The sequence below is a fragment of the Bidens hawaiensis genome, unplaced genomic scaffold, assembly GCF_021521415.1.
Source record: "Bidens hawaiensis isolate Kalapana, Puna unplaced genomic scaffold, B.hawaiensis_p1.1 tig00010125_1, whole genome shotgun sequence".
Taxonomy (NCBI): domain Eukaryota; kingdom Viridiplantae; phylum Streptophyta; class Magnoliopsida; order Asterales; family Asteraceae; genus Bidens; species Bidens hawaiensis.
In genome coordinates this window covers 263,657-335,745 of record NW_027491764.1, presented here as the reverse complement: position 1 = coordinate 335,745, position 72,089 = coordinate 263,657, and the positions used below count along the sequence as shown (strand labels likewise).

Sequence of the window (72,089 nt, the reverse complement as noted above, 5' to 3'; positions counted from 1 at the left end):
TGTGAGATTCAAGTGTGGGGAGGGGAATTACTTGACCAATTGTTTGTCCAACTAATTATAAAAATTCTCAAAAACAAATATTCTTGTAGCAGACAAAGATTATTCTAAACCTAAAAAGAAATCCAAGAATTTTTTTTGCAAATAACCAATCATTTAAAAGTGAAAAAGTAAGAAAAAGTTTTGTAATATTGAGAATAAATTTATGCAAAAGATGGCGTTAATACCCAATTCCTCCGTTACTGTGATATAAACCTCATGCCGTATAAATATTTTTTCGTAACTTTGAGTGAGTCATATGTTTCATATGATTTAGAACTTGTCGTAATTATTCATTTCAAGACCGAACGAAGAGTTGTATAAGGAATAAGGTAATATTTACACCGTCCCACCAAACCCGTTATCAAATTACAAAACCCAAAAACCCGATCACTTTATCCATTTTCACCGGTAAAATACAACACTGGTCTTTTACCGGCAGACCCTAAAGAACTGGAAATGCATTCTTTCGATTTCAATTTCCTTTGCTGCATACACTTCGCAAAACCTAGGTTGCCTCCAGAACTTAGGGAGAGAATCTTTCTCTTTAGCAATAGAGTAAGGAAAAAGTGGCGCCAAGACGAACAAAGGCCACCATTCTGTGGAATACCCAAAAACGCAATGAAGAGAAGAGCAAAAAGATGTGAACGATGTTTAGGTTGCGGAAACTGGTCCCACGAAGGAAGATGTAGAAAAAGTCAAACTCAGTCTCATCATGAATATACCTAACTAATGAGGGTGGGGTCTATTAGGCTCAAAGCCGAACGATCCATTAGAGTTGGAAGTTATATTCAGAACAGGATTGAGGAAGAATTGATCCACATTCTCGATAAAACTGGTCTTGACGATCTGACCTTAAAAGAGTCATTAGATATATGATCAAAAAAAACTCTCGGATAAAAAGGAGCTAACCGTTGAAGACATCTCAAAACTCCCAAACAAGTGGAAGTTGTATTTACCATTAACCCTTGAACCACCACAAAATACCAATTCGGACTCACACCAAACCAAAACCCCTTTTTACCTTCTAAGCTATGCAACCCTTCAAAAAGGTGGAGATTTGAACTTGTTACAAGCTTATTTATCACAGGTTGCATTTTGGCTAAGAGTGTTCACATACTAACATCACAGGTATGATCAGATATAAAACCGAGTGTGAGTGAACATTGTGAGAACGTGACGTTTTGCATAAAACGGAAACTCATAAAAACAAAAGTTCTCTTTCTTATCACTAACATAAAGATGGGTTATTTTGTTTCTTCTTCTTGAAAGCTCACTTAAGGGGTAGCTATGATCTAAGTTTGCTGTTTTTAGAGGATATTTATAAGTAGGATTTCTTGAGGACAAGCAATGTTCAAGTGTGGGGATGTTTGATGTACATATAAATATACATCTTTTCGCCATCAAATAATCTCTAAAAACTGCAATTTCCATCCAATAACATAGCATAAAAGACTATTTATCATAATAAAACATAATTTCAGGTGAAACCAAGCCTCAAACGAAGAAACAAGCAAAAAGACGAAAAAATCAGAAGAAAACACAAGAAAACAAAGGAACACGCCCCCATGCCTCAAGAAACACGCCCCCATGCTTCTGAAACAAGAAAAGACAACATCAGGAAGCAAAAGCACGGTGCCGTGCTAATTATGCACGGGACCATGGACGGGAACACAGAAAAGACGAAGAAGAATTGAGCACATGTCACTAAAAATCACGGGGGCGTGCCTTCCAACCACGGGGCCGTTGCACAAAAGACAAAAAAAATCTGGCACATGTCATAAAAATGCACGGGGCCGTGCTCATCAAGCACGGGGCCATGCTTCACACTCCAGATTGCCTATAAATAGTGGCTCTTGTGCCATTTGAAGAGTGTGCCTTGAAAAGAATTCTCTCCGGTTTTCACTTATAAAAACACACACTAACACTCACTTTGAAGATCTAGTGAAGAGTTTGAAGGTTTGGAGGTCATCACCACTAATCATCATCATCAACCATCATTACCATCATTAAGAAGAAGGATTCATCTACATTTGGTTAGATTGTTCAATGTTTAATCATGTATTTGTTATTATCAATCATCTTAATGTTTATAACTATGCTCATTATGAGTTTTACCATCTAAAATCTATGAAGAAGCTTTGTTTTACTTGATAATTAACCAAGACATGTGATGTAGTCTAGTAAAGTACAGGGTTATATTACAATTATCTTTTGATGGGAAATTTTTCACCATCTTAAATCACTAAATCAAAGTTGGTGGTTGTCAATATCTTTGGCAATCGTTCATGATCGATTCATGTTCTTGAAAGATAGAAATACTTTGATACATTATCGAAACATGGATCCTTATATTGTACTTAGAAATGATGAGATATAAGTTATGGTGTATTTTTCTAAACCTTGGTAATCCGAAAATGGCTTTGCTTAGGATATCAAATTAGTTAAAGAAACCATATGTTAACAGAATGTGTAATTATAACCTACATAAATCAACCAAGGGGAGGTTGTGTGATGAACTACAACCACCCGAAGTTGTTAGAATTGGTATTTGAGAAATCGAAGTCAATCCTAATCTTTCTACTTTACGAAACTACTTGTCAACTCAAATCGACATCATTGAGATGGTATGACATTAGGAAAGGGTGGACTTTAAAATGCGCATACCATCTCCTTGGTGCCGAAGATGCTCACTTAAGGCTTAAGGAGCTATCTATCATATATTGCTACGGCAAGTTTATCACATGTCTACATATTAATTATCAATGCTAAAATGGAGTGGATTCTTGATCTTAGATGGTAACCTTCGCATAATTGAATAACTCGTTTAGAATCTCTTGTCTCGGTCACCTATATATTATATATATAAGTATTTATATTTTATAAAAAGTTTAAAAATCAACCCCAAAATGATTAAAACCTCTGATTGAAGTAAAAAAATGATTTATTATTAGAAACCCTTGTGTCCACGGATCGATACTTGGTTCTTACCATTACTATTCTACATATACGATAGGTACACTTGCCTATTTTGTGTGTGTTTAGTCTTTGTAGAAATCACTTTTATGGATTAAATCACGATCTTGTGCAAAAGCAAATCATCCAACCTTTCATATTTTATACCACTGGCACGCACGCATCAAAGTTTATCCTAACTAGGCCCTCTGCCTCAAGAGTACATCTATCAGGAATCAGGGGTGAGTCAAGTAGCGCCGGATCCCAAAGAGAAACAGGACCACAATCCAATGTGGATCTTCCAAGAACTCTTTTTTATGACTTAGTCTCTCAGTCTTTGAAATTGATTATGTGGAGTACACAACTGAGAGACATTATCTTTAGAGATGATTTCGCTGATTATTCAAGGGAACAGTTGGAGAAGATGGCCACACTGGATTTATATGATTATCATGATAACAATAAGTTAACAGGGAGACAACAAAATAAACTCTCAAAGTATCTAAGAAGTGAATCTGACAAGGGGTTCCCATTCTTAAAGGAAAAGAAAACGTGGAAGTTGACAAAGCATGACACGACCAGAAGAGTAACAAGAATGAAAAATATAAGGAGTGCTGAATTAAATTATCAATTGTCTGTCAGAAATAACAATCCCCTGTCAAACATGAACACGTGTATAAGCATTAGAAGAAGAATGACACGCCCAAACTATATTGTCCAGAAGAATGGCATCATTGCTGAAATTGAATATAAAGAAAATGATGGCCACTATATGCTTCGAAACTCAGATGGACTTATCTTGGGCATAATTAAGAAGGATGAAGACCTTACTTATCTACACAATGAAGATCTAAGAGATATAAATCTTGTCCATTTTTCAGCAAAGGGTAGGAACGGTAATTATTAATAGAAGACAAGCAGCCTATGATGCCAGAAGAATATAAAGATCTTAGAATAGGCTTTGATTTGTAATGTCTACGGACAAATTTCTGAATATGTAATGGTTTGACTTTCTGAATATGTAAACATTTTATTTTGATTTGATGTGTATTTTGACTATGTGTAAGTAACTGTAGAAGTGTTTTGGGACAGCTGAGTTGTTCTAATCTAAGGGGAGAGTCAAATTTTTGACCTAAGAGAAGGATAAGGAAGATTGGAATCTTCTCAACCTCCTCAAAAATCGCTAAGTATGGAATCCGAGCACACTTGGATTCCCGGGAAAGGTTTTCTTACCCTAGCAAGGTATTTTGTCCATCGGTCAAGGTTATCTTCTAGAATTCTTCTTTAGTGAATATCCGAGCAGGGTTCACTATGTCTAGCAAGATTGTTCATAGCCAAGCAAGGTTTGCCTCCGAGTAAGCTCATGGCTGACCAAGCTCATGAAGCCAAGTGATTGGAAGATTGGGCAAGGTATTCTTTAATAAAACAGTGGTCCAAGCAGGCTTGATGTGAGCAACGAAATATCTCAAGTAACATCGGGCAGGGTTGTAACACCCCGTAACCGCAGCGGAAACGTACACGGGATGCAACAGACACATCTGATATCAATAGCATTGCTTATGAAGAAAATACCACTACATTAACTTATAACATATTACATTGTTGCGAGTTTCGTTACTGTCTAGGTGTTACACACATATTTTACCGATAAGACATTAATTTATATTCATTACAAAATATAGAGCAGCAAGCTTCCAACAGGTAGCACAGATAATTAAGCACATTTCAATCATTCCAACTTGGGCATACCTAAAAAAAACATGTAAGAAAACGGGTCAACTACGAATAGTTGGTGAGTTTCACTAATTTAAATAAACACTGACAGATCATTTTAATAACCATTTATTAGCAATGAAATTATGCTGGGAACTATGTTACCCCAGAACAATAATAACCTCTGGGAACTATGTTACCCCAGAACAATAATAACCCCTGGGAACTACGTTACCCCAGAACAATAATAACCTCTGGGAACTATGTTACCCCAGAACGATAATAATAACCTCTGGGAACTATGTTACCCCAGAACAATAATAACCTCTGGGAACTATGTTACCCCAGAACAATAATAACCTCTGGGAACTATGTTACCCCAGAACAATAATAACCTCTGGGAACTATGTTACCCCAGAACAATAATAACCTCTGGGAACTATGTTACCCCGGAACAATAATAACCTCCGGGAACTATGTTACCCCAGAACAATAATAATAACCTCTGGGAACTATGTTACCCCGGAACAATAATAACCTCCGGGAACTATGTTACCCCAGAACAATCCCACACGATAAACAATTTATATATTCTATGCATCAAACCATATATATATTTAAATATACAAGTGTTTCCATACGATCGGTATGTACTTAAATACTTTAATAAAGACATGCTTTCCGCCCCGGGAAAATATTTAAAACAGTTCAGTAAAAGGGGCTCGTGAAAACTCACCTTTCTGTGAGTCGAGATGTGATACAATGAACTGCTATAAGCCTGGATCTGTAATATGATATCTAGTCGTTACTATATAATTCCCATAAATTAAATCCGTTTTAATTGGTACATCTGGGGACATTGTTAACCCAGTACTGTACTCGATCCGGGGACAATGTTAACCCCGTGACACTTCTAAGGACTCAGATTGTGACATTACTTAGAGTCTGATGGTCAAAATTATCATTTTTATGTTTTCCTTGGTTTGCGTGCCTAGCACGGTCATCCGTTTTTAGTTTCAAAAATGAGTTTACTCACACCCGACCCAAAAATGGTGTTTGACTGTTATTTTAGTAAAAGTGATGAAATTAGAGCTCGGTTTGGACACCCCGTTTGGCCGCGGGGCCCGTTTCCGTCATTTAGGTGCCGGAAACAGTAAAATCGGGTGAAATTACCCAAATCATCCGAATTATTTTCGGATGATTTTCTTTTATTTAATTTACTTAATATTATGAAAATGGTCTATTTTTAGGTTTTTATATACCAGTCAGCTCGCTTATGCGAGTTTTGCTGGTTTACACGTTTTAAGCTTTAAAAATTTGTTTTTATGTTCTTTTTAGCACAAATAATTACCCGTTTAGTCTCGGGTCTTGAAATTTTGCACAAAACTTATTTTGACAGTAATAAATTTTATAAAAATTTTCCAGATTTATTTTTTTATATTTACATTTATTTATCTATTTTTAAACACTATTAAAACACTAAATATGTCAAAAATACCAAAAGACTTTAGAAAAATCCCAAATTTTTCCGGGATGATCCCTGCCATCCTCATAACTCCCTGGAATTTTTCCAGAACCCAAAACTCATTTTTCAAGCCATTTTCACAAAAACCGAGCTAGAAAGCCCTAGAACTCATTTTACCGAAAAGCCCCTTTAGACTTCTCCAACTGAGCTCAAATTTTGTGTGTGACTTTTATATGTTATAAAAAGCTTATCCTAAATTTTCCAGAATTTTTCATCAAGTTTAGCTATTTTTCACCATTTTTGGCCAAAACCGAGCATTAAATTCACCAAATATTCATCTTTTATCCAAAAATTACCAAAACTTCACAGATCTCATATTTTCATGTATAGATCATCTCTGTGAAATTTCATGACCCGACTCTAAGCACACTACAATCTGTCCAAAATCACTAATTCACACGAAAACCGAACTATCTTGTGTTTTCTAGCGTTAGATCGCAAAGATCTTGGTTTCTAGCCTTTGCTAGTCACTAGATACAACACTTACAAGCACAATAACACTATACCAAGCAAGCTACACCAACAATCAAACCATTTCATTCATAGTGTCGGTTTTGATATAAAAACAAAGGTTTTAACCGTAGAAATCCATTCTCGACTCTTTTTACTCATTTCTTGGACCAAGATCCCTTGTATAACTTGTATACATCTCTTGATCATGCAAGAGTCGGTTTCATCTCGGGTTTTCAACCGTCTTTCACTTGGAAATTCATTTTTTAAAGATTTTAACCGTAAAAATTCATTATAAACTCTTTTAACTCATCACTTGGATCAAGATCCTTTGTATAACTTGTATACATCACTTGATCATGCGAGAATCGGTTTCAACTCGGGTTTTCACCCATTTTTACATTTGAAACCTCCTTTTCTCAAGATCATGAAGTTGGAAACAAGATTTAAGCATTAAAACATGTGTTATACCTTGTGTTCTTGGTTTGGATCAAGGGTTTTTGGGTTGAATGTTTGAAGGTTTGAAAGATTTGAGAGAGTTTTTTCTGTTGTAAAAAAAAATATGGAATGATATTATCCACCATAGGGCCGATCGGTCCAAGTAAAGGTGGGGGGTGGGCCCCACAACTTCAATATTAGCCACATATTCGGATTTCCGTAATCCGGATAATGTTTTGGATAATTTGGCTCAGTTCGTTTCTCGTTTAAACTCGTAATTCGGCTTAAAACGAGCATAAAATGGTCGTTTTTCGGGTTAAAATAAAATTTACATAAAACTGATTTAAAAACTTTAAAAACTTAACCCATGACATTAAATGACTTAAAACATTGTATTGTCGGTAATTGTGCATCTTTTTCGGCTTGATTGATCGTCTCTTGCTTGGTTTGATGTTAAAGGTTTCGTTTCTCGTACCGACGTACTAATAAATCGAAATCCTTTTTCTGTGCTATAATTCACTTATCCCGAAGCATTAATACTTCGTAAACATCACTAAACATTATATACTTCGTCTATAATGTAATTCCCGATTCGTTCGGGTTTCAATAATCGTTCATTGGTTAATTGTAATTCCAATACGATTCACTATATAATCGAGTATGATTCGTACCATGAATCATATACACTCGTATATACGTACTATAACTCATATAATCAATATTAAATGACACGTAAATAGTATATACCGGCTAGGGTATACCTGGATTTGCCGGAATCGTTACAAGGGTTCAACTCAAGCAGGCTATAGTGTTACCAAGCACACTTTGCTATGCTAATAAGCTATTCACTAGCAAGGAGTTGAATAGATCATTGAAGAACAAGGTTGCTCGTAAGGTCATGTCGGGCAAAGTTTGATATGATCAAGAAGATTGAAGTCTGCTAGGTGAGTATTTTCTCAGGAAAATACTCTAATGTAAGTCTACCCGGAGAACTGTTCCCGAGCACACTTCAAAGTTACCAGGTCTACCCGTAGAAGACAAAAGGCACAAAGCCTACTCGGTGAAGACATCTTATGCAAAGTCTACCCAAAAGATCTGTTTTTACACTTAGTATAGTTTTGATTATGTAATCTGAATATGTATTATTTATTTAGGGTTTCTAGAAAGAATGACAGGTGTCAGGAGGTGTCAGGACTATAAAAGGAATATTTTATGGCACGCCTCCTAACGGATCAGCCACTTATTTCTGAGCGAGTATTTATAAGAGTGACTTGATTGTGAGTGTGAGTGATTATTCGGGACCAACATTTTTGGTCCTGTTGGAAGAAAAGGTATTGCTTAGTGATATATGATGACTCTGTGTATTTTCTAAATACCAAATATGATGTTGCTGAACTTATCAAAAATTGTGTAACAAGGATTGAAAATCAGTTGGATATAAGGGTAAAGATTATGAGAAATGACAATGGAACTGAGTTCAACAATGGGGTAATGGATGAATTTTGCAGTTCAAAAGGAATACTACAACAATTCAGTGCCCCCAGAACTCCTGAACGAAATGGTGTAGCTGAAAGAAGAAACATAACACTCATTGAAGTTGCAAGAATCGTGTTAGCATATTCTTACTTGCCTGTTACTTTTTTGGCAAGAGCAATCAACACAGCCTGCTACGTTCAGAACAGGGCACTTCTTAACAAATTCCATGACAAGACTCCTTATGAAATCTTGTTCAAAAGAAAGCCCTACACCAAGTTTCTTAAACCTTCTGGTTGCGAGTGCTCACTTTTGAATACCAAGGACTATCTAAACAAGTTTCAATAAAAATCCTTGAATTGCTTCTTTGTTGGATATTTAACACACTCAAAAGCATATAGAGTCTATGTTAATGATCATTTGAGTGTGATTGAGTCCTCTGATGTGATATTCAATGAAAATCAGTTTAATACTGTGAATGGAGCATCTTGGCTATTTAACCTCGAGAAGTTAATCAAGTCTTTTAAAATTTATCCTGAAGACTTTGATGAAGCTTTTTACAAGACACGTGTCCATGTGGAAAATTCTAAAGAGAAAATTTATTTGGACAAACTGTGGTCAAAGGTTGCTGGTAAAATGACTGAATATAGTTTTATTAAGGATACCTCAAATGCTGAATATGAACAAGTTCAAGATCAAAATCAAAAACATGTTATTAAAAACAATCAAGATGCTCAAAATTATCATGCACTAAATGAGGAAGATCTTAGCAACCAACAAGAACAGAGTCAAGAATAAGCAAACAGAGAAGCAAGATTTGAAACTTTGTTTCAAAACTTGAACATTGGAAATAATGTTGCATCTTCTTCATAATGGTTTACTAAAAAAGCTCCTGAATTCCATGATGCAACATTGAATTGATCATTGATGAACCTGATCTCAATGATACAAATGTTGACTCAAATGTGTTTACTGATGTGATAGTGCAAACTCCTTTGTTGAGAGAAATCATCCACCTAAAAACATGATTGGAGTTATCAATGAAAGTGTAACCAGAAGTGCATCTGAATCTGCAAACATCTGTTTGAACTCCTGCTTTCTATCCCAAGTTGAACCAAGAACATGGTTCAAGCTTTAAAAGACAATAGTTGGCTCAATTCAGGGATATGCAAATGTGGGAACTTGTAGATAAGCTAAGAGGTAAGTATGCTATTGGTACCAAGTGGGTTTTCAAGAACAAGAGGGATGAGGGAGGTATTGTTATAAAGAACAAGGCCAGACTAGTTGCACTTGGCTGCCCACAAGAAGAAGGAATTTACTTTGAAGAAGTTTTTTAACCAGTGGCCACGCTAGAACCCATAAGAATCTTTCTAGCCTCTGCTGCTTCAAAGAATATAAAAGTGATTCAATTGGATGTTAAATTTGCCTTTCTTAATGGAAAGATTGAAGAGGAGGTGTATGTAGCTCAACCTCCAGGCTTTGAGGACCCTGATTTACCAAATAGAGTCTATAAATTGAACAAATCTCTATATGGTTTACATCAAGCTCCAAAGGCTTGGTATGATGAGTTATCAAATCACTTGCTTGTTAATGGCTTTCAAAGGGGAGCTATTGATAAGACCCTTTTCTACAAAATGAGAGGAAAAGATTTACTCATTTTACAAGTTTATGTAGATGACATCATCTTTGGATCTACAAATGAACAAATGTGCATTGAATTTGAAAAGTCATGAAATCCAAATACTGCATGAGCTCCATGGGTGAAATGAATTTCTTTCTGGGTCTGCAAGTTCAGCAAAAGAAGGATGGCATATTCATTTGCCAGTCAAAGTATGTGCAGGACATTCTGAACAAGTTCAAGTGCCAAGATCTCAAGACTGCTTCAACTCCAACGAACACACATGAAAAGATGATTGCAGATGAAAAGGGGGACAAGATAAAACAAAGACTGCTTCAACTCCACTAGATAAAACCAAACTCAACTTTCTCTTGAAAGCATTGGGTATGATCAACTATGATGATGTCTGATTAATGATGTGTGCTCTTTGTGCTAACTGATTATCTTTAATGGTCTTGAGAGTGAAAGTTGTGCTTATTTGCATGTTTAACTGATTTGTGCTTTAAACGATCATCTATGTGACTTATGTGTTTATGATGCTTAAGTTTGCTTAAAATCAATTAATGTGTGTGATATAAGGATAAGTGAGTTTGAATTTGATTTGAAATATAAATCCATGTGCTTATCTGATACTGTAAATTACTTGGATAATTTGAACTGATGATGTGTTTAGGATAGGATAGACTTTTCATAATTTGTTTTTGATATATATTATGTGGAGTCTACTTGTTTTTTAATATGTCATAATATTCTGATTACTCCTGAATATGTTACAATTGCTTATGTCAAACTTGTGTGCTCAAATGATTATTGCAAAAAGTTTTTCCAAAGAAACTGTTTTTGACAAAGTGCGCAAGTTGCATGGTGTTGAGACATGATAAGATTATTCAATTCAAGCTTTATAGAAGCTTAAAAGGTTGTAAATGAAATTTGATCCATCCTTTTGGGAAATGATAGTACATTGGTTATTTATGCTGATCATATGGATTTAATAGGCTGAAAAGACAATTAGTACAGTCATTAATATGTATGGTTTCTTTCCATGATGTGTAAAACCTTAGGTGATATAAACATAATGAAAATGCTAATCTTAATGTGGAGATACATCGTTGTCTATGCATGTTTCAAGATGCATCTCTCCGGATGATAGACAGAAAAGTGAATACCTAATCATATACGAGCCTGTTGGTATTTGGTCATCAAAATGATTCATTTTATATATATATATATATATATATATATATATATATATATATATATATATACATATATATATATATATGACAAAGAACAAATGTGTACAAATCTTAATATATTCAGTCAACTGTTGATTGATGTTCACAAATTTTAATGAAAATGCAAACATGAGGGCTAACTATAGAACTATAGTGGTGGAGGCAATAATATAAGTCCTTTAAACATTCCGAATGAAAGGATTGTAAGTCCAACTTGCGTGGCATGTAAATCCAACGTTCAACCTCAATATGTTTGAAGTTTTGAAATGAAAAAAAAAATAAATCAATTTAACTGTTCTGTCATAAAAAGATTTTGACCAAATATCAGGGGGGTTGAAGAGATAAGAGACTTTATAGCACAATCAGTGTTGTCCATTTTTGAATTATGCTAAATAATTGAAACTTTAAAGCGTATCACCAAAAAGGAATGAAAATCATGCTAAGTCTAGACCTATTGTTAACCTGTCTAATATGTCATGATAATGCTGATAATGAAGTATTGAGAGGTGACTTAACCAATATGATCCCATGTTGAGATCTTTTCAGAAAAAGAGAATGGAAATATAACTGAAATTTGATTTCTTAATGCACCATTTGCTCTTAAACATTGAATTTTTAATGATAAATCTGTGTGAAAAATGGTTGAAGACAACAGTGTTGCATTTTAACCTTGAAAAAGTCTGAATCTGTCAATACTAGCTAGCTTTAATGAATTTTGAACTTTCTAGCACACTTAGTTGTTTTACAGGTTGTTTAAACTCATTCTTGCAATCTTTACACTTATAAAGGTTTGAATATGTTGATTCTAGCAAGCTTTGATGATTTCTATACTATTCTAGCAAACTTAGTTGTTTTATAGGATGTTTAGGTCATTCTAGCAAGGTTTACACATGGAAATGTTTGAATATGTTAATTCTAGCAAGCTTTGATGATTTCTGAACTATTCTATCAAACTTAGTTGTTTTATAGGATGTTTAGGTCATTCTAGCAAGCTTTACATGTGAGTATGTTTGAATATGTGAATTCTAGCAAGTTTTGATGATTTCTGAACTATTGTAGCAAACTTAGTTGTTTAAATAGGATGTTTGACTCATTCGAGCAAGCTTTACATTTGAATATGTTTTTACTAGCAAGCTTTGATTTTTTTGGACTATTATAGCAAACATAGATGTGGCTTCAAACATAAACATCAGAAAATTCCCAGCAAACTTCACTTTTCGGGTACACTTTGTGTTTAGAGCTTATTTTTATATATCAATGGATAAATAACTCTTCTCTAGCAAACTTTCCACTCTTAAAGTATTTTCGGGCACACTTTTACTTTAAAGTGTACTTGAATGAATATTTGTTAATTTTATTAGTCTATCGGGTAAGGTTTGTAAAATTCAAATATTGGAGTAAGGTTGACAATTAGAAATATCTCTAAGTCATTATTTGTGGATTCTTTATTGATTCTTAGCAAGGTTGCCTATTTGATTTTTAAACATGATTATTTGTCTTGTGATTTATTTCTTGAGCAATCTTGTATATTAGAGTAAGCTTCCTTCATCTTATTCACTTAGTGTTATTTTTAATTACTTTTAATATCTGAGAAATTCTGGAACGAGCAAGCTTTGCAAATGGACATTACCTAGCAAGCTTTAAAATTAAAACTTTCCTAGCAAGCTTTGTTAACATAAATCTTTATCGAGCAAGCTTTTTGGTATTACATTAAAAATTAATTTTTGGCACTATTGATGAGCAAAAAGACAAAATGCATTTAAAACTCACTTTCAAAAGGTATATAAGAGAAACTTAGTGAAATTTTCAGACTTCACTTCTCTCTCTTCCCACTATTGCATTATTGCTGCTACTCTCGTTCCAGAATATCAAACGTTTAACTAAATCCCTACCCTAAATTGGCCAGCCCTCTAATTCCGACTCGGTAAGCATCAATTGATTGTTTTCTAAAAATGGCTCAGTATGAATATCTGGCACACTTAGGCCTCCGAGCAAGCTTTTACTTAAGCCTAGCAAGGTATTTTGCCTTCCGGGCAAGGTTATCTTCTTCAAGTCTTCTTTAGTGTCAATCCGAGCAGGGTTCACTTTGTCTAGCAAGGTTGTTCTTCAAAGCCAAGCAAGGTTTGCTTCCCAGCAAGATCTTGGCTAAACCAAGCTATTGAAGCCAAGTATTTTGGAAGATCTATCAAGGTTATTCTTTAATAAACAATGGTCTCAGCAAGCTTGAAGAAAGTTGTCAAGGAAATTATCTTAAGGACTTTGTCGGGCAAGGTTCAACTCCGAGCAAGCTACAGTGCTACCAGCAGATGTCTACAGTTTACCAGCACATTTGAGTTTGCTCAATAAGTTATTTGATAACAAAAGTTGAAGGGATCTCTGAAGGACAAGTTTGCTCGTAGGACCATATCGGGCAAAGTTTGCTATGGTCAAGTAGATTGAAGTCTGCTAGGTGAATATTTTCTAAGGAAAATATTATAAGTAAAGTCTACCCAGAAAACTATTCCCCAGCATACTTTGGTTACCAGGTCTGCTCGAAGAATACAGAAGCTGCAAAGCTTACCCGAAAACCTGTTTTGCACTTAGAATCATTAGTAATTTGATTTACTGAATATGTATCACTAATTAGGGTTTCTAGAAGGAATGACAGTTGTCAGGTAGACCTATAAAAGGAATAATTAGGGCACGCTTAAAAAAGGATGGACGGAATGCAAGAGACAAAAAGATAGATACGATTAAGACAGTGGATATCATTCCTGAATATTGACTGTGACGGCTATTCTTTATTACGTCCTAAAAAACAATCCATTTCTGTTAACCCTGATTGATTCTCGTTTGTAATAGTCTTTCTATAAATTGAAATCTTATGGAGTGACAGTCTTTGTTTGTTTACTTTTGTATTTTCAAGCAACATATATATATATATATATATATATATATATATATATATATATATATATATATATATATATATATTGTGTTAGTGAGTCCGCCGTTAACACGATATTTGTTCTTACCCTAAATAGTAAGTCGTTAACCTGTCTTGTCAACGCCTCACGGTGTGGGTTGCGACAGTGGTATAGTGATCGTTATACAGGACCGACACATGTTTTTAAATTTTCCTTACTAAATGGCTAAGTTCGGTGGTGCCAAGCTGGATCAATACGAGAAAATTTCTAAAATCTCATTACCCCATGAATGGCTCTAACACCTGAGCTGAATTGCAGCAACATCGAGGTGGTGTTAGACAATCTAGGGAATCGAAAGAGGTAGGGCTGCATCGCCATTCTCTATCTCTTTATTACTTAACAGCTGCAAATGAGAACGACTCTTACGTAGGAAGACAACATGTGTCCTATGGCTATTAGATGAGTAGATTATTGAAGTGAGTACACTGTCATTGGCACAGCAGAGGTCGGTGGAAGCGGTCCCCGACATGTTGTAAGTGTTGTGAATCTCGAAAATAGTGTGTGAGTCAGACGATGTGACATAATCCGTACTAAGTAGTCATGATATATTTAACATATAAAAATTATCACTTAAATTTCACATAACTCATAAACAAAATAAATGCAACCTTTTCTTTTGCATTTCTTATAAAATTTTGTTTATAAATATTTTTCAGCTTCGTAAAGTGGGAATATGCTTGTTTCAAATACTGGGTTATAATCTAGATATTCTAGTTCCCTATAACCGATAGCTCTGATACAAACTTATGTCACACCCCAAAAACCTTAACATAACAGCGGAAGACTTAATCAACTAATTTGGGCAGTGACAGACGCCGTTTAGCCATCAGTATTTAAGCACAACATATTCACATACAAGTTGGTCTTTATTTATTAGAAAATGTCATAAATCACACATGTCAGAGTACACGTTTTATTTAAAATACAAGTCCAACATTCAGGTGTTACACCTGTTTTCCCACATCATCTCCACGAAGCGTCTGCTTTTCATTTACCTGAAAGACACGTTTAAAAATACACGTCAACACAATGGTTGGTGAGTTATCAATTTTTAAAACTTATATTTTGAAACAAGATTTTTCTTGCTTTCATAAATACCACTTCGTCCATACGGCCCAAAGTCAACGTTCGTTGAAATAGCAAAAATAGCATTCACGACTAACAGTCGTAACAATATTTAAAAGCAAAATTCTTTTGTCAAAATATTGTTAAATTATTTATTTGACGTTGTTGGCATGAAACCAAAAGTCACACCGAAACTATTCTTTGTCCCACAAAATCCACTAGACCGCTTTCGCTTAACGAAAGTGTCATTTTAACACAACTTTCTTTGTCAAAACAAAACCAAAAATTACACAAAGTCCCACTTTTATATCTCAAAACTACTTTGTCCATACTTGATCAAAGTTAATGTTTTACCTTGCCCCAACTGGACCAGTGCCAACTGGACCAGTGCCAACTTACACGAAATTTGTTTTAAAATCAGGTCTTCGCCACAACGAAAGACCAAATGGACCCCTTTCGTCTCAGAATGAAAATATCCAAAATTCAACATTTTATTCTCTAGCAACATGTGATAGTTATATACTAGCAAGGAATATAACAAATGTAAGACTTTTAAACCTATAATAAAAGCGTACAATAATTCAAAATATTTATCATATGACCCACCGGCGCGACCGGTGATGATAGGGCGTCACTCGATAGATCTACCAATATTTTTATGCATTTCCACAAGTTAATGATTATAAAAGTTGCGGAACCACCGTCTCATCAGCCTGACCATATTCACTCATTTCGGTCAGTTTTAAGTCATTACAATACCACAATTGCCGAAATAAAATGTGTTTTGACACAAATGTGTTTCCACCCCCAAAACATTTATAAATCATTCAAAAACATTGAAAACGGTGGGTATTTTTGAGAAACTCCCCTTTAGCGATATAATGTCGGTAAACATCCAAACACTTGTGTCCTATTAATATAGTAAACCTTTTAATAATCCATTCACATTTATGATATAAGTTGTTCATCCGACTTAAAGTGTTCACACAAATGTTGTATTCTTTAAAAACGTTTATTTTCATTATTTTATTATTTTTGTGTTCAAACGACCACTGACGACATTTGGTTTGGTTAAGTCCAAATTGTTTATTCTCACACAAGCACACAAGATTCTAACATATAACGAACACCTAATTCTCTAACTTTTTATTCCGATGCACATAAAAGACTTAATATTAAACAAGTTTATGCACATAGATATTGCTATGCTTATATTAATTAAAGATTATTTATTTTTATCAAACTCAAGTTTAAGTATAACTTTATTACTGAAATTATACATAACTTTATTCCAAGATTTATAAACTTTATGTTACCAAACCATTTTTCCAGTTTTGTCGGTCTCGCGTCTAATTGCGAACCGGTTACCTTTTTATATGAAAAATTACTTGTTTAAGTATGAAAACACTTTATATAGTTAAAATATATAACTATCAAGATTTAGTTTATAAATATATTTCCATTTTTGGTTTCGCTAATATTTTTAAAAAAAAGTTCATTTTTAACGTTTTCACGTCATCTCTCGTCACGCGACTCGTCTATTGTCAAGTTTTATCATCTTGGCCTCATTATATCTATTATATTATGTAATTCATATGAGTTTCTGAGTTTTAGGGGCTATTTCAAAACAACACCTAAAATCTCGTCGGTTTGGTGTTTAAAAGACGAATTTTTGACTATTTAAGCAACCGACACTTAAATTTCACCAAGTGAAGCATGTACTCCATATAACACATTAAAATAAACAACTTTAAACATCTAATACTTAAAATTTATCAGATGCATTTTTACTAGTTAAAGTGTGCACTTTTTAATGTAGCACTTAGTCTTTTTGTCACTCTTACTATGTTGACTTTATAAATTATTTTACATCATTGTAAAACCATTTTTATTTCATAAAAATCCAGATTCCATATAATCATTATATTTTTATATGTATAACAAAATTAACTTTTTAAGGATTTTTGACTAACAAGCGTTTGTCAACTATCAAGTATACATAACAAGTTCATCACATTATCTTCAAATGGTGACTATTACATGAATGTATGTATCTTTACAAATGTAAGTGGGTTTTCTTTTATTTCAGTTACTCTAACTATTTTCGTATATTTAAATCATCTATCTTGCAAAATCAAGAAATTCAATTCTCCTTTTAACAAAATCAAACCTCAACATCTAGATTTAAGCATGCATGTAACTTTAATCACTTGAAGACACACATTCATCCTCTTACTCTCTCACATACCGATTTCTCTCTCTATTTCTATACTTTCTCAATCTAAAACCTACCATGTTTCATTCCAAGTCACAAGAACAAGCAAGTTAGATCTCAAAATCTTAAGCATGCAACCACTATACAAATGTGTATGTATGAGTATGTGTAGAGAACCCACACACACATACACACACGCTCACGACCCACACAACACACACAAAAATCTCACCAAAGTTCCATTTTTACATGTATTTATATGTTTGTATGTTTGTGTGAACTATTTTAAGATGTATTAATATGAAACTTCAAGACTTATGAAATCAAGAGTTATGATAGTGGGTTTTTACCCTTAGAGCTAGAGAGTATAAAGAAGATGATGAGTTAGTTGGTGGGTTTTGCTCTTAATCTCTTATGAAAGCTTCAAATGCTCATATAACCTCCAACTTAATTTCAACTTCATATGTTCTTGTTAGTTTTTCATTATTTTGAAGATGGTGCAAGGAATTAAAGAGAAAAGTGGGAATGGTGGGATGGGGACGGTGGAGAGAGGGAAGAAAGAGTAGGGTTGAGTTTCTTGGAAAGGGTTGTAATGTTTAAGTAAAAGATGTCTTCACACTTGTCATAATTGCATGTGTTGCATGTTGCTTGGAAGTATCAAATACATCCAACACATTTTGAAAGAGGGGCTATGGTGTGTAGGGGGCATTGGGAACAGCTCCAAGCAAGAGGGTTTGGGGTTTTTATTTTATTTTTTTGTTAAAACTTGTTAAATCATATAATCCACTTTGTCATATATAACTAGTTAGGAAGTGTTTTTTTTATAAAACCAATTACATATCTGGATTCCTTATAAAAATCCCTATAATACCATATAAAAATATAATTTTTTGGAGATACTTGGATTCAGGTCCATACGGTGTCCTATACCAGCTTCTACTCGCCTAATTTCTAATTTTCACGAACCGAAACCTCTAAAAATAAGTTTATGACCTATTATTAATGTTTTCACTAATAATATATTATTTTAAGTCATTCTCGATGTTTGGGAATATTTTTGGACTTTTAATTATACCCGAGTCGTCGCTAGTGTCAGTTTTGGGCTGTTTTCATTACGCGACAAAACTGAACTTTTTGTACACAATAAATTCTAACTCTTATATTTTCGGAATTTTTGGACTAAAATAATGTAATTATACTTATTATAATATTTTATTCATTAACCATGGATTACATTAGTAACGGATTAAACTTAAAATAGCCGGGTGAGACAATGATGATGCCGGAGGAAGGAGAATAGAAGCTATAGTTGCCCGGCAGGAGATCGTAATTTCTAAGAAACTTATACGGGCAAGCTTGCAGATGAATGACGCGTTTGAATTACCGATTCACTTTTCCACAAATCGTTTATTGACAATCCTTCAGGAGTGTATGGGCTACCAAGGTGAGGTCCATGAAGGGCAATTCAAAAAGGGTATGTTACCTAACATGTACCGTTACTTGATACATCACATAGTACATGGATATGAACCAAGGAAGGGCTCTTGGACGTTAATGAGCCGTGATTTGGCAAATGCCACTGTGGCTGTTGTGTTCGGACAACCCTTCAACTTTTCGAAAATGATATTTGAAGGATTGGCAGCCAACTTGAGGAAACCGAATAAACACAAATTCTTGGTCTTTCCAAGATTTCTGCAGATAATATTCAACCGGGTGCTCCCAGTCTTCCCAACAATTGGCACAACACGTCTACTGAAGGATCCTAATGTATATAAAAGGATTGCAAAGTTGTCTTCCACTAGCAACTTTAATCCTAATGCTGAAATTGATATATTGCCTTGTTTGGTAAACCATGATTTGGATATTATGTCGGTTCCAGAGTCACCTCATGTGACGTCTGAGGAAGAAGAGGTGAGTGAGGAAGATAGTGATGATGAATCTGATGATGATGATGATGCATGAGATGGAGATGATGATGCAGGTGATGGAGGAGGTGAGCATGTGATTGTTGAGGAGATTGTTGAAGAGAATGTTGATGCTGATGCACATGGGGAGATCTTGAACCAACCAATACCTACACCTCTAAATTCACCCCAAAACCAGTCAATGCCGCCTCAACCCATATCACCACCAATATCCCCACCCCAAACCCAAACCAATGAACCTTACATCCCATCCCCACCAATATCACCACTTACCCAAACCCACAGCCCATCCCAAATCTTAAACCAACCATTAACACAAACCCACACCCTAATCCAAGCCCATGACCAAACATTGTATGAACCATATATACCACAACAAATCCCAGCCCACCTGATAAACCTTCCAAACACTCCATGTCAATCCCCTACCCAAACCCAAACCACTGACCAACCAACATTTGAAATTACCAATACCTTTACACCCATAATCCAAACAGTCAATCTGTTACCCTCTACCAACAGAAACATCATTGAAAGCCCAACACATGAACCCATCCCAACCCAAACTCAAACAACCATCCCTGACCCATTTTTTCTGATACTCCTTCCCGATTCCCTTCCCCTGGTGCTTATTTGTTTAGCAGATATTTGGATGAGGCGACCAAAAATATTAATTTAAAAAGGAAAAATGAAAATTTGAAAAGGGAGAATGATTAATTGAAGATACAGTTGGCACAGTGACAACGCCAAATTCAAACCCTAGAGGCTGAGGTTGAGAAGACCTCAGTTGTACCAAAACAAGGGGATAATCATCTGTCTGTGTTTAATGGTGTGAGAAATGATGACGATGAGATGCCGGATGAGAGTGTTAAGGAGGATTTATTAAAAAATCATTTTAATTTATACGAAGATAGTGAGTATGAGAGTAGTGAAGAGAGGAGGACAGATGAATGTGGTTATGAAAGTGATGAGTCAGATGGGGGGAAGCAGGAATATGATGTAAATGATATGAATGTTGAGAAGATGGTTGAGATGGAGGTTATTGCAGATGTGAGTGTGAATATGGTTGATGTAAACATGACTGATAATGAAACTCTAACCGAAGCCATAGCAACTAATGCTTTTGGAACTTAACCTTAAACTGAAGTAGTTGTTGATGATGGAGAAGAGACAGAAGAGATCATATTGACTGATGAAAATGTTGAGAACGTTGTTGATGAGGAGATGGAGGATTTGATGAATAAAATTGAAAATTTTCCAAGTGAACCAGAAATGGTGAGGGAAACTGAAGAGGAAAGAAGGAAGAATAAGGGGAAGGCTGTTGCAGAAAGCGAAGACCAATTACAGCCCCTAAACACTCAAAAGAAGAAATCTATTGATGATTTACTTGATGTTGATGAAACTTATCAACAAGCTGCCAAAAGGCATGCTAATACATTAAATGAAAAAATGGAGAGAGAAAGAATTGCCAAATCTTTGACTGATAAGGAGTTTGACGAACATGAGATATTGTTATAGGAGGCTGAGATTCATAAAACTCAAAATGAAGAGGGGGAGCTTAATCAAGAAGTGATTGAAAGCTTGATCAAGTTAAAACAAATTGAACAGATTGATAACTCCCTTGCTCTAGTTTTTTTTAATCTGAAAAATACTGAATAAGAGGCACCAACTTCAACCACTGAGGAAAACATTACTGAAAATTCTAATAAGCAGGTGGTGACTGATGAAACTGGAGAATCTATAATTAGAATTTTATACAAAGAATGGATAAAGTATGCTGAAAAAGTGGTAGAAAAGGAGGATAAGTGGGAAAAAGATGATTTTAATGAAAAATATGGGAAGAAATACTCAAGGAAGATGAGGTATGATGGAAGAACAGATGATAGTGATGAACCACAGAAGAAAAGGGCAGATAAGTCTAAAAAGACTGAATACTTTGTTGGGAGTCCAAAAGAGAAGGAAAGCCCTGTTAAGGCTGTTCCTATGCAAATTGTTATGCCTGATGATTTTATAAATGAGTCAAGGATAGAGGCTCTTGATGAGTTTTCGGATGATGTAGATGATACTATTGACTCCCCTAATGTGGAAATGACTGATGAACATACGGAGAACATGCAGTCTATGTTCGATGAAGCAAAGGGGAATGTTCCAAGAATTATGGGATTGATTAAACATGGTTATAAGTATGAAGTTCTGGCTCCTTTGTCTGATGAGGAGTTGCAGAAGTTAATTGATTGTAAGGTATATGATATCAAAAAGAAGATGGAAAAGAAGAACCAGCATTCACAGATGTTCAGGGCATATATGAGACTACACGGGTTCTTTGAAAAGCAGCTGAGCCATATGAGGTTTAGTGAGCTAGAAGAAGCCTATAATGTTATAGTTGAGGCAGCTAAACAAGATGAGTTAGAAAGGATGAAGTGCAGGTTGTTGATCGAACATGGATACTCATTTGAGCTGGTTGACAGTCTAAGCAGAGATCAAGTGGAAATTCATTATAAAAGAATATCATAGAAAGTCATATTTGAAAAATCAACTAAGAGGCTAAAATTAATGACCCTTGCTGACAATGAGAAGAAGCAATGAGAGGATGAACAATTAAAACTATTTTACAGATTGATGGAAGCTTGGGGGAGAACTGATGAAACTCAAAGCATGAACAGATCTGAAAAACTCTCTTTGTATAAATCTGAAATGAACTGAGTGATCAAAAACTCCCAAGGTTCCTCCATTTGTGTTGGTAAAAGAGGAACCAGTTTAACACCTTGAGCCATGGGATGATGACAACAAGATCAAGACCCTTAAAGGCTTGATGCTTAACAAAGGGATGGCTGAAGGTGTATTTGAGAACCTTGGAAAAGGTCAATTGAAGGAATTATTTTATGAACAAAAGGTTGAATGGGAAAGACTGGAGGCTGAGCAGAGGAAACTCTTACAATTCCAGTGTAGACCAAGGGGGGACGTATTGAAAATCAAAGATCTGTCCTTGCATGTCCAACTGATGAGGAAGTAATGGGGATGATTACAACCTTGGCAAGGAAATTAGAAAACTATTTGCAGCTTATTTTACTACCAAATGAGAAAATAATTGATATGTTTGAGAAAGCTAGGCATGTGAGGGACAATATTCCTAAGAAGAAAATTGCTTTTAGGCCCTCAGCTGTAAGTGTCCCCATTCCTACCACCAGAGCCTTACACCAAAGACAACAAAGGCCACCTTCTGATGTGGACCTACCAAAGAGGATGTACTTTGATTCTCAAACTGAATCACTCAATGTGATTATGTCTAGTAGTGATTTGAAGGAAGTAATTTTTAGGGACGACTTTCTGTAGTTCAAGAGGGAGCAGCTGGTTGAGATAGCAACTATGAATCTGTATGATTATTACAACAGACATAGGTTTGCTGGAAGACATCAAAATGATTTATCTAAACATCTTAGGGACCAGTCTAGGAAGGGAATCCCGATGCTCAACAAGAAAAGAAAATTGGAACTCTTTAAATTTGAAAGGAACAAAGGTTAAAGAGAGTGAAGAAAATTAGGTATATTTTAGAGACATTCAAGGAAAAGACCAAAAGCAAGAACCCTCTTGCAACTAAGATAGAATGCAACAATATGAGGCGGCAGATGACAAGGCCCTATTGTGAAGTCCAGAGAAATGGAAGGATTGCAAGCATTGACACTAATGATAAAGATGGATCCTTTATTCTCAGAAACTCAGACGGACAAGCCTTGGGCATCATAAAGGAGAACACTAACTTATAATATTTGCATTTGGAGGATCTTAATGATATAATCAGATGGACTATGCCCTCTGATCATCCTAACCAAAGACAGTTATTCATATTCAAGGAAAGTGCCGCATTAGTCAAGTTGGCTAGAAGAAAAGAAGCCTTAAGTTCAAGGGGATAATATTAATTTTATTGCTTAGGTTTACTTTGTAATGTCCATGGGGCAAAATTTCCAACTTGTAATATTTTTTATTATGATATGTAATTTCCTTTTGAAATTTTGATGTGTATTTTAGCGAAGTGAATGTAACCATAGAGGTGTTTTGGTACAGCTGAGGTTGTTCCAATATAGGGGAAGATTATTGGAATGTTAAAAAGGCCAAAGGAAGATTGGAAACTTCTCAACATCTCAGAAAACTGCTAAGTATGGAAACCGAGCAAGCTCAAGCTTCCCAGCAAGCTTTTACTTGTCCTAACAAGGAATTTTGCCTTCCCTGTAAGGTTATCCTCGAGAATTCCTCTTAAGTGTTAAACCATGCAAGGTTCACTTTGTCTAGAAAGGTAGTTCTTCAATTCAAGCAATGTTTGTTTTCCTAGCAAACCCTTGGCTAAAACCTAGCTAAAACCAAATCTAGCAAGGTTTATTCTTAATAAAAAGTGCTCCCAGCAAGCTTGAAGGAAGTTGATCAAGAGACATCTTAAGGACTTTTGCCGAGCAATGTTCAACTCCTAGCAAAGCTACAGTGTTACCAGCACACTTTGGTTTGCTTAATAAGTTAATTTTAACAAAGAGTTGAAGCGACTCCTGAAGAACAAGTTTTGCTAGTGGGACTATATCGAGAAAAGTTTGATATTGTCAAGATGATTGAAGTCTGCTAGGTGAGTATTTTCTTTGGAAAATATTCTAAGTAAAGTCTGTCAGGAGAACTGTTTCCCAGCTGTCACACCCGGCCCTGAGCGGCGGAAACAGCCGGGCGCGCGCGAGTGGGGATTGATAATTAAGCACGGGCCATTGCAAACATTCAAAGATTTTTATTGCGCATGAAAAGTTTAATACAATACATTACATTGTTTAAAAATTACATAAAAACATTCAAGTATAAAAACTGTTGAAGATTTCCACGCCATATCCCCATGCGCGGCGGGAACAACCATGCGCATTGAAGGGATAGAACTAAAATCTTCCAAAAAGCTAGTTTAGATGTTCAGCGTGAGGTGCTCTAAGTGTGACTCCATATGCTACCTAATTATCTCCTGAAAGACACGTAAAAACATTTGAATCAGTATAAACTGAGTGAGTTCACAAGTTTTTGCAACTTGATAAATCGTATTGCATCATAATCATTCTGAAACATAATTCTGGTAGCATCATTAAAGCACAAGCTTGGTAAAACATAGTTATATCAACATATTCTGATAAAATCGTTCCGCGGGTTACGCGCGAACATTTCTGGGAACTGTGCTCGTCTATGCAAAGTGGCGCTGCCACTACGAGCTAAAATAAGTAATACCGTCCCGCGGGTTACGCGCGAACGTTTTCAGGAAAATGTGCTCGTCCATGCAAAGTGGCGCTGCCACTACGAGCTAATCAATAATTCCGTCCCGCGGGTTACGCGCGGACGTTGTGCCGGAAAACAAGGCGCTCGTCCATGCAAAGAGGCGCGACCCCTACGAGCGGGCTCAAACCCATAGTACTGCCCCATGACCATACTAGGCACTCGTCCATGCAAAGAGGTGCGACCCCTACGAGTGGGTGGATCAAACCGGCAGTCCCTACCCTTAGAGTTCCAATGGTAAAGTGATCACTTACTCGAATCTGGTGCACTAACATCGAAATACCATAGATAACTGTTCGCATTGCTCATCATGAAACATAACTTAAACACGTAATCGTTTGCATAGCTTGTAAGTATACCATGATAAAACATTATTTAAGTACGTGTCCCTCGCCCCGAAAGTAGTTTAAAAACAGTGAAAACAGTGAGAATAGGGGCTGTGAGACTCACCTGTGGTTCTTGTTAAGGGATTCGGGTTTTCTTGGTGTTGGCCTCGGAATCGAAGGTCTAGAATACGATTAAATAACAAGAAGTATATATATTAAGATCAAGAAATAGGAGAATATAAGGGTTGGATAGTAGGTCTCAAGGTTATATTCTCGGCTTACCTAGTAACAGGATCGGAGCTGGAAACAACGGATGCTTGGGAGAGGATTAGTGCAAGTTTGTAGTTCTTTGAAGTGTGGTTTGGGTGATAATTTAGGTTACAAATTTATAGGCAAACTCAAAGGAACACAATCCCTGGCTTTAGGGGATTGAAATCTTTTCATATCTAGGTGTAATGATGATAAAGTATGGAAATTATTATTGTTTATTGTTTACTTAAAAGTGGAGGAGTGGATAAAAGATCTTGATTTGATTTGGACAGGACATGCAGGTCTGGGGTTGGTGAGAATAGGGTGGCTGACAGTTGACCTTTCATGTTACAGTGTGCTTTTTCAGGTACTTTTGTCAGTGTACAGTAAAAAGTGGAAAATCTCTGAAACACGCTACTGTTTCCTTTCGGGCGGGAGTAATCTCCTTATAACTGGAGAATAGACTAAGTGTTCTGCGCGTATAACTTTGTGCGCATAGCTTTCTGCGTGAAGGACATTTCTTTGCTGCGGGTAGATACGTAACCTTCTCGCAGTTAGGGACATTTGAGTTTCATTTGTAGATTCTCCAGGTGGTCTTGGTATTTCAACATAGTGATCAGTCATGTTGAAGTCAATTCCATCTTGGAGCTTCAGACAAACTAGTTCTCAACGTTCCCGCCATGCGGGGAGGTTAGTTCCCTTCCGCACGCGCATAAACGATGTAGGATGCACCCGCCTTAGCATTATGCGGGATGGTCAACCCATAGACAACATAACGTTAAGTTACATGAAAACATAAAGCTAAAACATTCACGCATGGCGCATATAACATACGCCCACGCTGGTTCTTAACATGGTGCGCTCGCGCAGGTTGCATGTAACAACTGCACGCGCTGACTAACACGGCGCGCTCGCGTAGGGCGCACATAACAAATGCACGCGCTGACTAACATGGCGCGCTTAATATTCACAATCACCTAATTATTAGGTTGATTACATAGTTTAAGGGGTTGGGAATTTACCGGGTGTCACATTCTCCCCTCGTTAAACGAATTTCGTCCCGAAATTTAGGAGACGTTGCTGGCAGAAGCCATGCTCTGAAAGAGGTGTGGGTATTTCATGCGCATCTGGTCTTCTCTTTCCCAAGTGAATTCAGGCCCACGCCTCGAATTCCATTGAACCTTTACTAACTTGATTTTGCTTCTGCGTAACTTTTGTTCTTTCCAATCGGTTACTGCTATAGGTTCTTCTACGAAGTGCAGCTGTTTGTCGATGTGAATCTCTTCCAACGGCAAAATCAACGTTTCGTCAGATAAACACTTTTTGAGGTTGGACACATGAAACGTATCATGAACTCCACTGAGTTCGGCGGGTAAACGGAGTTTATAAGCAACCGGACCGATCCTTTCCAGGATCTCAAATGGTCCAATGTAGCGTGGATTCAACTTTCCTCGCTTGCCGAAACGGGGGACTCCTTTCCATGGAGAGACTTTCAAAAGTACTTTATCCCCTACTTGAAATTCCAATGGTTTCCTTCGCACATCTGCGTAGCTCTTCTGTCTATCGCGCGCTGTCTTAAGGCGATCCCTTATCTGAAAAATCTTGTCTGTTGTTTCTTGGATCAATTCTGGACCAGTCATTTGCTTGTCACCCACTTCAGCCCAGCACAGTGGGGATCTACACTTGCGCCCATACAAAGCTTCGAACGGCGCAGCCTTAATGCTTGTGTGATAGCTATTGTTGTAAGAAAATTCAACCAATGGGAGGTGAGTATCCCAGCTACCTCCGAAATCGATTGCGCACGCGCGCAGCATATCTTCCAATGTCTGGATTGTTCGCTCGCTTTGCCCATCCGTTTGAGGATGATAAGCTGTACTCATATCAAGGCGAGTACCTAGAGCTCCTTGTAACGATCTCCAAAACCTTGATGTGAACCGACTATCTCTATCAGAAATGATGGACACTGGGACTCCATGTTTTGAAACTACTTCTCGAATATACAATCTGGCTAACTTTTCCATCTTATCGGTTTCCTTGATCGGCAGGAAGTGCGCTGACTTAGTTAGCCGATCCACAATAACCCATATTGTGTCATAACCCCCAGGTGTCCTTGGCAGTTTGGTGATGAAGTCCATAGAGATTTGTTCCCACTTCCACATGGGAATTTCTGGCTGCTGAAGTAACCCCGACGGCTTCTGATATTCAGCCTTTACCTTTGAACACGTCAGGCACTTACTGACATACGTCGCGATGGCGCCTTTAAGATTGGGCCACCAGTACAGCGTTTTAACATCTTGGTACATCTTGTCTGCGCCAGGATGTACGGAATACCGCGTCTTGTGAGCTTCGTTCAATACCTGCTCGCGCAATCCTCCCTTGAGAGGGACCCATATGCGGTTAGTGAAATATAGATTGCCGTTCTCTTTCAGTTCCAAATTCTTAACCATACCCCCAAGGCATTCGTTTTTAACAAACTCTGGTTTCAAGGCTTCTTGCTGAGCGTCTCGGATGCGGGTAGAGAGATCTGCGTGAATGGTCAACCTTAGAGCCTTGACTCGTAGCGTTTTTATTCGCTCCTTCCTACTAAGCGCGTCTGCTACCACATTCGCCTTTCCAGGGTGGTACTTAATTTCACAATCGTAATCGTTCAACAATTCAACCCATCTCCGTTGCCTCATGTTTAAATCCTTTTGATCAAGTATATGTTGAAGGCTCTTGTGATCCGTAAAGATTATACACTTTGTACCATAGAGGTAATGGCGCCAAATCTTTAGCGCGAAGACAACCGCTCCAAGTTCCAGATCATGCGTTGCGTAGTTCTTTTCATTGGTCTTGAGTTGGCGCGAGGCATATGCTATGACTTTGTCTCGCTGCATAAGGACACATCCGAGTCCTTGATGTGAAGCGTCGCAGTAAACGACGATGTCATCCGTCCCCTCGGGCAGAGACAAAATTGGCGCACTACATAACTTCTGTTTCAACATTTGAAATGCTGTTTCCTGATTTTCGCCCCAAACAAACTTCTTATCTTTCTGAGTTAGCGCGGTCAGAGGTAGAGCTATTTTGGAGAAGTTCTCAATGAAGCGTCGATAGTAGCCAGCTAGCCCTAGGAATTGCCTTACCTCAGTTGGGGTTTTTGGCGCTTCCCAGTTTTCGATGGCCTTGACTTTAGAAGGATCAACGTGTATTCCTTTCTCGTTTACAACGTGACCGAGAAAATGAACTTCTCTAAGCAAAAACTCACATTTGGAAAACTTCGCATACAACTTTTCTTTCCTTAGCAATTCCAAAATCAATCTCAGGTGTTGCTCATGCTCGGCCTTGGTCCGTGAGTAAATCAGAATATCATCTATAAACACAATCACAAACTTGTCCAAGTATGGTTTGCACACACGGTTCATCAGATCCATGAACACAGCCGGCGCATTAGTTAGCCCGAAAGGCATCACTAAGAACTCATAATGGCCGTATCTAGTTCGGAAGGCTGTTTTCGGCACATCTTCCTCATGGACCCTAAGTTGGTGGTATCCTGACCGTAGATCTATCTTCGAATAATAACTGGATCCCTGCAACTGGTCAAATAAGTCGTCAATCCTCGGAAAGGGGTACCGATTCTTGACTGTCAGCTTGTTCAGCTCCCTGTAGTCAATACACATTCTGAACGAACCATCCTTCTTCTTAACAAACAGTACTGGAGCTCCCCAAGGTGAAAAGCTTGGGCGTATGAAACCCTTATCCAATAGTTCCTGTAACTGATTGGATAGCTCTTGCATCTCAGATGGAGCTAATCGATAAGGCGCTCGAGCTACTGGCGCAGCTCCTGGGACCAAATCAATACGAAACTCGACTTGTCGCGGCTGCGGCAATCCGGGCAAATCTTCAGGAAAAACTTCTGGAAATTCGCGCACTACTGGTAAGTCTTCAATTCTTCGCTCATCTCCTTTCTTCTCTACTACATGCGCCAGGAAGGCGTAGCACCCTTTCCTTAGGCACTTACGCGCCTTTAGGCACGAAATCAGTTTCGTCGCAACTCCCCTTCTTTCCCCTTGAATTACCAAAGTTTCTCCGTTCAACAGTGGGATCCGAACCTGCTTCTCATGGCAAATAACTTCCGCGTGGTTCTCGACTAACCAATCCATACCAACCACAATGTCAAAACTTCCCAAGTCTATTGGTAACAAGTTAATATTGAACCCGTGACCTCCCATGACTATTACACATTCTTCAGTTCTTTCGTTCGCGCATAACTGCCTACCATTGGCTAGTTCTATAGTATAAGGCGTGTCTAGCCTACTGGTTGCTAAGCCTAGGGAGTTTTTAAACTCAGCAGATATAAAACTTAGGTCAGCGCCAGTATCAAATAAGACAGATGCAAAATGTCCGTTAAGCAAAAACGTACCGGTTACCACATTCGGCTCTTCTTTAGCTTCGCCTGCGCCGATCACAAAAGCTCTCCCGCGAGCTTGGTTTCCCTTTTGCGGGCAATCCCGACTAAAATGCCCTGGCTTCCCGCATGCGTAGCAGTTGTCGCTTGCTCCAGCGTCTCTGACACGGCAATTCATCGTCTTGTGCCCTGGTCTGCCACATTTGGCACATTCGATTCTTGCGCATTCACCCTCGTGGTGATACTTGCATTTGTTGCACCATGGGCGAGGCCCGCTGTATCCTTTTCGTGGTGGCTCCGCGGCCTGAATCGCGTAAACCCTTGCGCTTTCCTGCTTCTTGAACGGTGGCTGCTTGGAGTCGGACCCTCGGTGGTGAGAGTTCCATTTCCTCTTGGGATCAGAGGTTCGCTGCTCGGTTCCGCGCGTAGTTAACAAACCCGCACGGACCGTATCCCTTGTAAGGGTGATGGCCCGCGCTACCGCCTCATCAAAGGTTGGAGGCGCTGCGGCGTTGAGCGGAACCCTAACAACAGGAGGTAACCCAAAAATATACCTCTCGATCTTCTTTTCCTCCGTGTTTGCCATGTCTGGCACCAACTGGCAAAGCTCATTGAACCGGTTGTTGTAGGCGTCGATATCCGTTCCTACCATTGTGTGGTTCCAGAATTCCTGTTGCAGACTCTGGATTTCTGCGCGAGAGCAGAACTTTCTCATCAACATTTCCTTCAGTTCCTCCCAGGTCTTGTGGAGAGCAACTTCTCGCCCCAAGGTTTTCGTTTGAAGCTTCCACCAAGACGAAGCTGCTTCTTGGAACATGCAGGTCGCGTAAAGGACCTTCTGGTTCTCACTACATCCGCTAATGGAGAGAACTGTCTCCATCTTGTCAATCCAGTTGTAGAGCCCAATGGCCCCTTCGGTTCCCTTGAATGGCCAAGGCTTACAGGCCATGAATGTCTTGTAGGAGCATCCTTTGTCCAAGGCTCCTGATTCGGGTTCTGGGGTCTCATTCTGACGACCCTGACTAGATTCGGCCTTGCTGGCCTCATGTGTCGCAATCGCCTGCGCGATTATTTCCGCGAGTTCCTCGGGTGTCATGGAAATTCCTTTGGCTTTAGTTGGAGGCATTCTCGCTTTAAAAGAGAATGGAAATATATCAAACTTAGCGCATGTACTCTGAGCACATAATGTTATCATTATTTACTACACTGTGTGACCCGTGTTCCTAAGTGTGTGTATAGTTTCTTTTGAAAATATTTTCTTTGAAAAGTATTTCATGTGATTCCCCAACGGTTATAGTCTAGGTTAAAACTTCTTTTCCTAGTTCGCTATAACCAGTGCTCTGATACCAATCTGTCACACCCGGCCCTGAGCGGCGGAAACAGCCGGGCGCGCGCGAGTGGGGATTGATAATTAAGCACGGGCCATTGCAAACATTCAAAGATTTTTATTGCACATGAAAAGTTTAATACAATACATTACATTGTTTAAAAATTACATAAAAACATTCAAGTATAAAAACTGTTGAAGATTTCCACGCCATATCCCCATGCGCGGCGGGAACAACCATGCGCATTGAAGGGATAGAACTAAAATCTTCCAAAAAGCTAGTTTAGATGTTCAGCGTGAGGTGCTCTAAGTGTGACTCCATGTGCTACCTAATTATCTCCTGAAAGACACGTAAAAACATTTGAATCAGTATAAACTGAGTGAGTTCACAAGTTTTTGCAACTTGATAAATCGTATTGCATCATAATCATTCTGAAACATAATTCTGGTAGCATCATTAAAGCACAAGCTTGGTAAAACATAGTTATATCAACATATTCTGATAAAATCGTTCCGCGGGTTACGCGCGAACATTTCTGGGAACTGTGCTCGTCTATGCAAAGTGGCGCTGCCACTACGAGCTAAAATAAGTAATACCGTCCCGCGGGTTACGCGCGAACGTTTTCAGGAAAATGTGCTCGTCCATGCAAAGTGGCGCTGCCACTACGAGCTAATCAATAATTCCGTCCCGCGGGTTACGCGCGGACGTTGTGCCGGAAAACAAGGCGCTCGTCCATGCAAAGAGGCGCGACCCCTACGAGCGGGCTCAAACCCATAGTACTGCCCCATGACCATACTAGGCACTCGTCCATGCAAAGAGGTGCGACCCCTACGAGTGGGTGGATCAAACCGGCAGTCCCTACCCTTAGAGTTCCAATGGTAAAGTGATCACTTACTCGAATCTGGTGCACTAACATCGAAATACCATAGATAACTGTTCGCATTGCTCATCATGAAACATAACTTAAACACGTAATCGTTTGCATAGCTTGTAAGTATACCATGATAAAACATTATTTAAGTACGTGTCCCTCGCCCCGAAAGTAGTTTAAAAACAGTGAAAACAGTGAGAATAGGGGCTGTGAGACTCACCTGTGGTTCTTGTTAAGGGATTCGGGTTTTCTTGGTGTTGGCCTCGGAATCGAAGGTCTAGAATACGATTAAATAACAAGAAGTATATATATTAAGATCAAGAAATAGGAGAATATAAGGGTTGGATAGTAGGTCTCAAGGTTATATTCTCGGCTTACCTAGTAACAGGATCGGAGCTGGAAACAACGGATGCTTGGGAGAGGATTAGTGCAAGTTTGTAGTTCTTTGAAGTGTGGTTTGGGTGATAATTTAGGTTACAAATTTATAGGCAAACTCAAAGGAACACAATCCCTGGCTTTAGGGGATTGAAATCTTTTCATATCTAGGTGTAATGATGATAAAGTATGGAAATTATTATTGTTTATTGTTTACTTAAAAGTGGAGGAGTGGATAAAAGATCTTGATTTGATTTGGACAGGACATGCAGGTCTGGGGTTGGTGAGAATAGGGTGGCTGACAGTTGACCTTTCATGTTACAGTGTGCTTTTTCAGGTACTTTTGTCAGTGTACAGTAAAAAGTGGAAAATCTCTGAAACACGCTACTGTTTCCTTTCGGGCGGGAGTAATCTCCTTATAACTGGAGAATAGACTAAGTGTTCTGCGCGTATAACTTTGTGCGCATAGCTTTCTGCGTGAAGGACATTTCTTTGCTGCGGGTAGATACGTAACCTTCTCGCAGTTAGGGACATTTGAGTTTCATTTGTAGATTCTCCAGGTGGTCTTGGTATTTCAACATAGTGATCAGTCATGTTGAAGTCAATTCCATCTTGGAGCTTCAGACAAACTAGTTCTCAACGTTCCCGCCATGCGGGGAGGTTAGTTCCCTTCCGCACGCGCATAAACGATGTAGGATGCACCCGCCTTAGCATTATGCGGGATGGTCAACCCATAGACAACATAACGTTAAGTTACATGAAAACATAAAGCTAAAACATTCACGCATGGCGCATATAACATACGCCCACGCTGGTTCTTAACATGGTGCGCTCGCGCAGGTTGCATGTAACAACTGCACGCGCTGACTAACACGGCGCGCTCGCGCAGGGCGCACATAACAAATGCACGCGCTGACTAACATGGCGCGCTTAATATTCACAATCACCTAATTATTAGGTTGATTACATAGTTTAAGGGGTTGGGAATTTACCGGGTGTCACACCAGCACACTTCATGGGTACATGGTCTGCTCGACAAAGCTACATGCTGCAAAGCTTGCCCGAAAACCTGTTTTACACTTAGAATTTATTGTAATACTTTAATTATGTACGAATAATTAGGGTTTCTAAATATGGAATGTCAGATGTCAGGGCAGGCCTATAAAAACAATATTTTAGGGCACGCCTATGACACACCTAGACCTTAAACCTGACTGTGATTTGACGGCTGACATATTCCTATACGGAAATCTGCCTAAAATCCAAACATTCCATTCTGTAACCCTAACTGATTTCCGATTGTTTTTGACATTATTCTAATGGAAATCTTTTTAGATAAAGTATGTGTTTGTTACCATTGTGTCTAGTAAGGAACATTTAGTGTGTTAGTGTTTCCGCCATTAATACTCTATTGTTCTTTCCTAAAATAGCAAGTCGTTAACCTTCTTGTTGACACTATATGTGTGGTTTACGACAGTGAGATATTGAGTGATTGAGTGATATATTCAGGACCGACATCGTGCTTTGATTACATGTTTTTTTTAAATCAAAGGAACACATATACAGGGCCTGGTTTAGTGAGGGTCTGGCCAGACCACACTTCTAGTATGTTCATCAATTCATGTGGAGGATAACTACCTCCACGACGGCTTTGAATGGCCAATCAATGTATGGTTTAAATCAATGTCCATTGACTTTTAACTTATGGCCGTTAGAAGTTAAGATCTTGACTTTCCCATAGTCAAAAACTGTTTCAACTATGTATGGGCCTGCCCAACGAGATTTCAACTTTCCTGGGAAAAGGCGTAAATGTGTGTTATATAACAGCACACGATCGCGAATATGAAACTTTTTGTTTCATTTTAAGTGGGCGTCGTGCAGACGTTAGTCTTTTCTTGTAAGACAAGGAATTCGGGTAGGCCAGTGCTCTTAGTTCTTCTAGCTCGTGAATTTGATCTTCACAGTTTTTAGCGGCGGACATTAGATCGAAGTTCACTGCTCTAAGAGCCGAGTAAGCTTTTTGTTTTAGTTCTACGGGTAGATGACACGCTTTCCCATAAACAGGTGTGAAGGGTGTTTGACAGAACCGAGCCCCGGTGTGGAAGCATGAATATTCATTATTAATGGAGGAGCTCGAATCTAGGGTAGGATCGAATCGCACTCGTATTCACTCTTAATTGATATTTGGACGGATGAGATGTATTGGGAGAGAGTCTAATTCAATTAACAATAATCAATAAAGTAGGATGAACACATAGATGTAATCGAAACACAAACAAGATAGAATTGGAAGTATGATATCATTAGTCGAATGATTTTGATAAAGAGAACCACTCATACATGCATTCATACATACACAAGAAATATCAGCCACCCCGGGAGAGCTCATCCCGGTGAGGAGACTCTCTCATAGGGATAAAAACCTAGATCTCAATCAGTACACAATACCCTAATACTAGACAAATGAATAAAAACATCTATTTATACTAGTCTAGCATGACTTGGTCTTCAAGCCATCTACCCTTGGTTGATACCAAACAATATACATTTCACCCACATATTAACTAGATGCGTCGGTTTAAAATATTAGACCCAACAATCTCCCCCCTTAGACCGATGCCATCGAATTTTCTTCCATGATTACTTCATAACCCATGGGTCTTTCATTTACATCCCCCCCCCCCCCACTTTAAGCGGCTTTGAAATTCAATGATCAACATCAAGTAACAAGGTCATCATAAAAGGAAATACACTCAATGTGATCATCAAATAATCTTCAATTTTTTTATCCCCTTTGTGGTGTAGATGTTTAGATGGTAGATTCCATCAGATTACGTCATCAAGATACTCCACATCTTAGAAAAACCTTGGATTATTGATTTTGATCAACTTTTCTTTAACTTGAGTGTTTTACTTGATTTTAAGCAACCAATTTGCAATGAAATTCAAAGAATTTTACTCCCCTAATTTCGTTGCAATTGTCTTTAATGAAAGTGTCTTCAAATCAAGTGTGGGTGAAACAGTCTTGATCATCCTTATCAAGACTGAAGAATCTGAAATAACCAAATGAAAATATTCATTTGTTGGTTGACACTCAAAGTGGTTAAATCCTTAAGCTTGGCCAACACTTGTTCTAGTAAAGCACTCGATGAAATCATGAATTTTTAGTGAATTGTGCCCAATTTTTGCTCAAAAATCTTCAAAAAAGACTAAAATTCCCCTCGTTGACCTTGTACAGTCAACAACTGATTTGACCAGAAAAATCTTTTCCAAATAGTCAATCATACATGGGAAAACATCTTTCATTTAGAGCACATGGTCAAAAAGTCAACGGATAAACGAATATTAAATCTTTTCTCCATATTGGCCCGTTTAACTATAGAAAGTAAACTGCATCAAATATCACAAAAGTGTGTTCAAAATTTCGAAATGTTTCACAAACACAAACTTTCTGTTCACGAGCACACATATTTCCCTTCACGATCATGCTAGACCATAGTCATGCTTATGAGTAAGAAGTGTGCTCGAGAGTAAAAAGATATGCAGTGATTTTTCAAGAAGGATTTCTTTACGAGCACCAAGCATGCTCATAAGCAAAAAGTGTGCTCGAGACACAAACTTGAGATTTCATTTCACGAGCAAGTATTCATAGAATAATTTTCAAGCAAGAGATATACTCGAGACAAAATTCTAGTTGTTCTTGTCAAAACAAAGTGTGTTCGAAAAGATATGCTAGAATAAATCAACACCTGCAGCTAAGTCCTCGTGACATATTTCAATCAGCAATTGCTCGAGCACCACATCATATCTGTTAATAATATATCAAGGGTCATTTCATGGTTCACGAGGGCATTGTTCAGGGGCATCGGATTTTGAATGCGGGGATAGAGGTTGACCGAGCGAAGGTCGAGACCGTTTCTAATCTTCCCCCGCCCACTTTTGTAAGATCCATCCGGAGTTTTCTGGGTCATGCCGGGTTCTACCGCCACTCCATTTATAATCAAAGATTTTTCTAAGATCACGAGACCCATGACCAAACTTCTGGAGAAGGATGCTCCATTCGTTTTATCTGAGCAGTGTATCGAGGCGTTTGATCTATTGAAAGACAAACTCGTTAACGCCCTGATCATGGTTGCTCCCAACTGGTCATTATCATTCAAGTTGATGTGTGACGCGAGCGACTTCGCAGTCGGAGCGGTTCTTGGACAGCGGAAAGATAAACACTTCCATCCGATTTACTCTGCTACCCGGACCTTAAATTGTGCATAGGAGAGTTATGCCACCACCGAGAAAGAGCTTTTAGTTGTGGTGTTTGCATTCGATAAATTTAGGTCCTATCAAGTTCTGTCCAAGACGACTGTGTACACGAACCATGCAGCTATTCGATATCTCTTCAGCAAGTAGGATGCTAAGCCTCATCTTATCTGATGGATCCTGTTGCTTCAAGAGTATGCTATCGAGATCCTTGATAAAAAAGGGGCCGAGAATGTGGTGGCCGATCATCTTTCGCGTCTAGAGAGAGCAGAGTTAGGAGATTCGGGGGTCAGGATTGACGATCTTTTTTGACAAAGAGTCTCATGTTTGTTACGGCATAAGAGGAGGGTTTTCCATGGTTCGTTGACCTTGCGAACTATCTTGCGGACGGGAACCTCCCGAAGATGCCTTACTAGCAAAAGAAGAAATTCTTTGCTGATGTTAAGTTCTACCTATGGGGCGACCCATATCTTTTATGTATCGGTGCTGATCAGCTGATTTGGAGGTGTGTAGATGCTAATGAGGGATGGCAGATTCTGAGCCATTGTCATGCAGGACGACAGGAGTTCACCACGGTGAGAGTTCAACTGCGAAGAAGGTGTTTGATTATGGTTTTTATTGGCCTTCAATTTTTAAGGACGCGCATGCGTTTGTGAGGAGTTGTGATCGTTGCCAGCGTGTCGGCAATATCTCGTCGCGAAATGAAATGCCCCAAAATGCTATTCAGGTTTGTGAGGTTTTTGATGTATGGGCCATTGATTTCATGGGACCGATTCCTTCTTCGCGGGGAAAAAAGTACATACTCGTCGCCGTTGATTATGTCTCATAGTAGGTTGAGGCCAAGGCTTTACCCACGAATGATGCCCGAGTGGTAGTCCGTTTTCTTAAGAGTCTCTTTTCTCGTTTTGGTGTCCCAAAAGCCTTGATCAGTGATCGAGGTACTCACTTCTGCAATACGCAGATGGAGAAGGCGTTGCGACGCTATAGGGTCACCCATCGGCTTGCGACCGCATACCACCCACAAGCTAGTGGGCAGGTGGAAGTGAGTAATCATGGAATCATACATATTCTTGAGAAAATGGTTGGTTAGAATCGTCAGGATTGGTCCAACAAATTGGGTGACGCTTTGTGGGTCTTCCGTACAGCCTACAAAACTTCGACGGTTCCACGCCGTTTCGGATGATTTATGGGAAGGCCTGTCATCTTCCTGTTGAGTTGGAGGACCGTGCTTCATGGGCCCTTCAAGGGCACTCATTTCCATCAGATGCATGAGTTAGAGGAGCCACGGGATCACGCGTACGCGCAATCGTTTTGGTATAAGGAGTGGACGAAGGAACTACATGATAGAAAGTTGAAGGGTAATAAGCAATTCAAGTGTGGGGATCTGGTTTTATTGTATAACTCCCGGTTGAGGTTATTCCAGAGAAAGTTGAAATCCCGATGGTCGAGGCCGTTCACAGTCTCTGAGGTATTCTCGTATGGCACAATCAAAATACAAGATAACAACGGGAAGTTTAAGGTGAACGGTCACAGGTTGAAGCACTACATAGGCGAGCCGGTTGCTGATCAGATATTCGAGGTGTTCTACCTTGACTCACTCACCGAGGCGTAGACCTGTTGGATGCATCACTTGAGAGACAGCCCGAGTTGTAGAGTGTGTATTATAATTTTCTTTATTACATGTTTTATTTATTTCATTAGTTAGAAAAAATAAATAAATAAAAAACAAAATATAAAAAAAACAGAAAAATGTGTTTACTTCTTATGTTGTTGTTTTCTGTATGTATGCCGCTACATGCAAGCAAGTTTGAGTTATTGCAAGTATTATTAAGCGCATGGTATCTCTGATGGCGTTTTGGGACTGGTTCTCCCGAGGTTGCAGCCGCGAATGAAATGCTATACGGTCGTCCGATTTATACACAGCTGGTGAAAACTCTGCATATAAACCAGGGGAGTAACCCGTTCTCTGTTTTATTTTTCTTTTATTTTATTTCTATACCTTGTTCTCATCGAGGACGATTTCGTTCTAAGTGCGGGGATGGGAGTTTATTTTACTTAGTTGTAGAAAGAAAAAGTATACTTAAAAACAAACAAAACTTTTAATAATAAAATTTTTGCACTCTTTCGTTGGAAATTATGTGGGTTACTCAAGTTTGAGAGATATATACCTGAAAACTGAAAGTGACTGAGGCGACTGTTGTGTTTTTATTTAATTCTTTCGCTGAAATTATGTCGGATACTTAAGTTCGAGGGACATATAATTGTATATGCTTGGTCCCGTTATCTACTTGTAAACATACGGGATAGCCATTGACCCGAAAACTGAAAGTGACTGGAGCGACTGAATTTGAAAAAAAAATTCCCTTGAAATTTGTTTTACTTCTACGTTAAGCTGGAAATGATATTATTACCGTTGTGTTAACAAAGTCTCGGAACTTTTGAAAATAATAATAATAATAATAATAATAATAATAATAATAATAATAATAATAATAATAATAATAATAAAAGAAGAGATGGTTTGCGTATCTGATTTGGGATGTGTCGGTAGGCACACCTAGCTTTGATAGTCATCTTTAGCATATTTTAATATACCTAATAATTTGAGAAACGCTAAAATCGAATTTCGATGCTTAGGAAGGATTACCATAAGATTTAGATGCACTCAAACCAGCACACCACCACAATGTCAATCTTTCTACTAGCTTAGAAAATAGTTATATTTATTTAGATGCCAAAGTAAAAAAAAATCTTGCAAAAACATTAAAAAAAAGTACGAATGAAAGATGCAAAAAAACATACAAAAACAATAAAAGAGGCCAAAGTTGCAAGTACTAGACGAGGCTGAGAGTTTACGAGTTGCTAAGGGGATAGTGACTCTGAGGTTATCGCTATTGGGGCTCGAGGTTCTTATTCAATAAATACCAAATTAGGGATTTATAGGACAATGTCCAATAGTATTTAGGTATAGCTCGTACGGCCTCCACATGACCATTCATCCGTTAAATTTCACCAAGTGCATCTACTTAGTACCATCAACGAGTCCTTGGCTTATGGTGATTTGTCGAACCGGTCTGCTTGGACTTTAGTTTTTCTAGTTCTCTTAGTTTGAGATGGGGGTAGCTGTAGCCGTAGCTTTTGGAACTTAAAACACTTAATGCAATTGGGGGCTTGATTGGTTAGTTGTTGGGTTTAAAGTGGACAAATATACGGTCAATCGTGGTCAATATGTCGAGTTGTTTCTACAGTTTTAACAATGTTAAATATTCTGAGAGTTTGTTGTTTTCACTTGGTTATGATCCTGCGTAAATTTCTTATTCAGTGACGAAAAAGTCTTAAGTATGGGGATGTTAGATGTGTTGCAAAACACACTTGTTTTCCGCACCATTAATCATCTTTTTAATTGCTTAATTATCTAATAAATAATGATTTTAACTTGTTTTGAAATGATTTTGCAAAGTTATATATCTTTCATAGGTTGCGGGTTTTAAAAAGAAGAAGAACCGGGCTTCTCACGACTTAAAGGGCATTTTTGACCAAATCTTGAAAAACCAAGTTGAAACCCGACCCGAGCCCATTTGTGTGAAGCCGTACATGCATTATCTATATTATAACATAAAATAAAAAAAACCCTAAGCAACTCAATTGTTTTCTTCCGATCAGCAGCATCAATTAACAAAAAGAAAGAAGTATAAAACTCAAAAGTTGGTGAGGATTGGTGGACGGCTCTTTCAAGTAAAAAACGAAGATTATATAATACCAAAAGCTACTCATATGTGGCGTGGTGCAGAAACTTAAAAGAAAAAATAAATAAATAAATCCTAACCTATTTATACATTCCGATCGATAGCTCCAACACCAAAAGGAAAATATTTTTTTGAAGGTTTGTGACAAGGGAAGAAGAAGAATAGCAAGGGTGAATTGGGACAGAAGCTAGGGAGCGTTTCTCATCATAAATCTCAGCTCTAATCAATAGTATAAACTCATTGTTTTGCTTTCTTGTTTATGTTCATAACTATATTGTTTTTAATCTTGTTTATTGTGTTGCAATTGAGTTAACGATTGAGTTGTTATTGATTATACTTGATTGTGGATTGTGTTTAATTATGATTTGGTTGAGTATTATGCATAATAATTTTAAGTGTTTGTTGTTGTCCAAAAATTATGATTGGCTAAACTTTTTTTGTTCTACCAATGTTAGATGATTATTGTTCGGTTTTGATGAGTTGAATGGATTGTTTTATTAATATGACTTGAACTGCTATTGAAAGTTTGGTTTAATGATGAATTTGATTGACAGTTGCATGTTCAAGTCGTTACTTTGTGTTTAGAGTTTGTTTGCGGTAGATACAACCATAGGGTTTTGTTGAGATTGTTATTTGATATATTTCAGCGGGTGAGCACCTTCTTAGAGACCGAGATAGGAAGTAAAGTCGTCTCATAGCTTTTGCTTGTTAGGATTAGGATAGCGAGAAAGCGGGTTCGGTTCTTGTCGGGTTTGGGTTCGTGAGCGATTAGTTGGTCTAGTTTTTGTTAAACCAAATTGTTCCTCTATCCTTGGTTACATAGTATTCATTTCCATTAGGGTCTTGTGTCGGTAGTCTGAGCGGAGAGTCGACATTAGAACACCTTAGCATTCGTTTCCCGGTTTGTTATTAAAATAAATTAATTGTAAGTTAGGTCTTGAAGCATAGTGTCAGGTCTTGAAGCAGTTAGGTACATTAGTGATCCAATCTTAGCTTTATACTCATGTTCATCAACAGACTCCCCCTTTTCATTAGCTACCATCTTCTCATGTGTGTCCATTGGAGTAGAAGTAATATTCAAGTCTTGAAATTTGAACTTTTTGAAAATGTCTTGTACATACTTCGACTGACAGATGAATATGCCATCTTTCATTTGTTGAACTTGCAATCCAAGAAAGAAATTTATCTCACCCATTGAGCTCATACAGTAATTAGACTTCATAACCTCCTCAACCTCCAAACACATATGTTCATTTGTGGATCCGAATATGATATCATCAACATATCTCTTCCTCTTTTCTTGTAGAAGAGTGTCTTATCAATGGCTCCCCTTTGAAATCCATTAACAAGTAGATGGTTTGACAACTCATCATACCAAGCTCTTGGAGCTTGATGTAGTCCATTCAGAGCTTTGTTTACTTTATAAACTCTATTAAGATACTCATGATCCTCAAAACCTAGAGGTTGAGTGACATACAACTAGTCTTGCTTTGTTTTTCATGTCAATCCCTATTTCATCCTTCTTATTTCCGAAAACCCATTTGGTACCTATTACAAACTTTCCTCTTGGCCTATCCACTAGTATCCAAACTTGTAGATTTCTGAACTAAGCCGACTCCTCTTACATAGCTTCCAACCAACTATTGTGTTTCTAGACTTGAACTATGTTCTTGGGTTCAAATTGGGATAAAAAGCAGGAGTTAAAACAAATGTTTGCATATTGAGATGCACTTCTTGTAACTCTCTCATGTAAATCACCAGTTATGTTTCCAGCATGATGATTTCTTTCAACAAAAGAAGTTTGGATAATTTGATTTGAAGAAATTGTTGAATCAAGATTTGTATCATTAAGATCAGGTTCTTCAATGACTAAATCTGATGTTGCGTTGTTCATATCAGCTTGTTCTTCAACAATATGGGACCGTTTACCTGAAAATTAAAAGTTTAAGGAAACGCAAGCATGAGTATGGGTAATATTATAACTTACCCTCTCTTGGGTTAACGAAGCTGTGAGGCGCCACCGGCCATGGTGGAAATGACTGCCTCATAGGAGGAGGAAACACAAAGTTCGGAGCATTCCTTGTAAGGATAGGCTCCTCCTGTGGACCTAGTTCCCGAAGGAACACGATCTTCGTGCCTTCAGGTGGGGGTTGCAGCAGCAACAATGGATCATCCACCTCTTCAGTCACAAAGACAGTTAGAATAACAATTAAAAAATATATACAGGAAGAGGTGTGTATGGGGTCAGCGACCACTGACCTTGTCCGCCGTTCTGGACAAAAGGGACCTTCGTCCAATCAGCCCATATGCGACTCATCCCAAACAGCACCAGCGCACGCTCTGGATAAGAATTGGATGGTTATCCATAACCTCCCGCCACAAAAGGCTCCGTCACGGGATGGCTATCAATAACCTCCTGCCAAAAAAGGCTCCGCTATGGGTTGGTTATCCATAATCTCCCGCCACAAAAGGCTCCTCCATGGGACGGTTATCTATAACATCCCGCCAAAAAAGGCTCCGCCATGGGACGGTTATCCATAATCTCCCGCCACATAAGGCTCCGCCATGGGACGGTTATCTTTAACCTCCCTCCACAAAAGGCTCCGCCATGGGACGGTTATATATAACCTCCCGCTAAAAACGACTCCACTATGGAAAGGTTATCTATAACCTCCCGTCACAAAAGGCTCCGCCATGGGACGGTTATCTATAACCTCTTGCCAAAAAAGGCTCCGCCAGGGGACGGTTATTGATAATCTCCCGCCAAAATATGCTCCGCTATGGAACGGTCAACTATAACCTCCCGCCAAAACGGCTAAGAAATTCACTTTTCAAAACCAAAGCCCAAGACAAGACCATAGCCCCCCTTTCTTCAAAAAGGGCAGCTACGGACTGGGGGCGGGGGGAACTTGTAGGGGTAGGGTACTAAACCCACCCCAAAATAATATATTGTTCCGCTAGTGGAAGGATCAAGCGCCAGGCAAGTAGCATGGCGCCAGGAACCTGCACAAATATAATAAACATTCCCTGACACCTTTGGAATGGTAGCGCCAAGATCTCTACTAGTATGGGACAAAAAGGAATATTCATTGGGAATAACACCTAACCAATAAAAGATAAACAACACATGAGGGACGGTACAGCCTAGTACAACAACTCAATATTAAAAGGCCACGATGTCATACTCTCTCCCCTACCGACTATAAATATGAGAACATCTCCAAATAGTAAGTCATCGACATCCGATATTCTATATTCTCTCCATATATTCTTTACATATAACAAATACTGATTCTCACGCCGGATGATGGTTAAGAGAGAATCCCCCCATATTCCTCGTAACGAGCTCACGGTGTTCTGTTTTGCAGAGAACATTTATCTGCGCCAAGAAGGATTCTAACCTACCATGGGAGATACTTAACCATAACCCTTGGACTAAGTAATTAGACCTAAGGGGTGGATTTGTGTATAATTGTTTAATGCAATTTTTTTCTAGTCCAAATTTTGATTTTGTTTTATTTTGTTTATTATATAAGCAAAATCAATATAAGCAAAAAGTTTGAGATTTTTGTGAAAAATAATTACTTACTTGAAATATATGTAGTCATCCGTGCTTTGTTTGTAACGCACGTTCCGCATCCACCATTCGTAGTTCTGACACGCTGTTAGCGGCTGTTTCTTGTAACATAATAAACCCATGTTTTGAATTATTTATAGATCATGATAAATATCATGCCATACTTCAAGGTCTGTTATAAAAATTTGGAAATTAATTTCCTTTCACTTTCTAAACACCACCACCTTCATGTGTCATCTTCATACATAGATATATATCTATATGTCGGCATGTATATGCAACACATGTATACGTAACAGAATGGTGAGCTGCTTGTATTTACTTGCTCCTCGATTTTGTTATACTTTCGCAAGGTCGTCTGAGATATCTTGATACGGTATCCGGTGTTGATCTGCAGTCACACGCACGCGGACCGCTGTGGTGTTTGACTTACCGTAACACGCAAGAGGCCCGCTATGATGGAGTTTGAATCGCTAGTGCAGGTATGTTCTCCGTAGTAACCAGATTTGAACCACCGGTTCGAGCCGTTGACCCGCGATGATTAAACTTCGATCGCGCGGTAACTAAATTTGACGCTCGTGACCCGGGGTGGGCGACGTTAAGCCGCCACTATTATGTGAACTGAAGAAACACGAAACGTACCGGGTATAGCTCGGATCGTCTTCTACGGGATGATGTAACCAAATCTCGCTCTCCTCCGCTCAGATCTGCAATGGTTTTTGGGGGTGTGGAGGTGACTGCTAAGAAATCTCGAGGATCTCTTGTTTACAGACAAAAAAATGGTTATGGTGGTGGCTCTTATTGAGAACCCCCTTTAATAAGGAGGTGGAGACCTCTTTATATAGGGAGCCTCATGGCCACCATCATGGTACCCTAATGGGCCTAGCCCAGTTAGGGTTACCTTCAAAAAATCCCCTCAGCCCAATAATATTGTATTAGTCCATATAATAAAATAAGCCAAACATAATAAATTAAGGTCGTAAGCCGGGTTTAGTACCATACCCCTAAATGAACTGACTATCTTCTTAATATGGGGTGGTGATACCACGCATGCGCGCCACAATAACTAGTTTTACCACGCTGTGGAACGCATGGTCCGCTGTTTCTGCGGTGGCCGAGTTTGAATCGCCGGAGCGCGGATACTTCCGCGGTGACGGAGCTTACTCCTCTTAGTGTGTATGCTTTTGTGTTGGCACGCTTGCTTCGCGGTGACTGATAGGCGCCGGTGGTGTGTAACACCCGAGAAAAATCATTGGGAATGATTTAAAGCTGTCATCCTATCATGCTTTCGTAAGATGTCACCATCAAACGAACCATTCCCATCACGCTATACAATATTGTACCAATTTGTTTTTTTTTTCTTTATTTGGAGTTGATTCACGGCGGCGCGTAGCGGCTCGCGGTGGCCGAGTGACTTGTCATAGCGTGTAGCGACTCGCGATGCATGGTGCGTTGTTCTTCCGTGGGAGAGCATGCATGACGGCGGAGTGGTGATCCGCTTGGCGCGCATATATGCACGTAGCGCGGCGGAGCCCATGCATGGTAGCGCGGTGTTATTTCATGGCGGCGCGCATGCATGGTGCGTGGTGGTGATCTCGGTGGAACACATGCGTGGCGGCGGGTAGCGGTTGGCAGTGGCGGAGTGTGACTCGCAGTTAGCAATTTGAAGCTTTCTCGTGGTCTACGAAATCTTGGTTGACCCGTCAAAGCTTTAGACCTGCGCTTAAGCCGGAATGGACCGTTATTGCTTTACTTGCGGGAGCGGTTTTGGTCCGGACATTGGTAACTAATGCATGGCGCGCATGTCACTCGCGGGGTCTGTAATTTACCCACCGGGGAGTTCATGTGGCCGCGTAGGACAGAATTGGTCCACTGGGGGTTTCACGTGGCTTGAGCAAAGTGTTTCGAGATTGTCTCCTTAGACAAGACAAGACTCTGCCATGTTGTACTCTTTGCATGTACTCAAATTTTCTTATGCAAATTTATATATATTGCCGTATTCTTCTTTTTCGAAGCGAGTATAAGGAGTATGCATGGATTTGAAAATTGCCATATCTTTTAGAGGTTTTATACTCGTAATCTAATGACACTTTGAATAAACAAAAGATGGATCTGAAAGCTCCATTTTTGCCGGATGAACCCAGATCTGAAGATTTCAGAACCGGATATTGGCTGTATTGCCGGAAAAAATACAGATCTTACACCTTGAGAAATTTTTGGCCTCCAACATAAAGTAGATCTAGACATCGTAGTCTGATCTATTTAAAACCATCACAGATCCGGAGGCTTACCGTCCAAATCTCGTAGGTTTCTTTTTTTTCTTTCTAGAAAGATCAATAGATCTGAAAAGGTTTTCAGATTTTATTTCCCCCTTGTTCTTCCAAGAAACAGATCAAGAAGTCAAAAAAGAGAGAGTCGAAGATGAAGTTCGTTTTCGCGTCCCAAGGATGGCGCCAATGAAGAAACATGAAATCCCACCTCTCATGGGTCAGATGGATGATAATGTAATCATGTTGTGTTGTGTGCTCGATCTCATTTAGTTTTATTCAGTGTTTTCAAATCGGACCAGTATTCAAACGATATAAATAATTTTAAAAACTATAAATGAAAATACATATTTAAACAAAATAAGATACTTATCTTGCGATAACAAAAGGATATATGGTCTTAAATAAAAAAGAGTATAATTATAAAGTATCAAAAACAAAAAATAAAAAAATTGCAACATGAACTGACCATTTGTTATTTGTTCCTGTAACCTGTGACGTTACGCGCGTACCGACATTGTTGGTTAATCATCGATCTCGTTAAAGTTCTGTTAAATATTTCGTTAGTTTATTATATAATAGATAAACTCTGTTAGAATGTTCTGTAAGTGTAGTTAGGATACAAAGTGTAATTAGTTGATAGTTTGTGTAAAAATTGTAATTAGAATATTAAGAAACGATGCGACGGCGGTTGTACTTTGATTAAACCGTCACGACCTTTGCCGGAATAACCGTCAGTGGGTATAAATACCTCCGACCACCATCATTGTAAATCATCTGTTTCATTACAAATCAATAATACAAATATTCGTTTATTATAATTGTTGTTATTTACGTATTATTGTTCGATTATTTGATCCCGTGGCCCTCAATTGGTATCAGAGCGAGGCTCTAAGAAAACCCCAATATTTGGAACCCTAATCGGTAAGAACAAAAGGGGAGCAAACCTGCAGATTAGAAGACGGAGACGAAGCACCAAATTGTTGAGAGCGTGATAAAATTGCGAAGTTCTGATTACAAGGAGAAACCGATTATATCGAAACATCGGAGCGGCTAGTGTTAATCGGAAAAGGGAACAACAATTTTGATCTCTGTGTATACAGGGAACAAAAGTGACGGAGGAAACAAAGTTGTTTTGATTTTTGTAAATACGTATACAAAAGTCAAACATACATATATTTGTTACTTTTAATAAAAGTATATTTGTATATTAATTAGAAACGTGGTTAGAAAAAAAAACAAGGAAACTTAATTGGCTTTTTTAAATTAGAAAAAAAAAGGTATTCAAGGTATTTATTATTTTTCTAAAATAATAATATAGAAACTTGAATAAACAATTCGCACCTGTGTGATTCGAATAGCAAGACTCCGAACCTTCCTGATTCGTTGAGAATAAGTGGCTCCGAACCTTCGTGATTCGTAGAGCAAGAGTAAGACATGTGTGGCATCTAAGACCTGTGTGGCAATCTAAGTCTTGTGTGGCAACCTAAGTCCTGTGTGGCAGTAAGACCTTTGTGGCAAACAAAGACCTGTGTGGCAAATAAATCCTGTGTGGTAAGAACAAAAACCTGTGTGGTTCAATCGAGTAAGAAGTAAATATGTCTAGCAAAGAAGATTCATCAAGTGGATCAACAAAAATTCGTGAGCAAGGGAATATATCTCTTCAATGTCCAAAATTGACTGAGTCAAACAATACGACATGGGCATTATTGATGGAGACAATCTTAAAGGCTTATGGTCTTAGGGAAGCGGTAAGCTCAGAAGAAGAAGTTGATGAAAAGAAGGCATATATGACCAAGGCAATGATCTTACAAATGTTGCCAGAAGATATTTTGATGCAAGTGGCGCAACACCCGACAACAAAAGAAGTGTGGGAGGCGATAAAAGTTTGACATCTAGGAGCGGATCTAGTTCAGAAAGCACGCCTACAGACATTAAGGAGCGAGTTAGAGAAGTTAAAGATGAAAGAAAATGAGACCGTGAGTGATTTCTCTGGAAAATTGGGAAGCATAAGAGCCAAATTTAAAAGTTTTCGTTCCAATCTCAAGGATAAGATAATTGTAAGGAAATTACTCAATTCAGTTCCAAATAAATTTTTACCAATCGTGGCATCTATCGAGCAATATTTGGAAATTGACAAAATGCCATTTGAAGAAGCGATAGGAAGAATAATAGCTTTTGAAGAACGCCTTAAAAGTCAAGACGAACCAGAAGACGATAACGAAAGAAAGCTTTTGATGGCTAGTAATCATCCTAAGAACTAGCGTCATGGAAAAGGTCGTGGTAATAGAAGCCAAGATAAAGATCAAGGAAGAGAACCTTTCAAAGAAGAAAGAAGACGTGGAAATGCGAGTCACGGATACAAAGACAAAAGTGATCTCAAGTGCTATGAATGTAATGAATATGGTCACTTCGCATATGAATGCCCAAAGTGGAAAAACAAAGAAAAGGAAGATCCGGAGGCTCATCTCATACATAGTTTAACTACACTACTATGAAGACAAAGCAAGCCGTGTTGAAGATCGAGATTAAGGGGGTGATTGTTGGTTAATCATCGATCTCGTTAAAGTTCCGTTAAATATTTCGTTAGTTTATTATATAATAGATAAACTCTGTTAGAATGTTCTGTTAGTGTAGTTAGGGTACCAAGTGTAATTAGTTGATAGTTTGTGTAAAAATTGTAATTAGAATATTAAGAAACGATGCGACGGCGGTTGTACTTTGATTAAACCGTCACGACCTTTGCCGGAATAACCGTCGGTGGGTATAAATACCTCCGACCACCATCATTGTAAATCATCCATTTCATTACAAATCAATAATACAAAGATTCGTTTATTATAATTGTTGTTATTTACGTATTATTGTTCGATTATTCGATCCCGTAGCCCTCAGACATTGGACGTGCAACTTGTACTGGTTCGAGCATAGCCCAAAAAGGTACGTGTAACACGGAAATGGAGCTGTTACGCCATTACCAATGTCAACAGGCGCGTAACAAGACGCCGGTACGCGTGCAATCCGGTGTTTGTAGGCGCATAACGCTGCATCGAATGTGCATGACCGACTTTAAACATGCGTAACCGACATTGAGCGCGTTACTCACGCCGGTTACTCGTGCGGTGCGCTGCATAAAGTACATACCGAAGCTGGGTTTTGCGCGTAACATGGCGATGGACGCGCGTTTATTGACCCTTGTACGTGTAAACTACAGTCGTGTGCGTAACCAACCCCAAAAATGTATAGTAATTTATTAAAAAAAATTATATCTACGTGTTTTGACCCGAAACCCGTTATAACTCGTAACCGGATTTGACCCGACCGAATTTCGTCCCAAACTCGTCCCAACCCGAGCCAAATTAAGCCTTTTCCGTATCGTCCCGTTTCATCCCTAATCAAGTCTAACCCGAATTCTAACCAGTGAATCGAACCTGCCCGACCCAAACTAATTAAATTAATCCTTTTTTTGTATCGGCCATAACCCGTTTTGACACGTTATCCAAACCTGTCCAGCCCGACTTGTTTGCCGGGTCCTAACTGCTAACATCCACTTAGTAGGCAGTGTTAATAGGTGGAAAGTCGGATCAGCATAAATGAATGGGAGATAATGACTTCCCATCACTCTTAAAACTCTTTGCAAGTGTAACTTTACTGTCACACCTTTGCTTAATATATTAGCAAACTAGCAAACTGGTCATTGGTTAATTAGAACAATCCAAGTAGGCATGTAACAACTGTTAGGTAAGATATCCTCATATTCTGCACCTTGTTTTCTCCTTATTTATAATGCACCTATGAGATATTTTAGTTAATAAATCAAATAAAAAAAATGGTTCTAAAGTTCACCTTATGGGCTATTCTTCTTTTTGTGTTTTCTCAAAGCTCAGGTATGCAAATTCATCAAAAAAAAAAGTAAATAAATAAAAAACTGATGAAATAGTTTAATAAACTAAGTAGTATTGTTTGTTAAATAGTTATGTATTGTTATTTCAGCGGCGTTTGACCCATTGGATCCTTTCGGGAACATAACAATCAAGTGGGACGTCATCTCTTGGACCCCGGATGGTTATGTGGTGAGTTTGTTGTAGGTGTTATGTATCTCAGCAAAACGTGTTGGTTAGCTAGGGGGTTGGTTTCGTTTCATTAGGGGTTTGGGTTGTGTTAACCCATAACAAATTTTTGTCGAGGATGAATGAAATGATTTTGGCGTCTTTAGGTGTTAAATGCATGTACACTTTTACAACTTTTAGCTTTTAAGGCATTTGATCTATTATACACGTTTTTTTATAAAACACTACTAAAATCAGCCTACTTAGACCAAGCACCGTCTAGCCACATTGTGGCATTTTGGAGTGGAAACGCTGCCCCCCCCCCCCCCCGATTTTTGGCTAGGCGTTTTAGGCCAAGCGTTTTCTTCAAAATGCGGATACGGCATAAATTTTGATAATATGTGTGTGGGGAGGGGAGAGAGAGAGTTGAATATATGTAATTATTGTAGGAGAGTTGTGGTATTTTGCTCATTACATTACTTTTTTCAAGACTCTCCATTGGTGACGGGGATGTCACATGGTGCAAAATGGCTAAGGGTGGGCCGTTTTGACTACACATAATCTTAGAGCATTCCCAATGGGTTCTCTATACCTATATTCATTTCTAAAATTAAAAAAAAATCATCTAAATAACCACTCCAACCCATTCACTATCTCCAAGCTCTATTTCTAAATTTTAGTGAAATAGTATAGGAAGCCTCCAAATACAAAGCATTGCTATAACACTCTATTTCCAACAACCTTTCTATAAAAATATATTATAAATCAATTTATATTGAAAATGATAATAAGACAAAATGATTAGAGCATTCCCAAGGGGTTCTCTATACCTATCTTCATTTCTAAAATTTAGAAAAAAAACATCTAAATAATCGCTCCAACTTATTCACTATCTCCAAACTCCATCTTTAAATTTTAGTGAAATGATATAAGAAGCCTCCAAATTTAGAATATTGTTATAATACTCCATTTCTAACTACCCTTCTATAAATATATATATTAGAAATCAATTTCTATTTAAAAATGATAATAAGACAAAATAGTTAAGAGTTAAAATTATAAATGAAAAAAAGAGAAAAAAGAATACAGAGATGGTAATGAAAAAATGGGTTGGGGGAGGTTATTAGAATATGATGTATAAATCAAAGAAATTATGTTTATTACTTAATTTTTAAAGATGAAGATAGAGAACTCATTGGGAATGCTTGAGCATTCACAGTCCATCCCCCATCCTTATCCCTATAATTACACTACAAAACACTACATTTCTCTTTCATGTTTAATTAAATAATAATTTTTATACTTTTATTATTACAGTTTTCTCTCTCCTCTACTCACAACCAATTCAACAAATATTAAAAAATAAATAGGGGCAAACAATGTTCCCTAAATGTTTCCCCAAATTTACAAAAAATCACTACATTTATCTCTCCACCCTATAATTTACACTCACAACCATTCAAAACTCTACCATATAATTTACCAATCCCCCTCACATAATTATGAGGGATGGGTTGGGAATGCTTTAAGAGCATTCTCAACCCATTCTCTAAAAATTGTTAAACCCATATAATTTATGGTAAATATTAAGAAAACAATCAAAATCACCTCTCCAATCCATTCCCTATTATATGGATGAGTTGTATGGCAACTAAAGTAAAACCCTAAATATAGGGGCTCAATTTTGATCCATACCAAATAATATATCACATATCCTCCAATCACCATTCACTATATAACAAGACAAAAGAGAAAAAAGTAATAAAGAATTAATTTATGGATTTGAATAGGGAATAGAATGTGAAAAAATTTTAAAAAATAATAGATAAATTTGTGAAATGGTGTTTTTAGCTAAACTATAGGAAAAACATATATGAAATGGGCTGTGGATGCTCTTAGTAGTTAAAATTATAAATGGAAGAAAGAGAAAAAAGAATATAGAGATGGGAATGAAGAATGGATTGGAGGAAGTTTTTAAAAAATGATGTATAAATTAAAAAAATTGTGGTTTTAATTAAATTTTAAAATTGGAGATGAAAAACCCATTAAGAATGGTTTTATAAGTATATTTATATAGATTATGCATCTTGGTAAAATGGGCCGGTTCATGATGATTTTGGGTCATAATGGGATTAGATTATGTTGACTCAAAACACTTTTAGTCAGCAAATTACAAGATTTTAAAATTTTTGCAGTCATTTTACAACTTTTAATCCATCTGATCCATTTTACACTTTTTTCTTACAAACGTTTGTTCTTTACGGAAAAAAACGCATCTATAATCGACCCACCCGTTTATAATTTAATAAACAAATAAATATCTTGCAGGCATTGGTTACAATGAACAACTTTCAAATGTATAGGCATATAATGAGGCCTGGTTGGACCCTGGGATGGAACTGGGCAAAAAAAGAAGTGATCTGGTCAATGGTAGGAGCCCAAACTACCGAACAAGGTGATTGCTCCAAGTTCAAAGGTGGAAACGTTCCGCATTGTTGCAAGCGAGACCCGGTGGTTGTCGATTTGCTTCCTGGGGTTCCTTATAACCAACAAATCTCCAACTGTTGTAAGGGTGGTCTGGTGGCTTCATATGGTCAAGATCCTTCCGCTGCGGTTTCGTCTTTTCAAGTGAGTGTTGGCCTGGCGGGCACTTCAAATAAAACTGTTAAACTGCCCAAGAACTTCACTCTGCTGGCCCCGGGCCCGGGCTACACTTGCGGCCCCGCTACAATCGTACCGTCTACTGTGTATTGGACACCTGATCGGAGACGAAAGACTCAAGCTTTGAGTAAGTTATTATCCCAGTTTTACAAAGTATAAAAGATACCAGTACGTTAAAGAGTTGGCATATGTTATAAGCCTGTTTATTTTAAGTACAGGTGGCAAGATGCGGCGAAGAACACACACTATTATTAATCACGTAACATGTTAATTTTTTTAACTTAAAAAAAAGTTATAGTAGTATCATACTTCAATTAATTAAAGAGAATAAAATGCTCGTTTTTATAGTGAATCAAATTATTATCACGGGCTTGGCTCGTTTACAAATGATACATTTTCAAGACAGCTATTTTCGAGATTTTATCGAGCAAGCTTTTTGAAAATTCAAGTGATTAAATAAAAAAAAAACATATTCAAATAATAAAAAACTACTCAAAAGGTTCCTACATAATTCGGCAACCTTCAAGATGTTGCATAATTTGCTGCATTCCCGTTCTAGTTAACTTTTTTCATTCCATATGCTAGAAAAGAGATCAAACATCTCCAGTTAACACCGCTCTAATTTATTAATTTAGCTATATGTTTTCAACTATTCTTCATATTATAATTAAGCTAATTGCTTAGGCCTAAAGTAGCTCATAATTATTTCCATGCAGTGACATGGAACGTGACATGCACTTTCTCTCAGTTTTTGGTATCCAAGCATCCAAGATGTTGTGTATCTTTTTCTTCCTTCTACAATCAAACCATCACTCCTTGCCCCGCCTGTTCCTGCGGTTGTCACAACAAAGACAAATGTATCAAGTAAGACTTATAAAATGGTTTGCGATCATCATTCATACGCAAGGTTCTATTTGTTAACTACGCCTTCGAAAATGTAGGAGCGGTTCAAAGAGGGCAACCTCGGTTGGGATCAACACACCAAGAAAAGATAATGAACCGTTGCTACAATGCACTAATCATATGTGCCCCATACGGGTGCGCAGCACGTCAAGCAGAATTATAAAGATTATTGGCGTGTTAAGATGGCTGTCACTAACTTTAACTATCGACTCAATTATACACAATGGACCCTCGTTGAGCAACACCCGAATCTCAACAACGTGACCCAAGTTTTTAGCTTTGATTACAAGCCTCTAGTTCCCTATCAATCCATAAGTGAGTAACACTATCATCTCCAAAAAAAATAGTTTAATCTTTCATTTAACATCTAATTTACTTTTTTTCTAATAAAAGATGCATTCTCATAATATTTTTAGATATCTAAATACAAGGTATATTTCTACATTTTAATATCTAACGTTTTCCTTGCGGTATAAAAAAATGTTATTTTGAATATAACTTGTTTTCCGTAAAAATATAGCAAAACATAGATAAGAAAATGTATTTAGAATCTTGAAAAGTATTAAATTTTACATGTTATTACAACAATAACAATCATACCCAGCATATCCCACATATAACTAAAGCTATCTGTAGAGTCTGAGGAAGATGGGATATAGACATACCTTACCTTTATCTTTTAAGATAGAGATGTTTTCAGTGAGACACTCAGCTCAAAAATAAGTAAATAACAAAAAAAAAGCGTAAGATAAAATAATATAAAAAAAGAAAATAGCAGTGTCAAAATACTATCCTAAAAGGCTAAAAGTAATATACTATCGGTAACATTTAAGCAACATTTATAATATATGTTACATGTTAACTAAGGCCCCGTTTGTTTTTTTAGAGATTTAAGTCTGAATCTGAATACCACATCTGAATGTTAAGAGGTGGTTCAAATGTCTGAAATCTGAATCATTAAGAGGTGGAGGCTAGAGACGAACCTCTAGTCGTCGGAGATGGAGCCTAGTCTCCAAGTTAGAAGTTAATGGAGGCCGGAGACAAACGTATGTTTTTTTTGGGTTAAGAGGTTTTCAGACCCACTAAAAGCTCTTACTGGTTCAGATGCTATTAAGACGCTGAACCTCTTAATGCCAGAAAAAAAAACAGCCCCACGTCTGATTACGTCTGATTCCTCTATTCAGAGAAAAGAGGCAAAAACAAACAGGGCCTAAATTAGATGATGAAAATATAGAAAAATAAATTACATCTATTTAAAGCCTATTCTAAAAAAGATTTAGTTTGCTAATATTATGAACTGTTTTCTTGCATGCAGATGACACTGGTATGTTTTACGGGATGAAGTTTTATAATGATTTGTTGATGGAAGCTGGACCATTTGGAAATGTGCAGTCTGAAGTACTTATGCAGAAGGACAAGAACACATTTACATTTAAGCAGGGATGGGCTTTTCCTAGGAAAGTGTACTTCAATGGGGAAGAATGCATGCTTCCTCCTCCTGAGGCATACCCTTCACTACCAAACAATGCTAAAACCGAACCGATCGCGATTTCAGCTATCCTGGCTTCTATCTTCTGGTTGATGCAAATTTTCGTTTGGTGATAATGTGTAATCGAGTTATGGTTAGTTCAAGCCAGATTTTTATACCAGTGATCATATCGTCTTGCATACATTTATGTTTTCTTGTGTAAACATAATTCAGAAAAATCTAAATGTTTGGTGTATGGTTAAGCACAATGATTGGGAATATGTGTCAGTTCATTCATCTATAAGGATACTAACCATGCTAAGAAATCAAATGAAGCTTGGATATTAACATGTATATATACTCATATACTCTATTAATAAAAGAAAAATGTTGCCTAATTATCTTTCTTAATTCATTCTCTCTCATTTCATTCACCCTAGCTATTTATGAGTCATTGATTAAAATCATTTGATTAATTGGGTTATAACATACATAGTTGGGTGGATTTTATTTACTCCTTCCGTCCCATTTTAAATGTCATGGGACCCAAAACACATAAATTAATAAAATGTTTGATCATTTTATTTTATGAGCTGTAAAATGACAATAATGTCCTTTAAGTTATTATTGCTAAAAACAATTTAAATTGGAACAACCAAAAATAGTAAGGGCACAATTGAAAATTTAATTTATATGTATAGAAATGACATTTAATTTGGGACAACCAAAAATGGAAAAATGGAAATTTAAAATGGGACGGATGGAGTATTATTCAAGGCGCGTGAATGTTACATTTATAATCACCCTTCAAGAAAAGTTGATGCTAAATAGAATCAATTATTGTGTCGGTAGTGGGTTTACAACATTGCAGAAAACATATATTTAGGTTGGCCTTTATGTTGTCTGATGACATTATGCTCTGAATTATTATCTATATGCACCTTAATTATCATCTTTTAAATATTCTTACATGAAAAATTACATTAAGTTCACACTTTTAATCACATGTAGTACACGAGAATAACATGAGAAAGACACATTTCTTAGTCGTGAAACATGAAAACAATATATAATTCATAAGTCGTTTACTTTGTACAATACATTAATTAAATGAGACCTTAAAAATAACAATTTACAAATTTGGAAATACTTCTTAGTATACAACATGTATATAACACGTTGCATTTAATGGGAAGACACCTTTCAAACCTGCAATCCTATTTCAAAATCATGTATGTCACATTTCAGACTACAATATTATCACATGTTTCATTTTGATTTGACCTAAGATAATCATTAAATACGAACAAGTCATTTTTTTAAAAAAATGGTGACATTGGTTCAAGTTAAAACTACTTTAATAAAAATTGATATAGCTCACTACAGGTTGTTTTCAAAAATTTGTAACGGATCAAAATGGTTCAGATTTTGACCTAACAAAATTATCAGATTTGACTAGATAATTTTAAAAATTATAATTTTAGTTCAGATAAAAACAACACTAATAAAAATTGATGCGGGTAACAACATGCTATAACCCAAATTAGTTAACGGTCAAAATTGTTTTAGTCATAAAACATAAATTATAAAGATGATCCGACCCGTTTAACACGTTTAATGCTTGTGATGTAGATGACTCGGCATTTTGAATTTGGAAAAAATGAGCGAAATAAACATTTTCAATATAAAGGAGATTTAAACATGTTTAATGGTTTTGATGCTTCAAACACCCTGCCTGCACCAATAGAAAAATGTAGCTTGAGATATAAGCTTTATTCTATTAGAAATAGTGACTTGCTACAACATTCTTCTTAATTGATCCTATAATACTTCAATTGCAGTGGATAGTTATAACAAAATAGTTAGGCTGAGGGGTGTGGAGCGCTAGAAAGGGCGCAAGAGGCCAGACGCTCGCGCCCCGGGGCGCGAGCTCGGCGCGAGCTCCACACCACCGAGGCGCGAGAGGGGCGCGAGAGCGGAAAAAGAGGCAGGCGCCAGGGGGCTCGCGGGAGCTGTTGCGCGTGAGGGTGCTTGGGGAATGGTGAAAGAGCCGTTGGAGGCTTAATGTGAATAAAAAAAAAAAAATTTTTTTAATAAATTCCTCTATATATATCACAATATATATCACATATATATTCCTAAACCAATACATACCACACCCAAAACCCCATTTTTTTTTAAAAAATAATGTCGTCGTACTCGTCTGATTCCGACTCCTCCGAAGAGGATGATTTGCTTCTTCATGTAGGGGGAGTTTTGACCGCAGCCGTGGTAAATCTCTTGCAAAATCAAGCCCATCAACCCCGACTCCCGAGGGTTAGAGCACCACCTCTTGAGCGTGATCGATCGGGTGCTAACGATACTTTGATGAGGCATTATTTTAGCCCTCAACCGGTATACGCGGAGTCGGATTTTCGAACTCGTTTTCGAATGAGCAGGCAATTGTTCACGCGTATAGCGAGTGATTTAGAGGCACGGTATCCCTTTTTCCAACAAAGGGAGGATGCTAGGGGTCTTCCCGGTTTTACCCCTCTTCAAAAATGCACGGCTGCTATCCGTCAACTAGCGTATGGCATCTCGTCGGACGCTTTGGACGAGTATTTACAGATGTCGAAAAGGGTTGCACGTGAATCCCTTCATTTTTTCTGCCAAGGTAAAAAACATTAATTTTACTTTTTATTAAATATTTATTACATTTTTTAATATATATTGTACGTAGGAGTCATATCGACTTACGCTCGCAGATATCTGCGTAAACCTACAACGTATGACATCCAACGCATATATGAGGTGCACGCAGAAAAACATGGTTTTCCTGGGATGCTAGGTAGCATCGATTGTACGCATGTTGGATGGGCTATGTGTCCAACGGCCTAGCGAGGTCAGTTCCACCGTGGTGATCATGAAGGGCCGACCCTCATACTTGAGGCGGCGGTGTCACAGGATCTTTGGTTTTGGCATGCTTTTTTTGGTGTTGCTGGGTCAAATAACGACCTTAATGTTATCGATCAGTCACATTTGATCAACGACCTTATCGACGGGGTTGAACCACCTCAATCTTTTGTTGCAAATGAAGAACTCTTCAAGTACGGGTACTATCTGGTCGATGGTATTTACAACGAATGGGCTGTGTTAGTTCAAGCTTTTACAGATCCAGTCGCCGACAAACGGAAGTATTTTACGAAGAAGCAAGAGTCTGCTAGAAAAGATATTGAAAGAGCTTTTGGAGCTATAAAAAAACAATATTATGTTCTGGCGAACCCGATACGTTATTGGACTCGGGAGAGGATAATGGACGTCGTCTACACGTGTCTTATCCTACACAACATGACGTTAGAAGACGAGGGCAAAGCTATATGCCAAAACTACCAAGGTGACATTCCGCCACAACTGTCCACAATCAGTGATCAACAAAAACTTCATAACATAGCAAATATCAAGAGCCGTGAGATACACGGGGATCTTCGACATGAGTTGGTTGAACATTTGTGGGCGAGGCGACCAGAGGATCTTGTATTAGATTAGTTTTATTATTAAATATTATTGTTTGTTTAATTTTTAGTATGTTTTTTTTATTATATGAATTTTCAAAAAAATGTGTGATTTTTTAAATAATTTTTGCGTTTTTTTAATAATACGTTTTTTTACTACATTTAAAAAATAATAAAAAAATAAACCGCTCGCGCCCCCTCTCGCGCCCCTCCACACCATGGCCCGGGGCGCTATCACCACTACCAACACCCATCTTATCAAGTTTCTCTCTCTGCCACACGTCACAATATTATTGGATGGCGCCCCCACTCACGCCCCCTCTCGCGCCCCCCACACCCCTCAGCCTTAGGATTAATTAATCAACTATTAAAGATAGTGTTGTAATAATATGTTTGAATTATGTATGTATTGTGTAAATAGCACATGAAATTAATTTTTTATTGCTTAGAGTAGTCACATATGGAAAAACTATCTTTGATTCAAAACACATGTGGGTCAACCCCATTTTGTTAATATTTATTATTAATTGTGTTAATTTATTACATTCTTTTATATAATAATGTGATAATTGTCTTCTTACTTCTTATAGATAATGCATGTATTTGTTACCATTGTGACGGTTTCAGATTTAACACTAACAAAAACCAGTATCCTGGACCTAAAATTTGGATGGATGGGAAGCAAATTCCCTACATAATTTTATCTGTACTTTTTTAAAATTGAAACATTCAAAGTTTCACGAGGTATGAATATAAACACATCTTTAAATTGTACTTATTTTGCATATCAACACTATCCTTTTCTTTTATATGTTACTAGCTTATATGCCGTGTGATATATTGGTTGAAAGAATAATCTTTTAAACATATAAGTATTATCTATGAAAATTTAAAAATTAAATTAACATATTATCAAGTAACTTTAATGTGACATATAATATACGAGGTTAGATAAAAAAATATTAAATTAAAATAAATGCATTTTATATATGATAATGTTTCATTGACAATTTACGTATTAGTATAACATTTATAATTTAAAAATGTATAGCACATAATAAAAATTACACAACTAACCAATATTTTTTCCAATTACAAAGTTGTAAGATATTTGAGAGGATTTCCAATCTCACTTCCTCGGTATGATTTCTAACACAAAAAGTGTAATAAACAACCAACATCAGTTGTCCACCTGCGTTGCCTAAGAATAGAAAAGTCAAGTTTTAAGATCAAACAATACCAGTCATTAAGTGAGATATACACCTAAAATTTAAAGATTATGCCTTTGTTGGCCTGGGGTAAATAACATGCCTTCTGAGGAAAGTCCCCCATCACAGTTTACGTTTGGACCATTATCATTGGCCTCCCAATTATATGTACACCGTGAAAACTGTGTCGTTTTGCATCAAAGATCAAGTAGCATTCTTAGTTTAGTTATGGCCTTATAGGTAAAATTGGTAAAGATCAAACACGGTAATTTCTCTTAATGTGCAGGTTTAAAGGGTCGTGCAGAGTTAACTCACAATCTTTTTTTTCTTTTATGTTATATTATACATGGCCACAATAACTATATCACCAAAAATTTGTTATCAACATATCTTAATTTGTTTTTATTATATGTAATTTTAACCTTCTTAAACGAAAGGAATAACATTGTGACTGTTGAGGTCAAAGCGTGTAACCTATAAAATTCAAAATCACATCACTTTCATTACAAACAATCTTAGTGAGCAAAACCCTAATTATGCATATCAAAATTAAACAAAATCAAACCTTGATTGAGAAGGGGGTTGTTAAAAAGACTACTTACCTAGAAATCATTAATGCCGGAGAAAAGAACCCGCATAGGAAGAAAAATTCGTGTCAAAAAATGAACCACCACCACCGTCATGACTCCAAATGCATCCAACTACATGACATGCAAATGCTAATTATTTTTACAAGTTCTCTCAACAGCTATACATCGTAGGCTAGTTTTTGTTTAGAATAAGTATACATAAAAATAGTTGAAATTAGTGACATTATATACATCCACACTGTCACACCCCAACCTAAGGCTGAAATGTCGGGGCTGAGCTGATTGCTCACACAAGGTATTATCATGCAATAATTTAAAAGTGACGATATCTATTTAATTTAATTAAATATTCAAATAATTTCAAGTACAAAGTACAATTCATTAAACAAACAACGAATATAAATCTAAGTCTTGTTTATAATTCTTCTGACTTAAATCTTCACTAAGTATTCACCAAGTTGCATTAAATTCAAACAATAACCTTCATATGCGTATAAAATATAAAAGTTTGTCAACAACACATGTTGAGTGAGTAAAACATCAGTTTAAGACACAACATTAATAATATATAATAAATAAAGAAAGCTGCGAACTGTGTCAAGTGAGATAAGTAATTTAATTAATGAGCAAGTAAATAATTATGTCGGTTGGCACGATGTCATATGAACTGAACGATGGTAAAAACGACGGACGTATGATCATACTAGACTGAGAATATGTTGAACCTCTCCAACATGTATTCAAGAAAAGCATATAATAATATAACACGTTAGTTATAAATCGTTAAACACACAAGACTAACAGCTGCAAGTTGAGTATTAAATAATAGGTAAATAGATAAAGAACACGTATGCCCCCAAAAGATTAAAAATAAGTAAAAATGGGATCACCTTAGAAATTAAGCAAATAGGTAAGGAAACGGTAAGTCAAGTTCTTCGGGATTTACCAATAAGAATCTTATTTACAATAATTGATGAAATAAATATGGATAGAAATAGCGAAGCAAACACTAGATAGAGGTTCGGGATTTGATGATCTGGTATACTCTTACGAAAGTTAAATATTAACAGATTTATTATTAATTTTATTCTCAAAGTTTTATAATATGATTTAATTATATAAATACTTAAAATAGTTAAATACATATTTGTAAAACTTTATAGTTTATATATAAAAGTTTGTTTTAAATACTTAATACTACAAATACGTTTAATGTATTTATATATTACTAATAATAAATAATAGTTAATATTTAATAATATTTATATAAAATATTATATTTTATAAAATACTTAAACTATACTTTTAATACGTTACACAACAAGATTATATTAGATGTATATCTTAGATTAAAACTCTTTTGAAATAATAAAACCTTTATAAATTTTAATAATCTAACATATATATATATATATATATATATATATATATATATATATATATATATATATATATATGGTTTAACCAAGGTTGGGAAAAATTAACCGGATAAAATGTCGGTTTGAATAGAATATCATTTATTTTAAATTTTCAGTATTAGCTATATATAATTTATAAAACCTTTTAATCCCTTAAACAATTAAAGAAAAACAACATAAAAAAACAAGAAAAACTGCCATGGCTGGGACTCGAACCCTCGCCATGGCCGGGTCAAAGTATTAACGCACAAACACATACACACAACCAACTGAGCTAGGTGTGCTAGTTGATATGAACCAAGAAAGAAAATTTATAAGCAGCATATCAAAATACCCAAAACCCCTGTTTAACCCTAATTTCCTAATTGATCAATCCGTTATGTTTGAGTTAATTAACCATGAGAGTTTTGTAGAACGATACACTGCAATCCTAATCATGTAATCAATTACCTTAAACAGGTTTGGATGGACAATGAACGATGTGCACAACAGTGACGGCTACCAACGGTGACGAACGTGTACCAGAGCTAATTATAACTAAATTGATTATGGGGTTTAGGTTGGCGATGGTATAATGACTATGTTTGCAAAGTTTAATTAAGCTAATATCATCGATTATATGTATAACTAATCCGGTTAAGGTCTGCCTAGTTAATTTGGTATAACAAATCAAAATTGATCGACATAACTTAATTGGAGCGTCGGTGATGACGTTTATGGTAAGAATCACGTGTACATTGATTTGGTTTCCAAGTTTGCTACGAGAATTGAGGTCCAAGTAATTACAATTACAAATGGGTTTGAGAAAATGTAACACCCCGTAACCGCAGCGGAAACGTACACGGGATGCAACAGACACATCTGATATCAACAGCATTGCTTATAAAGAAAATACCACTACATTAATTAATATCATATTACATTGTTGCTAATTCATTACTGTCTAGGTGTTACACACGAGTTTACCGATAAGACATTAATATATTCATTACAAAATATAGATCAGCAAGCTTCCAACAAGTAGCACAGATCATTAAGCACATTTCAATCATTCCAACTTGGGCATACCTAGAAAACATGTAAGAAAAAGGGTCAACTACGAATAGTTGGTGAGTTTCACTAATTTAAATAAACACTGACAGATCATTTTAATAACCATTTATTAGCAATGAAATTATGCTGGGAACTATGTTACCCCAGAACAATAATAACCTCTGGGAACTACGTTACCCCAGAACAATAATAACCTCTGGGAACTACGTTACCCCAGAACAATAATAACCCCTGGGAACTATGTTACCCCAGAACAATGATAACCCCTGGGAACTATGTTACCCCAGAACAATAATAACCTCTGGGAACTACGTTACCCCAGAACAATAATAACCTCTGGGAACTATGTTACCCCAGAACAATGATAACCCCTGGGAACTATGTTACCCCAGAACAATGATAACCCCTGGGAACTATGTTACCCCGGAACAATAATAACCCCTGGGAACTATGTTACCCCAGAACAATTCCACACGATAAACAATTTATATATTCTATGCATCAAACCATATATATATAAATATACAAGTGTTTCCATACTATCGGTATGTACTTAAATATTTTAACAGAGACATGTTTTCCGCCTCGGGAAAAAATTTAAAACAGTTCAGTAAAAGGGGCTCGTGAAAACTCACCTTTCTGTGAGTCGGGACGTGATACAATGAACTGCTATAAGCCTGGATCTGTAATATAATATCTAGTCGTTACTATATAATTCCCATAAATTAAATACGTATCAATCGGTACATCTGGGGACATTGTTAGCCCAGTACTGTACTCGATTCGGGGACAATGTTAACCCCGTGACACTTCTAAGGACTCAGATTGTGACATTGCTTAGAGTCTGACGGTCAAAATTATCATTTTTATGATTTCCTTGATTTGCGTGCCTAGCACGGTTATCCGTTTTTAGTTTCAAAAATGGGTTTGGTCACACCGACCCAAAAATGGTGTTTGACTGTTAATTTAGTTAAGGTGATGAAATTAGATCTCGGTTTGGACACCCCGTTTGGCCGCGGGGCCCGTTTCCGTCATTTAGGTGCCGGAAACAGTAAAATCGGGTAAAATTACCCAAATCATCCGAATTATTTTCGGATGATTTATTTTTACTTAATTTACTTAGTTTTATGAAAATGGTCAATTTTTAGGTTTTTATATACCAGTCAGCTCGCTTATGCGAGTTTTGCCGGTTTACACGTTTTAAGCTTTAGAAATTTGTTTTTATGTTCTTTTTAGCACAAATAATTACCCGTTTAGTCTCGGGTCTTGAAATTTTGCACAAAACTTATTTTGACAGTAAGAAACTTTATAAAATTTTTCCAGATTTATTTTCTTATATTTACATTTATTTATCTATTTTTAAACCTTATTAAAACACTAAATATGTCAAAAATACCAAAAGACTTTAGAAAAATCCCAAATTTTTTCGGGATGATCCCTGCCATCCTCATAACTCCCTGGAATTTTTCCAGAACCCAAAACTCATTTTTCAAGCCATTTTCACAAAAACCGAGCTAGAAAGCCCTAGAACTCGTTTTACCGAAAAGCCCCTTTAGACTTCTCCAAATGAGCTCAAATTTTGTGTGTGACTTTTGTATGTTATAAAAAGCTTATCCTAAATTTTTCAGAATTTTTCGTCAAGTTTAGCTATTTTTCATCATTTTTGGCCAAAACCGAGCATTAAATTCACCAAATATTCATCTTTTATCCAAAAATTACCAAAAATTCACAGATCTCATATTTTCATGTGTAGATCATCTCTGTGAAATTTCGTGACCCGAATCTAAGCACGCTACAATCTGTCCAAAATAACTAAATCACACGAAAACCGAACTATCTTGTGTTTTCTAGCGTTAGATCGCAAAGATCTTGGTTTCTAGCCTTTGCTAGCCACTAGATACAACACTTACAAGCACAATAACACTATACCAAGCAAGTTACACCAACAATCAAACCATTTCTTTCATAGTGTCGGTTTTGATATAAAAACAAAGGTTTTAACCGTAAAAATCCGTCCTCGACTCTTTTTACTCATTTCTTGGACCAAGATCCCTTGTATAACATGTATACATCTCTTGATCATGCAAGAGTCGGTTTCATCTCGGGCTTTCATCCGTCTTTCACATGGAAAACTCATTTTACAAGATTTCAACCGTAAAATTTCGTTCTAAACTCTTTTAACTCATCACTTGGATCAAGATCCTTTGTATAACTTGTATACATCACTTGATCATGCGAGAATCGGTTTCAACTCGGGTTTTCACCCATTTTTACATTTGAAACCTCCTTTTCTCAAGATCATGGAGTTAGAAACAAGATTCAAGCATCAAAACATATGTTATACCTTGTGTTCTTGGTTAAAAATGATGATCTTGATGAACACTTGAATGTATGGAAAGAGTTGAGAGAGTTTTGATAATGTAAAAAAGAAAAATGAAGTGATAATGTGTGTAAAAGGGGCCGGCCTAAGTGGTGGTGTGGGGGGGGGCCCACATCTCAAACCATGGCCACACATTTGGATTACACAATCCGGATAATGTTGTGGATAGTCTGGTTCAGTTCGTTTCTCGTTTAAACTCGTAATTCGGCTTAAAACGAGCCTAAAATGGTCGTTTTTCGGGTTAAAATAAAATTTACATAAAACCGACTTAAAAACTTTAAAAACTTAAACCATGACATTAAAACATCATATTATTAATAATTACGCATCTTTTTCGGCTTGATCGATCGTCTCTTGCTTGGTTTGATGTTAAAGGTTTCGTTTATCGTACCGACGTACTAATAAATCGAAATCCCTTTTCTGTGCTATAATTCACTTATCCCGAAGCATTAATACTTCGTAACATCACTAAACATTATATACTTCGTCTATAATGTAATTCCCGATTCGTTCGGGTTTCAATAATCGTTCATTGGTTAATTGTAATTCCAATACGATTCACTATATAATCGAGCATGATTCTTACTATGAATCATATATACTCGTATACACGTACTATAACTCATATAATCAATACTAATTGACACGTAAATAGTATATACCGGCTAGGGTATACCTGGATTTGCCGGAATCGTTACAGAAAACAATTCGGGTTAAGGGTCTGGTAATGGGTTATGAATATGGATATTGGAATTATAATATACTAATAAATAATATTTACATTTTAGTCTCTGGGGAAAGCAGTTGGGAATACATTTGGATAAAAGTTTGAGTTTTGGGTTAAAATTGCCAAAATGTGTAAGTTATAAATATATAATATATAATTAATTAAATAGTAATATGATAATAGTTAATTTAATCGATAAATTTGGAACAATTTCCCGAACATCGAAATGGGGCGGGCTTATAAATTTTGGAAAGTCCGAGTTGTTACTGTCTCCCATACTTTAGGGAATTTCGTCCCGAAATTAAAAGATACTATAACAAACCATTAAATTTTGAGGAAAGGAAGATTTTAAAATAGAATTCAAAAATTTATCATAACACAGAACTTTGAATTGTTAAAACAACGCTTCAAATGCAAATCCGATAAGGGCACTTATATATAGGATGTACTAGCGGCGTATCCACAATGTCCTTATCATCTTTACATTTGTACCATTATCTCAACTACTTACAATCCTATATTATGACACAATCTTACGCATCATGATTTCCATGAGAGAACTTCGATAATTATGTTCTGGACCATAATTATTTCCACCATATTATAGTATCAAGAATGGTTCAAAGAGCAGTGCTCCATCAAGATTATATGCATTCCAAGGATTTTTAACAAATGAGCATGCCTGTCCAGAATGTTCAAGATCTGGTATTTTCCCAATCCTTGCAGTTCTTTTACCTTTTTTTTTAATTAAAATATGTAATTCCTTTTACTACTATAAATCTTGAAGCTACGTTTAATTGCAGGTGAATCAATAAAAGCGTGAGACCCACACCAACAATGCAAAAGAAAGAATGTTATGTTGACAACATTTACTTTCATAATAGGAATGAATAATGATAAAAAATCATGAAGATAAAGTTGACTGCATATACTTTCATTTATGTTCTTTGACGACTTTGATTTAAGTTCTTTTAACGACTTTAATAAAAGTTCTTCAACGAATTTGTTTTGTGTTGAAGTGTAAGGCCCCGTTACCGGTATCTCACACTAGACTTTGGATTTACTCATAAACACAGTTCTACAAATCAGAGTTAATTAAAAATTTTGCGAAATATAGAAACTTTCATTTAATATTACATATTACTTCGTAAACATGTCTTAGACAAACATTCATAGTTGTTTAAACATAAAACATAGTCTTTAAAACATCATAACATTTCCTTGAGATGCCAGTATCTTCAATTCCATCCCATGTGTCCTCATCAAGCGAGCTGCCTCATCCTACTCACCTGCGTGCATTTTAAAAGTCAGCTACGCTAAGTGAGTTCTAGTTAATCATATAACATAAAATACATACACTTACCTTCATTAATGCATCCGAAGATACACATTATATACTTTACTTATTACTTTCATGTCATACATTCATACATACATTCATACTTTATTAGTTCTATACTATATACTTACTGTCATTTCCATCTCAGATATTATTAGGGTCTAATCCCTTCATTTTCTATCTCAGATATTATTAGGGTCTAATCCCTTCATTTTCTATCTCAGATATTATTAGGGTCTAATCCCTCTCATTTTCTATCTCAAATATTGTTAGGGTCTAATCCCTCTTGTCTATCTCAGATATTATTTGGGTCTATTCCCTTTCTTCTCTATTTTAGATATTATTAGGGTCTGATCCCTTTCTTCATTATCTCAGATATTATTAGGGTCTGATCCCTTACTTCCTCTTCTTTCATACATACTGTCTTTACATACCCTTTAACATACATATACTTTCTTTAACATTCACACATACTCATTTATCATATACATATCTTTCCTACGCGTTCATCTTTCATATACTTACCTTCCTTATTAGTATGTGCAATATCCGAAGATCGTTCACATACCAATAAGCTTTCATTCACATTCAAGACATACATAAATTAACAAATAATTCACACATGGTATACACTTACCACTTAAGGTAAGTGTATTAACTATCACATCGAGTATGCACACAACCCCAAAAACATAACAAGGAATGGGGCTAGAAACTCACCTGGATCCTGTTTCGCTCTCCGTTAAGCGTTATCCCTTTCTTTAATTGAGCTCTGCTAACTGTATATGAGTTACACGTGTCAATACTCGTCCTTTACATTATTCATCATTCAGCCAAAACGGCTAAGTCTGGTCTATTCTAATGGTCTTGTTTTAGATTACAATCTAGTTAGAATATTTCACCCTTAAACCCTAATGTATTCAATTATAGGGTTTTTAAATACTTTCATATTTCTTTCTTTCTTTTCATTATTTTAATACATACCTATTCACATTGCATTGCACCCCTGTGTATATATGTTGTATGCAAAACCTCACTGTACTCTACTAAGTGCATTGTATGCGAGTCATACATGATACATGCGGGCGGTCCAATGTATATGAGTATACTAATGTATGTGAGGATACACATGTAATCGATTATACATTGTACGTGAATCATTATAATCGAATGACACCATGTAATCGGGTTGGATAATTGTAATCGAATCCTCATGTGTTCGTGTGTATCAATGTATGTGAATCCTTTAATATATTCGAATAAGTGTATTGTAATCGAGTTTTAACTTGTATATGAATCATTCATTGTAATCGAACTGATCACATGTAACCGAGTATATAAGTTGTATGCGAACCAACCCATTGTAATCGATTCTCGAATTGTTATCGAGTCACATGGTAATCGAGTTTAACTTGTAATCGGACCATCATGTAGTCTATTAGGCATTGTAATCGACTTCTAGCTTGTGATCGAATATATGCAATGTAATCGACCCAACATGTAATCGACTATAGGCAGTGTAGTCGATTATAGCGTTGTAATCGAGTGAACATTTGTATGCGAGTCTGCTTCATGCAACCAAACTTGTCGTTGTAAGCGATCTTACCTATTGTATTCAAATTTTGGTATTTGTAATCGAATCCTTACAACGTAATCGAGTTATACCATTGTAATCGATGAGCTGCATGTGCCAGGGGTGAACAGTGGCTACTGGGTGGTCATTAATTCCACTATTATATTATGTTTCAACCCATAAACCTTTATTTTGATATTATCCTAACCCGTAAACGTTCCCATGACCATTTCGGCTAAGACTTGACCCGAGCAACCATAAAGTTTGGACCTTTATGGTCAAAACATTCAAAACTAGATCTAGGGTTTCTTTAAACGAAGCGTACGTAACCATGGGTTCGTTAGGTTCATTTCAACATCAAGTTTGTAACTTTATGGTTCCTTTAGACCCGATCTACTCTAGGGTTAAGTTTCATAACAAACCATTCACAAAAACACAATCTTTAATGATCAAGAGCGTTCCTTTACTCGTTCAGAGGTTACGAGTTTAGCTTGATTATGAACAATTGTCTTGTATCTTGCTTAAATATCCAAGATCTATCAATATTTGGCTTAGTTTTGGTCTTGTACTTCTTCTTCTTACTCATAGCCGTATGAGAGTGTTTAAGTGTGTAGAGAATAAGATGGAGAGAAATTAGATATTTAGGGTTTTAGAAGGTTTAAGGGAGTATTTATACTCTCTTAAGCCCATGGACCTAAGACCCATCCCATCTCTTATTCCATATTTCCCCACCCAAGTCCATACTCCTTATTATATTAATCTTAATTAAATATTAACACATATTTTACAACATAACTTTCCTTTGTTTATAATTATAAAATTCAGGATGTTACAAGTCTCTCCTCCTTAAAGAGGTTTCGTCCCCGAAACCTAACTATTGCCTAAACAATTCAGGGTAAAACTTGCGCATCTCATCCTCAGCTTCCCAAGTAGCGTCTGATCCTTTGCGATGCTTCCATATCACTTTCACCATGGGTATAATCTTGTGACGAAGTTGCTTCTCTTTGCTATCAACTATCTCTACGGGTTGCTCAATGTAGTTTAATCGTTCATCAACCTCAATATCTACTAATGGCACCTGAGACGTGTTATCAGCTAGACATTTTCTCAGATGAGAAACATGGAAGGTTGAATGAATTCCTTCTAACTCCTCAGGTAAATCTAGCTTGTAAGCCACTTCACCAACACGATCCAATATCTTAAACGGTCTAATGTACCCCGGGCTCAACTTTCCCCTCTTCCTAAAATGGATAATTCCTTTCCAAGGCGAGACCTTGAGCATCACATTGTTGCCAACGTTAAACTCAATCGGTCGTCGTCGCTTATCGGCATACGACTTCTGACGGTCTTGAGCAGCTTTCATTTTGCCTTGATCTTATCAAACTTTGTCAAGGTTTCTTGAACAACTTCCAAACTTCCGAACTCTTTCTGGCCAATCTCTCCCAAACATACGGGGGTTCTACAACGTCTTCCATACAACATCTCAATCGGTGGATACCAATACTCGAATGGTAGCTGTTGTTATAAGAGAACTCTGCCAGATGCAGATGATCATCCCAACTTCCTCCGAAGTCTAGAACACAAGCACGCAACATATACTCAAGGGTTTGGATCGTCCATTCAGATTGTCCATATTTTTGAGGATGATACGCAGTACTAATGTTTAATCTTGTTCCCAAAGCTTCATGGAACTTCTTCCAGAATCTCGAAGTAAATCGAGTATCCATATCAGACCCAATAGACAGTGACACTCCGTGCTTAGTCACCACCTCTTTTATAAACAAGCTTGATAACGTTTTTGACGAGATAGCCTCTCGTATAGGCAGAAAGTGAGCACTCTTGGTCAAACGGTCCACTATCACCCAGATGGTATCATGATGTTTAGCTATACGAGGTAGCTTAGTTATGAAATCCATGGTGATGAGTTCCCATTTCCATTCTGGTAACTCAGAGGCTGCATCTTCCCATAAGGCTTCTGATGCTCAGCTTTGACTTGTAAACAAGTTAAGCACTTGACATAATCTATCACGTCATTCTTCATTCCTGGCCACCAGTAGTCTCTTTTCAAATCTTGGTACATCTTGGTGGATCCTGGATGAATCAAGTATCTCGACTTGTGAGCTTCATCTAAGATTCAACTTCTGAGTTCTCCATGGCGTGGAATCCACATACGGTCAAATCTGACCATAACACTATGAATGTTTTCCACCAGTTCGTCTTGTTGCCCAACAATTCTTTCCTTCTTCATCAGTTTATCATCCGAAAGCACCTCAGACTATGCCTTGATGATTTCTTCAAAGAGATCCGAACTAACAACCAACTGATACGACTTCATTGTCGCAATGACTTCCTCGTTCTTACGACTTAGCGCCTCAGCGACCACATTAGCTTTTCCGGGTGGGTACTTGATATTGCAGTCGTAGTCCTTTATCAATTTTAACTATCTCCTCTGCCTCATATTCAATTCTTTCTGCTCGAAGAAGTACTTTAAACTCTTATGATCTGTGTAGATAGTACACTTAGTACCATACAGGTAATGTTTCCATATCTTTAAAGCATGCACTACTGCTGCTAGCTCTAAATCGTGCGTCGGATAAGTGCTCTCATGGACTTTCAATTGTCTAGACGCAAACGCTATCATTTTTCCTCGTTGCATCAACACGCAACCTAACCCACGATGCGAAGCATCAGTACAAACAACCAAATCCTCATCACCATCGGGTAGAGCAAGGATTGGAGCTTGCGTGAGTCTTTTCTTTAATTCCTCAAATGCTTCTTCCTGAAATGTACCCCAACTGAATACTACCGACTTTCGGGTCATACCGGTCAGTGGTGCGGCTATCTTGGAGAAGCCTTCGATGAATCTCCTATAGTAGCCAGCTAACCCTAAGAACCTTCGTATATCAGTCGGGTTCTGCGGAGTCTTCTAATTCGTTATTGCCTTAATATTAG

At 37.2% G+C, this 72,089-nt stretch overlaps 1 pseudogene across 1 annotated transcript; it reads left to right on the top strand.

The window, feature by feature from the left end:
• Positions 1–50,067: 50,067 nt before the first annotated feature.
• On the top strand, positions 50,068–55,550 carry LOC143534273 (COBRA-like protein 4; annotated as a pseudogene). Its single transcript, XR_013135517.1, has 6 exons — positions 50,068–50,164; positions 50,271–50,350; positions 52,655–53,114; positions 53,704–53,851; positions 53,929–54,205; positions 55,206–55,550. The product of XR_013135517.1 is annotated as a COBRA-like protein 4 (transcript).
• The last annotated feature ends 16,539 nt before the right edge of the window (positions 55,551–72,089 follow it).